We start from the raw sequence: 52,396 nt of genomic DNA on the forward strand, positions 1-52,396 counted from the left end.
TCAAATTGCTTGGGAACTTTTAGCAGGGAGGGCCAGCTTACTTATCAGGGGAGAAATGTTTGTTAAACATACTTTGGTTCTCTTATCATCTCAGCTTCCAAATAACTGAAAAGATTCTGCTACTCCCAGTTTGGGTAGACCTAGCTCTCCAATGGGCTGGGTTTGGACCTGACCAACAAATATGATAAAAATTCAGAGAGAACAAAAGACAGTGAGGTTAGGAGTAGAAATGGGGCCAGTTCACAGCTGGCTACAGAGTTGATAGCACCCTGGAAAGATGAAATAGTGGGGCTCCCTTACAGAAAGCAGGAGAAAAGGTTGTCATTAAAGATACTAAAGTTAAAAGGTTTTCCTTTCTTCTATTCTCTCTTTCAACCTGTCATGCTATTATTTGCAATTTAATGTCAATAAGAAAATTTTTAAATTTAAATTGTTAGCTTGAATTTTACCATTTGTATTTCTATTGCACAATGCCAGTTTTAAGTATGAGTGTAACTCATATGTGCAATCATCAAAATTACATGTTTCATTTTTCATAGCTTATGCATCTGTGCTGAGTCACTTCAGTCGTGTTGACTCTTTGAGACCCCATGGACTGTAGCCTGCCAGGTTCCTCTCTCCCTGGGATTCTCCAGACAAGAATACTGGAGTGGGTTGCCATGCCCTCCTCCACGGGATCTTCCCGACCCAGGGACTGAACCCAGGTCTCTTGCATTGCAGGTGGATTCTTTACTGTTTAAGCCACCAGGGAAGCTCATGGATACATATATTATCCTCACTGCAAGAGTGGAAAGAATGCAGAAAAGTACCTCAGCTGGGTTCTAGTTCAATTCTTGGTATGTATACATCCTGCTAACTCTTTCTACTTTCAGTTTTCTGGCAAGGAAGAACAAGAAGAAAAGGAATTATGGGTGGCCCTATCTTTTTAAAAAATATTTACTTATTTATTTGGCTGCACTGGGTCTTAGCTGAGGCATGCAGGATCTAGTTCTCTGATCAGGGAACAAACCTGGGCCCCTGCATTGGGAATGCACAGGCTTAGCCACTGGACTGCCAAGAAGTCCCTAGATGGCCCTAACTTACCTTTCTTTCCATGCCATCATTTTCACCCTATGTGATTTGCTGTAATTATATAGAGAAAAAAATAAGAAAGGGCATAATAGATTTCCCTGGTCTTTTTATGTTTCTGAGAATGCCAGTGCCATCTTTTGACATTCCAAGCAAATCCTAGTTCTAGGGGGCTGTTATCCCCACCTAATTAGTCATAATAAATGTAATTCGCTTACCTTGTACTTGCTTTAAGTCTCATTGAACCCCCATACATCAGGGGTCTGCAGGAATTCTGTGCTCACACGGCACTGTGAACACTACGTGAATGGAATGGTGTTATGGGGAAAAGAGGGCAAACACATGTTGCACATCACACCTCTGTTCACACGCATGCTCCACTGTCCTAGAAACTTAATTTACAAGTTCAAAGACAAAATGTTTGAGAATTTCAAGACAGCACTTGCAGAATCAAGCATGGTGCCGTGAGAAGCCTTCTGCACCCGCACAAGTCACAAGCCCATGAAGTCAGCCTAAGGATGGTCTTTTTTTTCTTTTTAATGGAGAAAGGGAGAAAGCTCTTAATCCTATATGATAATGGCTCGCTAAGGGTCAGGAGCATTGAAAATACAGCCTAGAAAGAAAAATCATATTTAAAATTACACACATTTTGTTACATAGCAGTGACAATGATGGCTAGGCTGATTATCAAATAGAAATTATAAGCATATAAACCTTTTAAGAATGATGTCAGTGCTAAACACAGCTACTTCCCCTGGACCCATTTCAAAGATCCATCTGTGTACAGACCAGCTTTTAACTGAGTTCCCTGCCACTCTGAGGGGACAGTCACAGTCCCTTAGGCTTGCTTTATGGATATGTGTTACAATCCAAGTACCAAGCCAGGAACAATGAAAGGTGTTAACTATGGATGTGAAAGGTTATGACTTTCTGTTTCTACTCTTCCTTTGCATTTAGCACCTACAGAAAAAATAAAATACAACAGAACTGCGGGACAAGAAGGAAGCTGTCAGAAACTTTTGTCTGCGTTTTCCTACTTTTCGGAATGTGCGTTTGACCTTTTCTGCCGTGGAGTGGGCAGGGCTGCTTCTTCGCTGAGTGTGCGGTGCGCGCTCAGTTGCTCAGTCATGTCCAGCTCTTTTACGACCCAATGGATTGTAGCCCGCCAGGCTCCTTTGTCCATGGGATTTCCCGGGCAAGAATACTGGAGTGAGTTGCTATTTCCTTCTGCAGGGGATCTTCCCAACCCTGATCTCTTACGTCTCCTGCGTTGGCAGGTGGGTTCTTTACCGCTGCACCACTGGCGAAGCCTGAATAATTAGTGTGTGTGTGTGTTTTAATCGCTCAGTTGTGTCCAACTCTTTGTGACCCCTTGCACTGTAGCCCTCTGCAGGTTCCTCTGTCCATGGGGTTCTCCAGGCAAGAATACTGGAGTGGGTTGCCATTTCCTTCGCAGGGGATCTTCCTGACCAGGGATCAAGCCCATGTCTCCTGCATCTCCTAAATTAGCAGGTGAGTTCTTTACCACTTGAGCCACCTGGTAAGCCCCTATTTCTGTGTGCTAGCTGTGTTTAAGGCTGGTTACAGCTACATGTTCTGGGCCATGCAAGCAGGACAAGGAATTATGAGCAGCTGCTATGGACTAGGTTAAGCAGACTCCTTCAGGGGATGACTAAGCAAGGAACTGAAAGCGGAGACTTGACAGTTTGTCTGCCTGCTGAGCACTCAACAGAGGCAAAAGGTGTGAGTCTGAAAAGAGGGGGCAGTAAGCCTCTAGGCAAATTGCCAGGATCAAGAGTCCCAGAGATTTCTCACAAGTCTCAAGACACCAATAACTGTTTTTATGTGTCTTATATTCTCATCTGTGCCTTTTTAATAGGCAGGAAGTTCCCTTTATCATCTTGGTTGTTGCTGTTATTTAGATGCTAAGTTGTGTCCAACTCTTTGCAACCCCATGGACTATAGTCCACCAGGATCCTCTGCCCATGGAATTTCCCAGGCAAGAATACTGGAGTGGGTTGCCATTTCCTTCTCCAGGGGATCTTCCTGACCCAGGGATTGAACCCACGTCTCCTGCATTGGCTGGCACATCCTTTAACGCTGAGCCACCAGGGAAGCCTTACCATCTTGACAAATGTATTTATGCACTCTTCATTCTTTGGGGGATGAAGTGGCTAAGTACGTCAAAAGTAGATGAGTGTAGCTAACGGTTGAAAACATCTGCTTTTAAATGTCACGAGACCTTAGTGAATAGAACAAAGGACGTGTGATTAGAGGTCAAATGAAGACAGAAGCCTGGATGACTCATTTGGCCCGGGTGATGGAGATTGCTAGATGTCCTCTAACGCCAGGCTCCTAACTCCAAGGGTGATAAAAAGCCTGGTTTTCAGTTGAGCACATGGTTACTCCAAATGGAGACTTTCTACGCCCAGTCACGTCGCTAGGTTCTGGTCAGTGACGTGAAAAACTGCCCTTCCCTTCTTTGTCTTCTCCTCTGTCTTGCTGCCTAAAATGCAGAATCTGTTGTCTTAGACCTGAGAAGGGTCATGGCCTGGGGTTGGGAGAGCAGTGAGATGGAAGGAGTGTGACTCCCTGAGGACTTTGGGGTGGAGCCTCCTTTCAGCTCTGGACTGCTCACCAAATACTTTTGATCTTATTTAAGCCATTGTTATTTTGGCATTTTGCCACTCACAGTTAAACCTAATGCTACTGATGCAAAGTATTACTGCAAACTTATCCTGGCTGCACTTCTTCTAGACAGAAGGGCTATCTTATAGGACTTTATACTCAGACTCAAAGATCTGCTTTTTCATACTCCCATCATTATAACACAGCAAAAAGCCCTTTATACAATATGTATCCCTTGGCATGTCAAAATCTCATGCAGGGAGCCTATAACTAGGGGCTTAGAAGCCAGAGCAAAAAATTAGCAATACACAAAGTGCATTAGAAGAGTTGACTCATTGGAGAAGACTCTGATGCTGGGAGGGATTGGGAGCAGGAGGAAAAGGGGACGACCGAGGATGGGACGGCTGGATGGCATCACTGACTCGATGGACTTGAGTCTGAGAGAACTCCGGAAGTTGGTGATGGACAGGGAGGCCTGGCGTGCTGTGATTCATGGGGTCATAAAGAGTCGGACATGACTGAGCAACTAAACTGAACTGAACCTTTAGAACCCTACTCAACATGGCTGCCAGCCCTCAGGAGCAGTTGAATTGAGACTGGCGTGATGGTTAAGTGGAAGCATGTGGCTAGTGTAGAGAGGGACAGGTGTATTTGGAAGGTTGATCCAAGAGGATCTCCTGAGTGACTGGATATGGGCTGTAGGGGCAAGAGAGGAACCAACACTGACCTGGCTTCCCAGGGACTGCTCTTATTGATGTGCAGGGGGCTCTCTTTTTATCATCCTCTATTTAAGCAACCTGGCAGATTCATCTGTCTGCCAGCCTCCTGCAAAACCACTCTGGCTGATGCACAAGACACTCGATCTTGGCGACCAACAGGCTACTCTTTGGAGCACCCCTCCATCACAACCCCCAACCCCCACTCCCGTCAATTGAGTTGTATGTTTGCTTAGACTGATTGACTTCATTCAAAAATCATATTTCAATGGTATCTTTAATAACAGATTAAGTATAATGTAAAATGAATTTGAAAACAAAGATGTAAGGCTTCGAAAGTATTGATAGAAACGAGTCTTAAAAATTTACTGAGTATGAGACAATTGTAAAGATAGAGGGGAAAAAAATGAAAATCCAGAATGATTATGTTGTCAGACTACATGGCAAATATGTTTTTAACTTCTTCCTCTAAAGAAATCAGAGCCTGAGAATTCCCTGGTGGAACAGTGATTAGGAATCGGTACTTCCACTGCCAGGTCAGGTTCGGTCCCTGGTGGGGGAACCAAGATCCGGTAAGTCACATTGCGCAGCCAAAAAGAAAGAAGTCAGAGCTACAGATCACCTTCCCACAGGTGTGGTTAATGCTAGACCAGCACATACATGCTCAAGGAAGGGCCTTAGCTTTCTGGCAAAGATTGACAACGGATATGTGCAACAGATGTTTACAGAATATATTGGATTCTCTGTTCTATCCAGTTTTTCCCCCAATAAGCTGGCACATTGATAGATCACATAAATAAATAGATCACATTGAAGATGACTGTTTTCACTGCATTGTTATTGATAATTTACATATTCTGAAAATGTTTATGTGCACAACATGCTTTTTCTTGAACTATATTCTATTTTTCCATTCTGATGAATACCAGGCAGCACTAGTTTCTGGGGTTTGGTTTCTAATGTGTTTTGTGAAGAATGAAGTCATTTTGTCTTAAAAATCAACCTTTATAATTAGAGTATACAGCTCGAGGACCCACGATCAATCACAAAGCATGTACAGACTTTAAAAACTATGTAACTTTTTCACTAAATAAGTCGTTTAATCTGCTGTGTGCAACGAGATACCTTTAAATAGCCTCCAATTAAAATAAATAAATTTAAAAAAATAAACTAAAAGTTTGACTTACCGTGATTCCTTTGTAATTGCAGAAAACCAGAGGATGCTGCAGAAAATCTTTTGGCCTCAAGAGGGCGTAGGGCAGAAAGGAGATGGCTGAGAGTTTGGTCTCTGCAGATGGTGGAACCATCTCCTCAACCAGGGCTGCTAAAGAGATAGGAAAAAGAGGTCTCACCCACCTCAGAGGACATTCAACATGGGATTCTTTCTAGTAGACCAACGACTGTATATATTTAACTCTGGTTTTTGAAGTGTAATAAATACTATGCAAAAACTGCTATCCTCTCCTGTCTTATCGACAGAAATAAGAGTTATGTTAGGTGAGAGTATTAGAGGGAACTAGAGACATAATTAGTGGCAGAATCAGAGAGTTAGAATGAGAGAATAAGAATATAAACTTGAGAGAGAGTTTCAGAATGTGTGTGTGAGTGTGGATGTGTGTGAGTGTGAGAGTACATGAGTAGGATGGAGCCATCGGGGCTCCGGGCTTTAATTCTTGTAAGAAACATAGCGTCACTGAAAGCGCATGAACATGGCCAAATTATGCTTCAAATTCACAGTTCTAAATGTTCTGCCAAAGGCTAAATCTGAAGATTTTTGTTCCAGACAGGAAACAAAACTAAGCACAACCCCCTTTGCTCTCCCTAATATTTCAGTGACATTAACTTATCACCTCTAAACTCATGTTCTAAAGAGCTTTATTAATTGAGCAGGAATTTTTCCTGTCTTCAATATTTTACTGAAGTGTTTCAAGCAGCAATAATCGCACAAAATCCCCTATAAAGAATCTCACACATTTAACTGCTGCATGAATATCATTCATTTATTAGCATTATGAACACATAATGGAAAAATGCTCCCCCAAAGAGGAAGGTGAATGTTGACTGTCAATAGGACAAAGCTGTCTTCAAAAGACAAGAGATGTGGAAACTAGGTTCACAGTTGGGCTGTGGAGCCCATGAGGACGGAGCTCATCTATGTATGTGTAGCCACAGGGGCCAGGTGCCGGAGGAGGCAGCTCAAGAATGTCTCCAGCTGCTTCTCTGATCTGTACGCGATAAGTCCTCCCTTGTTGGCCCACTGATCCACTCCAGCAGCGCCTTCGTTTCCCACATGATACACCAACTGTGGCAAGCCAAGCCCCGAGTCAGGATTTCTTTCCAGGCATTCTTTTAGGTCCACCATCCCCCCACCCATGGCCCTGAGGATGGCGTGGGCAGCACAAGAGTCCCACTTGAACGTGGTGTCTTCTGAGAAGATGTAAATGTCGACGAGGCCGAGGACCACACAGAGGCTCTTGTAACCAGCCCCAGCTGCTGGGAAGATGCGCTCTCCACACACACGTGACAATGCGCCCTTGATGGTCTCCTTTTCACTGGTACTAATGACAGCTGAGAACGGGTGGGAGCCTTCAGAACTGGGGTTTTGGGTCACGTGGCTCTGCGTTTCACTGTTGTTTCTTGTAGAGACGGGAGGCAGAAGGGAATGGATATTGGTCCCCAAGTAAGAAAGGCCCCAGTAGCACTGTCCTTTCCACCTACGGAAGAGAACGTTCAGTTTGTGGCGGCAAGTTATCACATTTGTTTTTCATTGCTCTTATGGGTTCCCAACTTGATGTGGAAAATACATAACATAGTGAGTCTCAAGGCCCTTAAGCCTAGAGATAGTTATCAAATAGCTAATTCATTTCTAGAAGTCACTCCCTGGGCATGTTGCTGCCTGTGTTGTTGCCAGTTAGGAATGCTTTCAGTTTTTTTTTTTTTTTTTGCATTATCACATTCATCTAGGACAGCGCTAAAATATTTGTGGGATTTCTGGCTTCTGGGAACACAGCAAAGTTTCACTGCCTCTTTTGGCATTTAAAGTGTAATGGGGATAACGATGAACAGATACATAAGATTTTCAATCTGCAAATCTTCCACAATCCTGAATTTTTTTCAACTGGTAACACCTTTTCATCCTCCAATTCACTAGCTCCACTTTGGCTTTAACATCAAGAAAGATGGACTCTTTTTTTTGGTGGGGCGGAGCGGGGGGCAACGACAAAAATACCGTCTATCATTTCTCAATGTTTAACTTACTATATATGCTGGATAATTTCTTTCCAGAGAAGGAGACTGAGGCTTAGAGAATGTAAGTGTTTAAGAATGTAAATCAGTGGTAGAATCTGCTATCAAACCCAGGATTTGTGCCACTAACTACTTTGTCAACCATTTCTAGGTCATGATTATGTCAACGTCCAGTCCCACTTATTTTTAACTTCTTAATGACCCTTTAAAGATAACAAATACTTTCAGTTTGGAAGAAGGCAGGGAAGATGAAAAATATCAACACTGCAGAGGTGTAGTTTATGACTATTAAAGAACAAACAATTCTTAGTTGCTTGAAGCAAGTCAAAATTTAATTAAAAAATATATAGTTTTACATGAGTAGAAAAAACTGTCATCTGTTTCAGTAAAAAGCTGAAACCACAGGAGAAAAGCTGCTTCTACTTGAATCCTGCCATGCTCTGGAGTCAACCCTGTCATACTCTGATCCGTAGGCTGTAGATCAGGGTAACCAAAGGCTTGGCCACCCTCTATGCTCTGCCAACAGTCCACGGGAGTGTGAGGAAGAAGGAGGCAGAAAAGAAAGTGATACTGATAGTTTTTTTGTTTTTATAGGGAGAGGTTCTAATCCTGGCCATACCTGCTTATCGTTTCGTTAGATCATTTTCACATTTTGTTGTGAAACCCATGATTGAAAATTAAAGGACCATTAATTTAAACATGGAGATTTTTAGTAGGAATGCCAAATGTATCGAGTCATGGGAATGTCACATGGAGAGATAATCCTGACAACAAACAAAGCTGAGGTTGTAAATTCTGAAAACCATAATATGCCAAAAACATTTAATTTTTACCTGAGGGTGTGTAGGTCTTGTGACACAAAAGGTTGGTTGATGACTCCCATGAGAGGCACCCCTGTCTGTATGTCATAGACACCAATTAAAATAGTGACGCACTGAAGTCCACTGGGGAAGATTCCTTGGTTGGGGGTAATGTCGGCAGAACCTTTTATATACTGATACGTTGAATCTGAAAAATGAAGCAAATCTGTTAGGATTCACGTAATGATTATTTAGAAGATAATGATGAAGACACCTATAAAACCTGTGCTAGATTGCTTCTCTCTAATTTGGTAACAGCTGTGGTCTAAATGTTTGTGTCCCCCCCAATTCTAACCCTCAAAAGTTGATGGTATTAGTAAGGGGGGCCTTTGGGAGGAACTTCAGTCCTTGGGGTGGAATCTCATGAATGGAATTAATGCCTTACAAAAGACGTCCCACAGATATCCTTAGTCTCTTCCACTTTGTGAGTACACTGTGTGTGTGTGTTAGTCGCTCAGTCGTGTCTGACTCTCTTGCCACCCATGGACTGTAGCCTGCCATTCCCTTCTCCAGGGATCTTCCTGACCCAGGGATCAAACCCTGGTCTCCTGCATTGAAGGCAGATTCTTTACTGTCCGAGTACACAGTGAAAAGACGGCCAATTATGAATCAGGAAGAAGACCCTCACCTAATCATGTTGGCACTTTGATACTGGACTTCTCAGCCTCTGAAACTGTGAGAAATAAATTCACCTTGTTTAAAAGCTACCTAGTCCATGGTATCTTGTTATAGCAGCCCAAATGGGCTAAGATAATAACCAATCACGTTCTACCTTTGGGTGCCACTTATATGGAGTTATTATTTGACCTTTTGTACTTTACTTTTAAGCTGCTTGTGTTTCATTTTCCCAACCATACATAAATTCTTGGACAACGGGAACATGTCTATAATTCCTGTGGCAGTTAGCATGTCTTCCTTCCCTCTTGTGTTGTTAATTGCTCAGTCATGAACAACTCTTTGTGACCCCACCAGGCTCCTCTGTCCATGGAGTTCTCCAGGCAAGAATACTAGAGTGGGGAGCCATTCCCTTCTCCAAGGCATAACACCTAGCAAACGGTAAGAAGCACTCAAATATTCATCACCACATCAAAATGATTTAAAAGGTAATTGCTCAGGATAACTAGGGGGTTCCTTTGAGCTCTTACTAATCAGAGGACAGGTCCAACCAAGGTGGTTGGGAAAGTCTCCTTCCAGGAATCTGAATTCCATTCCATTTGAGCTCCATCAGGGATTCCTTTTTACTTGTTTTGTCCCTCAAATTAGGAGGAAAGAGACAATGGTGTCACAGGAGGAAGAAGCTCAGATAGTAAGGCTTCTGCCTGCAATGCGGGAGACTTGTATTCAATCCCTGGGTCGGGAAGATCCCCTGGAGAAGGAAATGGCAACCCACTCCAGTACTCTTGCCTGGAAAATCCTATGGACTAAGGAGCCTGGTAGGCTACAGCCCATGGGGTCGCAAAGAGACTGGGAAAAAGAAGCTAAGTAAGGTTTCTCCTTAAATGATGTACCTGCCAGCAGCTGACTGCCAACATCTAGTGAATTAATACCCAGTTAAGGATGTGCCAGGCACAAGATCCAGAGAGCTAGCTAACAGAATCAATTCAGGATAAAAACAAAACAAGGTTTCAGTTCCTCAAAAACTGTAACTGAGGCTGATTATCTTCCAGAATGATTCTGGAAAACATTCGTAGTCTGCATAACAATCCATTGACTGAATGCTCTACTGCTATGATTAAAGGCATTCCAATCACGCATCAACGTGCTTGTAGGGGAGAGAGTGAGGGGAGTTTGCCTCCTCAGCTTAATGACTGGTCCCAGTTGTGTTGGGTAGACTATGCCAGGAACCTCGGGGAAAAGTGGGACTTAGACCTAGGGCGTTATATTAATGACATCATTGAGACAGGCCTACAGGTTTAAAACAATGAACTATAGATTATGGTTCTACCACGCTGCTGCTGCTGCTGCTAAGTCGCTTCAGTCGTGTCCGACTCTGTGCGACCCCATAGACGGCAGCCCACCAGGCTCCCCCGTCCCTGGGATTCTCCAGGCAAGAACAATGGAGTGGGTTGCCATTGCCTTCTCCAATGCATGAAAGTGAAAAGTGAAAGTGAAGTTGCTCAGTCATCTCCGACTCTTTGCGACCCCATGGACTGCAGCCCACCAGGCTCCCCCATCCCTAGGATTCTCCAGGCAAGAGTACTGGAGTGGGGTGCCATTGCCTTCTCTGATGACCAAAAAAATAATGGTGAGGTATACACAGGATTCACAAACTGACTGCTAGGAGTCACATTCAGTTGTGTTTTGCTTGACCTGTACAGTGGTTCTGCTTGTTTACTTACTTAACTGAATTAGGAGCCAGGAGTTAAATTGTGAGAGCTCATTTAAAAACCTGGATTTGTGTTTTTATTATTTTTAAATCTGAAGATCTGCACTGTACTTCCAGATGGTAATAATCTGCCGGAGCTGGATGTTCTCAAGATGCATGTGTGTTCAGTTAGTTATAGCTGCTATCATTGCATTCTTCTCTCATATTTAGCAGTCTGGCCCCTGAGGGTTCTCAAAAATGAGTTAATTCAGTTTTGTATATGTGCCTTTATGTTTGTGTGTGTGTGTGTGTGTGTGTGTATACACACATGTGTGTTATAAATATATGAAGTGAAGTGAAGTCACGTCACTCAGTCGTGTCCGACTCTTTGCGACCCCATGGACTGTAGCCTACCAGGCTCCTCTGTCCATGGGATTTTCCAGGCAATAGTCCTGGAGTGGATTGCCATTTCCTTCTCCAGGGGATCTTCCCGACCCAGGGATCGAACCCAGGTCTCCTGCATTGTAGACAGATGCTTAACTTTAATACACAGCTCAACTCTTCATTTATTTATTTACTTAGGCCCCAACGTGTAGCTTGTGGGGTCTCAGTTCCCCAACCAGGGAATGAACCCAGGTTACAGCAGTGAGAGTCGTTTATCATTTTAAAACTTCAAAAATTTAAAAACTTCTAGGAGAGTTAAACCATACCCTCAATTTTCATTTTTCCAACACCTCCCCCACCCCTCACAGAAAAAGGATTACTAAGAAGAGCAAACAGACAAAAGCAAACACTCTCCTCTGCTTACCTATAGGATCCACCCAGATTCCCAAGATGTCCTGTGGAATGTTGATCTCTACTGAATCCAGAGCTGGGTCACTGAAGAAAACGTCCTGGTGCACAACCTTGGCTAAGGCCTCAGATGCCAGTTTGTTACCATTGAGGACTTTGCTGAGAAGAGCTACTGTTTCTTCTTCTGTTGGACCCAGTCTCATGATAATCTTTTCCCCTAGAGTAAAGACAAACTGAAGACCATTACATCTCAAGTTTCAGTGGAGAAAGAACAGGGGATTGGGAGAAGCACCTCAGATTAGGTGAGGACAACACAGCTAGCCCACTCCACTATTCATTTTTTCTTTTTCCTTAACACCAAAACATTTTGTATCGGGGTACAGCCCAATTAACAATGCTGTGATAGTTCCAGGTGAACAGTGAGGGGACTCAGCCATACATACACAGGTATCCATCCTCCCCGAACCTCCCTTCCCATCCAGGCTGGCAGAATATTGAACAGAGTTCCCTGTGCTATACAATAGGTTTCTGTTGGTTATCCATTTTAAATATAGCCCACTCCACTATTCCAAACTGGAGAATCCCATGGACAGAGGACCCTGGTGGGCTACAGTCCATGGGGTTGCAAAGAATTAGACATAACTGAGGACTAACACACACACACACACAAGATATCCAGGCTAGTGTTTCCTAATCTGGCTGACCGCCAGAATCACCCAGTGGGCTTCCTAAAATCAAAGCTGATTCAGTGGTCACTCAACCACCTCACAGTGAGAAATGAATTCCAGGCACCAAAGGGCCTTCTCTCCAAAAACAGTTTCCACATGGGTACATGTACAGTTTTTGTATCCAGTTTAAGGCAGCTCATGTTAAGAATCCTGAACCCTGAGTATTTGATAATCTTCTATGTCTTTTCCCTTGTGGCTTTTAATATCCTGGAGGTCCCCCTAGGGGTTCACGTTTGAATATGTTGATTGAAAAGAAAAGAGTTTTTAATAAGTACACAGAAGGGCTTCTACCTCCCTCTATGACGCTGCTTTTAACTAAAAACTGTCTATGCTCCATAAGTATAAGATGACGTACATTCATCTTTAAATGTGGTAAAGCTGTAGGACTCTGAATCATATATATAGAATAGCTCTCCTCTGTGAAACCACTGGAAATCAGGATGTAAGCAAAGCTGCTTCTGCAATTGAAACCCCACGTTACCAACTCCATGTTGGTATCACTCCATGTTGGTATTGTCATCACTTTAAAGATACTTCTTAGACCCTTGCTTCATCTGGTTTCCAACCCCCCAAGCACAAATGACAAAAGAGGCTCTCCTAGGAGTTTTACCAACAAAAAGTGACAGCAATGCAGAATATAAATTTTTAAAAATTAAGAAAACATGGCACTTTGGGGCTCCTGAGGTATCTCGACAAACACTCCTAGCTAACCTAGCCATTCCAAGAACCAGCAGCGTCACCATCACCGGAGCACCTGTTAGAAATTCAGAACTTCAGTCCCCATCCCAGACCTGCTGAGGTCTGACAAGATCCCCTGGTGACTCCTGTGACTGTTCGAGTTTGGAAAGCACACTGTGAATCTATGACAATGATGATTCTGAAACAGGAACAATCAGTCAATTAAGTTTAATTCAAATTAAATGAGATTGTTAAAGTTGGGGAATAATGTTAATCACCACCACTTGCTGAGCAGCTACTCTAGGCTCAGTAAAAGCCATGGGTTCACTCAAAGGAGCAAATTTGTATCACATTACTCCACTGCTTAAAATTTGCCACTGAATTCTCATCATGCTTAAGGAAAATCCTTCCTTTGAACTTCCATGATCTCATCTCACCTCATCCACCAGCTCCTCCTTCACCATGGGTCTCTGCCCTCCAATACACTAAGCCCATCCTCTCCTTCAGTTCTCAGGAAAATGTATGTAGAATGCATTTTTGCCCCTATCATTCTAGATAAATATTACAATAACTGTTTATGATGTAGCCAAATATAGATTTTTAAGTGTAGGATTTCTTACGGGTAAGTCACAGGTGATTTTTTAACCTTAAGTTTAACTGAGCTTTCTCTTTTTTCTTACTGAGTGTTACAGAAGTATCTTAATACACAGCCCATGAAATGACAACTTTTTTCCAGAGTTAATCCAGAAATTAGTTTTCTTTGTAAATATGCCTCTAGATGTTTAACTATTTGTCACATGATCTGTTTAAAGTTCACTATTTTAATCTTCTACCATTAAACAAACAAAACCCAGGCAAACTAAAAACTGCTTCCCTCTCTAAAAAAGGGTCAGAGATTTTGTATTTTTCTCTCTATCACCAGTTCAGTCCAGTTGCTCAGTCATGTCCGACTCTTTGCGATCCCATGAATTGCAGCACGCCAGGCCTCCCTGTCCATCACCAACTCTCAGAGTTCACCCAAACTCATGTCCATTGAGTCGGTGATGCCATCCAGCCATCTCATCCTCTGTTGTCCCCTTCTCCTGCCCCCAATCAGAGTCTTTCCAATGAATCAACTCTGCATGAGGTGGCCAAAGTATTAGAGTTTCAGCTTTAGCATGGGGGTCCTTCAAAGAAGAATTTGGCTCACAGGAAACCAATTAGAGTTAAAACTTGGTGCTAAAAGGAAATTTTAGGTTGTCCAGCTCCCTTTACAGAGGTTCTGAGACCAGAGAAGCAATGAGGTCATTCAGGGACAGGGCCTTCTCTACATTCTCAGCCTAGGTCTGTGGACTACCCAAAGTGTCAGTCACTCAGGCCTACGTGACTCTGTGTGACCCCATGGACTGTGGCCCACCAGGCTTCTCTGTCCATGGGATTCTCCAGACAAGAATACTGGAGTGGGTTGCCATTCCTTTCTCCAGGGGATCTTCCTGATCCAGGGATCGAACCTGGGTCTCCTGAATTACAGGTGCCTTCTTTACTGCTGACCCACAGGGGACGCCAATGGGCACTCCAGGAGGTCCACAAATGGGTCTACTTGGACCTGAGATTGTCTGCGCATCTGTGTAGGTCTGCATCCTTTGGGGGGCATCTATAACTTCCATCAGATTCTCAAGGGGCCATGCAACTTTCCCAAAGGTTAAATCATTGTTCAGTGCTACAGAGTTATAGCTAGAACACATGTGAACTTGCTAAATATTTCTAAGATGCCACATCTCTGTCTTACATGGCAGGTTATCCTGAAGTGCAGAATGAAGTTTAACATTCAAATACGTTATTTACATGAAAGGCCTCCAAACATTAATTTCATGATGTGAGTTGAAAATAAAAATACCATATGATAATTAAGTTATAAAACTATATTAAGATTCTTGTACTTACCCAAATCATTAGTAAATTCATTGGATTCTTCTCCAAAAATCTTTTTTCCCAAGCCTGGAAACTGAACGAATTCAGAATATGACAAGAATACAAAACAGCAACAAAAAAAATCCCACATTCATGTTCAATTCTGAATAGATTTCCACTTTATATTTCAAACTAAATAGCACAAGTAGGTCAGAAATTTGGAAGTTTACAATTCCGGAAATCAATCCAAGCATAATAAGTGAAGTCAGATTGGTTCAGCACTTTTCTAATATCAGTAGTTTTCTAATATTTTCCTGCTCCTGTGCTCCTTTAGAAAGTCCAAATCATGGTAGAAGCCCGGTTTCCTTATGTTCTGTTGAGTTTGCAGAAGTACCTCTAGAACCTGATCCTTCTAGTCAAGGGCCATAAGCTAGAATGTTTACAAAGGAGATGTTTTAACTGCTGCTCCTACAAAGTAGCCAAGTAACTTGTACACGTTAATGTTACCAAGTACCTAAGATGATTTCTTGAGACCAGATAGAAAGGAGCAGAGGATAACATTTAATTTTGTTTTCTGCACATGTTAAGGTATCATTAGCCATCAGGCTAGGAAGGTAATGTAGCAAAAAAGGGGAAATATTTTATTTGCCAACAACTTATGCATCAATATTTTGATGGAATGAAAAAACAAACAAAAAGAAACAAGCTAAATAGGAAACTTGTCTCATCTCTGTATGACCAGGAAGCTTTCAGACACATTTTGCTTCTGATTTTCTCTGTAGTATAGGTAATTTCCCTGAAAATTTGTACTGAATTATGGTAAGAGTACAATTCTCAGGCAATGAAAGCAAGGAAATACTTCAGATATTTGAGCTCAGTTATTCACAGATGGTCAATAGATGTAACCGTGCCCACAACTACTTGTTATTTTTAACTCTTTTGAAGAACAATGCAGTCACCACATACTGGCAGTGAACCTATTTATTGGTCAAGTCATCAAAGGCTGACGCTCCAGCCTCCCAGTTTGCCTAGAGACCCTTTCTGAGGCTGTAGTACGTAAGTAAGAGTCGTGACACTTCATACATACCAAAAGTGAGTCTCATTTATGTGTTCATAAATCCTGGCAGATACTCCATGAATGAACAACTGCCTGAACTTGTTATAATGCTCTGAGGCAAATATTAGCCCACAAAACTCACACTTCTAATCCAGTTGCTCAACCATCCCTTCCACCCAGCTCTCTTGATCAGTAACAAAAATAAATTTCCTTCCACTGGATCCAGATTGCATAGGGCATGAAAAAGAACAGTTTGTAGAAATTTCAAGGGGTCATTTATTCTCTCTTCCTGCCTGTGGTCAAGGACTCACTTAAATGATCCTAAACAATTCCTAACATTTTGAAAATTTCACAGAAACAATTCCAATATTTTGTAGGGCTTTCTGACATTCTATCCTCCCAAATCTAAAAGAAAGGTAATTCGATTATTATATAAAAGGTAATATAGTATCACAAACAGCCTAGACTCTGGAGTTGGTCAGCTCATGTTCAAAACCCAGTTCTACTATTCATTTGCTGTGCAACCCTAGGCAAGTCATTTAACCTCTGTGTCTCCCTTTTCTCTGCCATTACATTGAAATAGTTCTTACCTCATAAGATTGTTATGAGTTAAACTAATATATTTAAAGCCCTTAGATAAGTACTTGGCTCACAGTAAGCATTTACAAGTCCCTGCTAATGTTATTGTTTGCTATAACTGCTTATGAATATAGTTTATTTACCCTAGTCAGCTTAAAAGACCTAGAATTACAATCATTGTTAGTTACAAACAACGTTTTCCTACTAAAATAAAGAGAGACTTTATAAGTCTCCAGAACCCTATGAAGCTATCACTGAGGCAACCATTAGGTAAATGACTATGTCAAAAAGTGGGACTTAATATTATCAAGTTAAAAAAAAAAGTTATAAAACAGTATGTTCCCATTTCTTTAGAGTTAAAGTAAACCTGCCATGCACACACAGAAGGAAAACATTCTAATATTTAGCAAAACAGTTGTGCTTTTCTCTAGTGATAGAATTAGGATTATTTTTCAACATTTAAGTTTTTCCTGTAACACACATTTTAGTAATACTATAGTCAAAATAAGGGGGGAAAACCTAGCTGTTTGTTAGAATCCATGGTGCTGGGGGGTGGGTTGTGGGGAGGAGGAGGAGGTGAGCTATTTTATAGGGGGAAACCACAGGGGCAAATAATTTGCAATTAACTTGGCTGTGACATTCCTTACCTTGTTCTCCATATTCTCTTTGATAACTTCCTGTACCAGTACATCAGCCAGGGTCTTGAAATCAACTGCAAACTTCTTGTTCTTTTCCCCCTCTTTCTTTTCTTCTATCAGCAGCTGGAAGAGGGCTTCCTGCTGCCTGCACGCCCGGGCAATGTTGGCAGCTTTCTCAGAGACTCGGAGCAGCTCTTGGAGGATATCTGACATTTCTGAACCGGGCTGTTTGGTTGCAGCAGCTGGTGGAACAGGCACCCACCCGCTGAGCTGTCAGCTGGGAAAGTACAAGAATGTGAAACGGAAAGCAGTTCAGAGAGTGTGAGTCAACCTGTCAGCATGTCTGAGTGGCTAGTAGAGATCACAGTCACAACCTCAGGTGGAAGCTTCACCTAAAATTTGAAACTTATCTTTCAAGATCAACACAGTCTCAAATTCATTAGACAAAAAACTGACGTCTGGGTGAAAGAAAGTCTCTAAATGAGAGTCTATACTATATTTACCAAACTCTAGACCAATAGGCGGGTGGATACACGAGCACAATGTTAGAAGGAAAAGTCAAGTTCATGCAATGACCTTCGAATGAGCACATGAGCTTGGCAACATTATTAAAGTAGTGCCCTTTCTTTCACCCTTTGGGGGAAGAAGGAAAAAGTGAAAGGGGGTTTATCCTATCAGTCTGGGAGTAACTTTGTAAAGTACCAAGCACCACACCGGCAGACATCTCAGTGTCCTGCAAGACTCTTGAGACCACACTTGAGCTAGCAGCCCAGGGGAGGTACCAATCTGCTCCCCCCTTTTTTTCCTATTAAAAATGTCCCACTAGCTGTGCTGCTTACAGCAAATTTAAATAATAAAATGAAGTAAAACATGCAACTTGCTGGGATTTGGAAAGTTCTGGCATCTAAGAGGCATGCTACAATGCCTTGACATACCTATTGGGTAAATAGCAGGGAAACATTTCTCTGTTTCAATAGTAGCTGCATTTTATGGAATGCTTTAATAACTCTTATCTCATTATTATGAGAATTACTGTGAGGATTATCAGCCTTATCTATAGTCAAGGAAACTGCAGCTTGGAGAAGTTAAGCAACTCATTTAGGTTACATAAGACTAAACGGCAGGGCTCAGACTCCATCGTACACAGAAGCTCATGCTCTTTATTATCCTAACAAATACTTTACTTCTTAAAAGAAAAAAAAAATCCCTTAATGGACTGTGGGAGGCTGACAACTAGTACAACAGTGAAGATGTCAATTTGTGGAGTGAGCTGTGAACTGTCATAGCTGTGTTGTCTTAAGCAAGTCTGCTTTAAAAATCATATGCTATTTTCTTAAGATAATGGGCCAACCATCATAAGAAGATATGTCCAACCTCAATAGTAATAAATGGCAAGTGAATAAAACAATGAGACATCCTACTTCACTATTAGATGGGCAAAACTGTTTCTAAAGTTAACATTCATTCTTCCGAGTGTAGTGAAACAGATGCTGATATTCTGCTAATGGGCATGTAAAAATGTGGGTTTGTAGAGGAAAATTTGAGGAAAATGGATCAAAATACCTAGAGATGCTATTACCTTTAGCCACTAATTCCAGTTGGCCTTATTTTGAATTAAAAAGTTATGTTTATGTAAGAAAGTTATATTTAATATTTTAAATATTTCTGCACCAGAAGGATTAGTATTATTGACTGTAGCAAAAAGTTAAAAAAACTTAAATATTGGTGGAATGTAGATAAACTATTATTAGTTATGAAATAATATTTTTGAAGAAATTTAACAGGAATATGTTAAAATGCTATAATGTTAAGTATATATAGTATCACAGTATGTTCCTAATTTGTGTTTAATACACAATACACTCTGTTTATACATATGGAGAGAGAGTTTGAAAGACTAGATGATGTTATAATGGTAATTAAATGTTTAATGGTGGTTATCACTGGGTACTAGAATTGTGGAGGATTTTTCCCATTATGCTTTTCTGTAATTATCAAATATTCTACAGTAAATATATACTGTTTTTATAATAATAAATGATGTTAAAATGCTTTAGGACAATTCAGCACAAAGGACAAGAATTCTGCAAGTCCTGAAGATAACTGTCCAAACAAAGTGGTGCTATGGCAACAACACAAATCCAGGTAACAGAGATGACAGAGTTAGAAATTAAACAGAAACACCTGCCTACCTTGGCTTTTTCCCCCAAGGAGTAAACACATAAAAAAAAATCACTTTGGTCAACAAACCTCAACATTAAGAAAAATAATTATATTAATATAGCTGAGGCATCTTGACTTAGAAATAACTTATGGCATCTATGTGCTATTAATTATAAGTTTTATATAATATATACATGCATGGATACATATATATCAGCAAAATACATAAGTTCCAAGTATATAAATTCAATAATTTTGATTTCTTAGTATACATTATATAATTATTATAAGGGAAAAGAATCAATGAACTATCTAAGTAACTTTTTATCTTAAAAACAGCATGAAGATTTTAAGGAGTCCAATTCGAAAACTTTCTAGATTAACAGTCAGTGTGTGTGCACGTGTGTGCATGCGTGTGCTCAGTCATGTCTGACTCTTTGTGACCCCGTGGACTGTACCCTACCACGCTCCTCTGTCCATGGAACTTCCCAGGCAAGAATACTGGGGTGGGTTGCCATTTCCTCCACCATGAGACCTTCCTCACCCAGGATTGAACCCGTATCTCTTATGTCTCCTGCAATGGCAGGCAGATTCTTTACCCCTAGATTAATAATACCAGTAGGGAATTCCCTGGTGGTCCAGTGATTTGGACTCTAGGCTCTCACTGCTGAGGGCCCAAGTTCCACAAGCCACACAATGCAGCCAAAAGAAATAAAAGCCTCCATCCTGTGCATAGTATTAAAAAATACCAGTATTGTCTATTTTATTCCACTTTGTTAAAACCAATTAGCTTTTTTAAAAGAAACGCCATACCACCACAGCGTTGAATAATCAAAAACCTCCCCCTGTGATGTCCTCAGAACTCATTCAGGTGAGTTACACAGGTTACAAGCTCCAGGCACCATCACCACCCTTCTCTTCACACAGAAAACTCACCAACCTAGTTCTGATAGTTTCTATACAGCAGCTGAGAGATCTGGTATTTCTCCTCTTTGAACCTGAGAACCTGATCTTTATTTCCTCAATAGTGAGTATTCTCACATCACCTGAGCAGAGCAGCTTGACCAATGGGAGAAAAGATTCAGCTCTAAACTTCAGTCCTATCATTAACAGGGGCACAGATTTCCAGAATTCATCATAACACAGTGAATCAGGTTTTTCAGTTCCAAGGCTATCCCAGTGCTCCTTAACCACCCTTTCTTCTGAACCTGGAAACACTACGGTATCTTGTCAAGCTCCAGGCTGAACACCCAGTTTCAGCTCAGGACGAAGCTTTGTGTAAGCCATCCCCAGAACTTCTTTAGCTCCAGGGTCCAAGCCCCGTTAAAAAAAAACAATCTCTCCCAGCTATCATCATCTACACGCAAGACTTCCTAATTAATTTGCATAGCTAGCCGGCTGCTTTCTGGCTGACTGGACTGTTTTGTCCGAATGAACGAGGCCCTGTCCTCTGTGCATCTCTCTGTTAACTGCTTCCAGATCTCTCTTCAACTCGGTTCGCTCTGCGGGCCGCAGCACTCAGGGGCGTGCTGGACAATTTGCCCTCACTTTAAAGGACTCAACGTGAGGGAAACTGTCTTAGAAGAAACTGAGTTGTACATCCAATACAGGATTTCTTCGAGCTTCTTAACAGCTCATATTAACACTTGTGGAAATTATCATTTAGATGATTTTAAAAAGGAAGTTTATATACTCATGACTGACTTAAGTTAGCTTTATTTAAGCATTTCAAATACTTTAAGTGAAAATTATTACAGACTCACGATAAGTAAGTCGGAGAAGGCAATGGCACCCCACTCCAGTACTCTTGCCTGGAAAATCCCATGGATGGAGGAGCCTGGTGAGCTGCAGTCCATGGGGTCGCGAAGAGTCGGACACAACTGAGCGACTTCACTTTCACTTTTCACTTTCATGCATTGGAGAAGGAAATGGCAACCCACTCCAGTGTTCTTGCCTGGAGAATCCCAGGGATGGGGAAGCCTGGTGGGGTTCTGTCTATGGGGTCACACAGAGTTGGACACGACTGAAGCGACTTAGCAGTAGCAGCAGCAGCAGCAGATAAGTAAGTTATTGCATTTACCATAATTTAATAGCCTTGAATATGGAAGAAATTCCTTGGGATTAGTGGTTAATGGGTGTTCTGAGAACCACATGTTAGAGTACCTAAGGTGTCTACTACAAGACAGATTTCTGGGTTCCATCCCAAGTTAGCGAGTCAGAACCTCTGGAGACAGGGCCCAGGAATTTGTATGTTTGTCAGCCTCCTAGATGATGCTCAGCATTGAGATGTAATGGCCACTGTTCTTAAGGTTGTTCATCCTTCAATACTGTGCTGGTAATCTCAGCGGGGCTCAGGCATCTTGGTGGGACCATGCGCTCTCAGCTATCCATGCACAGAGAAAGACTCAGGCTAAAATAATAACAGCCAGTATGCAGTAGGTGTTTACTTTATGGCAGGTATCCTTCTAAGCACTCTACATATGTTAACTCTAATTCTCACACAACCCTATGAAGAAAATACTATTATCTCCATTTTAACTGATAAAGAAACTGAGGCACAACAGGGTTAAGTAATTTGCCCAAAACCACACAGGTGGGAAGTGGCTAGGACAAGATTCAAGCCCAAGTAAACTGGTAGAAACCCACACTGTAAGCCAGTGCTCTAGCCAATAAAATCCTTTCATAAATTGTTAGCTGTTAACTAAGGGAAGAAATGAGCAATCATGGGATAAATAATCATTAAACTATTATTATAAGGTACATTATATAGCAAAAAAGGAGAGAAACATACATACCTACCTGATAGCTGTCAGTAGTCTAACTGTTAAAAAAAAAATCATGATTTGATACTCATTTCCCCTCTACTCTCAGGAAAATCTTTTCTCTAGCAGATCCTCAATCTCAATGTAAACCATCTTTGCTGGATAGTAAAAGCCTACCTATGTTCTACTGAGGTCTCTCTTAGCTGGCTATCTTGACATGAGGGGTGGGGTGGGGGTGTCAGCTTATGCCGAAATATCTAATTCCTTAAGCACTTGTTGGCTAGGGCTGCCGTAAGTAAGTGCCACCGACCGGATGGCTTAAAAAACAAATTTATTTTCTCACAGTTCTGGAGACTGGAAGTCCAAGACTCTCAGGGTTGGTTTCTTCCAAAGTCTCTCTCCTTGACTTGCAGATGGCCTTTCCTCTGTAGACGAGCATCCCCAAGTGTCTCTCCCTCTATTTATAAAGACTCCAGTCAGACTGAATTAGGGCTCACCCATGTGACCTCACTTAACCTTTACTGAGCTAAGATAAAGGCCCTATCTCCAAATACAGTCACGTTATGAGGTACGGGGAAGATAGTGCTTCAACATACGAATTTAGCAGAATAAAATTCAGCCCAAAGAGACCTTGATAATTTCAGCAAATACCATCCCAATCTATTCCTTTGTCTTCTGTTTTCTGGCCAGAGAAGTGGGGCAGGGTTCTTTTTCCTGTTTATGTGGTCAATAACTTTAAATCTGTGAGACAGTCTTTCCCACTAGAAGCCACTCACTTTTACAGCCAAATCATTAATGGTCAATGGACACTGAAATACTCATAAGCCTTATTTTGTGACAACCCATTTCAAGTCACATTTGAGCAGAATAGGTTTAAAGAAGTTATATTCTTCACTACCTCAGACCAAATGTATATCTACATGTTTACATAAGAGCGTGTCACAATGTCAGATAGAAAGTCTCTTTAGCTTCTATGGAATTTTCACATCTATTAGAGAAACGTTGAATAAACTGAAGTAGGTCAATTAGAAAGGAAAAAAAAAACTTAAGATTCTTCACGGACTCCCAAATCTCTCTACAAAGACATATCTCAGTTTTAATTTCTGAGCAGATGTTTAAAAATCATATCTGAATAATATACCCATATTTCAGATGGGATAAACAGTATAATGGGAAAGACACAGGCTTTGAATCAGACAAACCTGGGTTGTAAACCAGGGCTCTGCCATCAATTAGCTGTGTGGCATTAGGTAATCTACCTACCCTCTTTCTTCATCTGCCATATGAAGACAATACTTATCTTGCAGGACATGTTCCCAGAGTCATAAGAAACCACACATGCTTAAACAAGACCAAGCACAGGGCCTTACATATAGTAGAGGGGATCTTCCCAGCCTAGGGATCAAAGACGTGTCTCTAAGTCTCCTGCCTTGGCAGGCGGGCTCTCAATCACTAGCGCCTGGGAAGCCCGTAACAAATGACAGCAATGACGATTAAATACAGTTTCACAGAACTCACCACCACAGTCCTTACTTGAAAAATAAGAGACTGGCAGCTTTGTTGTGGGTCACTGAAATCTTTTCTGAAAATTTACTACTCTATTAAATCCAAAAGGCTGGAATCTACTTGTCATTATTCGAATGACCCAGAAAAAATTTCCTTTATGAAGGCCAGATCTGATTGCTTCGGTTTCCGGGTGTCTGGTTTCTCTGGTTCCTGGATGTTGAAGATGACTCTGGCTTCACGGCAGACTATCTACAGATGGCTCCGGAGAGTCATTATTCTGTCAAGGGGTTATTTTGTCAGGAAATCTATAGAGATTCTAAGGCCAACGGTGTCTGTTCTTGTGCGAGGAGCCTGGCTGTACCGGAATCTGGCCATGCCCTTGTGTTGCTCGTGATGATAGAGGTGTGACAAAATAGAGGAGGGCATCAACAAAACAGAAATGCTCGCTAATGAATAGGCAAGTAGGTCAGAGCATTTCTGTCGACGGTCATTTCTTCCTGCAGATAATCCACTCCTTTTACAGAGCCCACATTCTTGCCCATGAGACAATTCCACCCCATGCACACCATTCATAACTTGAATTCACTCTTTCACTCATCCCTGGAGGACTGGCAATTTGAAATGACTGTGTGGTGGCCCTGACTGACTGCTATTACTGTTGGGGAAACAGCTCAACTTCCATGAAACACCTGGATGTTTCACTAGAAGTGTTTTTGGTGACCTCTCACGGGGTGCAGCTGTCCGGGACTCACCCTGGGTGGGTACATGCTGAGGCTGGCCAAAACTCTATTTAGCTCACATTGCCCTTGTAGGGGGAACAGAGACCTTGTTCCTTATCCCCTTCCAGCTTAGGGCTGCTTCCAGGAGTAGTTTAAAGAATGGAAGCTGCCCAAGCAGATGGTGTACAAAAGTGAGCCCACACAGAGGGGCTCAGCTGGATCAACTGATGATGGCGAATGTGCGATTTGCTAACAGCAGCCTCCCCTGACATCCCTAGGAGATGCTCATCTGCCCATTCGGTCACCTAGGCCAGAAGGAAGACCGCATCATAAGCACTAACAGGGATTTATCAACTGTACCTTTCAGCTCATTGGAAATTGAGTGGTCCTTCCAGTGCATAAGCATCATTCAGCTTTCAGATACTTGGTCACTGCATGTTTCTTGCAATCCACTGAGTGGTGCAGCACTGAGTGGGACAGCCTGTCTTCCTTTGTGCCGCTTTACTCTGATCTCTGCGAGCCCACTGTCAGCACTCCACAGGCTCTGACTAAGCCCAGCACTTCAGGGGCTGCTCTCCCACTCTCGGTCCGTTTACTCCCACGCTCTGGGCAGGTCATTCATTTGCACATGCTGTTCCCTCCAGTTGACAAGCCCTTCCTCCTGCCTGTATGCCTGATGTCTACTTGCCTTCTCAGAATCTATTGAAGGACAAGAAACTTGAACAGATGCTTCATCAAATGGGATATTCAGCTGGCCAATAAATATATGAAAAGATAATATTAATAATTAATAGTTAATAATGTTATCAATTAATTAATAATCAGGAAAATGCAACATAAAAATCACTACAGGGTACCACTGCATGTCTGACCAAATAGCTAAAGGTAAAGATTGAAAATGTCAAGGTTTGCTGAGGATGTGCAGCAATGAGCCTCTTCTACTGTGAATGAAATTGGTACAACCATGTTGGAAAACTAGAATTTGTTGACTATAAGCATAACCTATGATCCAGCAATTTCTCTTGTAGTCTTGTCCTCAACAGAAATTCCTGCACATGTATATTAAAAGACATATACAATATTTATGAGCAGCATAATTTCAAAATCACTGTGGATGGTGACTGCAGCCATGAAATGAAGAGACACTTGCTCCTTGGAAGAAAAGTTATGACCAACCTAGACAGCATATTAAAAAGCAGAGATATTACTTTGCCAACAAAGGTCCATCTAGTCAAAGCTATGGTTTTTCCAGGAGTCATGTATGGATGTGAGAGTTGGACTATAAAGAAAGCTGAGTGCCGAAGAATCGATGATTTTGAACTGTGGTGTTGGAGAAGACTCTTGAGAGTCCCTTGGACTGCAAGGAGATCCAACCAGTCCATTCTAAAGGAAATCGGTCCTGAATATTCTTTGGAAGGACTGATGTTGAAGCTGAAACTCCAATACTTTGGCCACCTAATGTGAAGAACTGACTTGTTGGAAAAGACCCTGATGCTGGGAAAGATTGAAGGTGGGAGGAGAAGGGGATAACAGAGGATGAGATGGTTGGATGGCATCACTGACTCAATGGACACGAGTTTGAGTAAACCTCGGAGTTGGTGATGGACTGGGAAGCCTGGTGTGCTGCAGTCCATGGGGCTGCAAAGAGTCAGACATGACTGAGCAACTGAACTGAACTGAACAGTAGAAATAACCCAAGTGACCATGAACAATGAAATGAAATAAACTGAAGCAGACTTACAGAAGAAAATACTATACAGCAGTGAGAATTACTGAATTCCTGCTTTGGGCAATAACATAGACTCATCTCACAAAGGCATACTGCTGAGTGAAAGAAGACACCGAAAAAAAAAAATACATGGAGCAATTTAATTTAGTTGATGTTCAAGAGAAGGCAGAACTAATTTATGGTGTTAGAAGTTGCAATGGGGGTTACCCTTGGAGAAGGAGGAGGGATTACTTAGTGATGGGGGTAAATGATGGGGCCTTTAGGCACTGGGAATGTTCTGGATTTGAGTGATGGTTATGTGGGTGGACTGAGTTTGTGTATGTGCATCAAGCTATACACTCAGGCCTTGCATACTTTTCTGCATGTATTTCTAATTGAATCACAGTTTTTAAAAGGGTGTGTGTGTAGAGAGAGAGAGGAGCGTCCGTGTGACAGTTGGCTCCTCCAGGAGCCATGCCTGACCCTCCATTTTTTGTACCAGGGCCATGGGAGAATGCAGGCATGCCAAATCTCTTTCCCAGCCCTCCAACACTGGTTTGCTTCTCTGTGCTCTGTCTGGCAGGAGATTTAAATGTGTGTGGTTTCTTATGACTCTGAGAGCATACCTCAGAGTGTTCAATAAATGTTGGCTGATGAATTTCCTCTTAGCTTTGTAAACACAAAATTCACCCTTGTCATATTGTTTATTACACTGGGCTTTATACCCAAGTGCCATTCCACAGGTGCCATTAGTCACATGGGCCCATATTTATTTATATCAAAGCCTACGAATAATCAAGGCTTCCCTGGTAGCTTAGTCAGTAAAGAATCTGCCTGCAACACAGGAGACCAGGGTCTGATCCCTGGGTCAGGAACACCCACTGGAGAAGGAAATGGCCACCCACTCCAGTACTCTTGCCTGGAGAATTCCACAGACAGAGATGGTCCATGGGGTTGCAAGAGGCTGACACAACTTGGCGACTAAACCACCACCACCACTACATACATCCTACATTCATTTACAAAAACAAACCAAAGCTGTATCTGGATGATTAGCAACTGAACTACATTTCTGAGCACCAAAGAAGAATCTGATATCATGCTCTGTCATCTGGCAGTGACCTATCTTGATTAATTTCATTGATTAAATGGCCCCAAATGATGTTTAATTTGGCTTCGCTAGAGAAGACATTAACTAAGGGATATGTAAATCCATCTATTTAACATTCACATTTCTCCCTCCCTTCTTCCCATCCTTCAAACAGTGTTGACATACAGGTCTGTTTCTAGGCTGATCAGTCTACCTCACCCTAGGGTAGGCTGCTCTTGGACCAATTAGCCCTATTGCTCAAAGCAATAGATCACAAAGATAGCCTCTATCTTCAAATGTTATTCCGGTAGCTTTTAAGTGGGAGCTTGTGCTAAAGTAGTGTTTTCCAAATGAGTAAGATCAAGAATTAATTGAAACATTCATTAAAAATATAGAGTTTTAGACTTCCCCTGGAGATACTGATCCAGGAGATCTGGGTTGAGGACAGGGAATGTCACTCAGCTATTTTTATTCAACAATTTAAGGAAACACCACGTTTAACCATCAGCGATGTCTCTCACTGGGTATTCAGGAGCAGAACAGGGAAAAGCTATTAGCTACCGCAACTGCCTTGGTTGGCTAAGGGTCAACTATATGGACTTTTTTTGTAACAAAAATTAAGTGCTGGAAAAAAAGTTGATCTACATAATAAGTATTTCATATTAGCATAATATTGCTATTGAAATATAGATTTCAATGTCTTCTCAGAATGCATTTGAAAAGTATGAAAAAATATTCCATTTAGAAATACTTTTAAACTTGATAGTGACTCCTTTTTATCCTCTCCTCCAGAGTTAGAAACATTTTCACTGACTGTAAGCTCTTTTCTATCTGCTACCTTCCAACTATACACTTAAACTTCTATATGCTAAAAGATGTTTTTAGCATACCACCAAGGTGTCAGAAATGAAGCCTGAAATCATATAGAATATTAAAAAGAAAAAAAGAAAGTAGATTCAGTGTAGCTATCTTAATTGAGGGAAAAAATAAAATATTTTCAAATTTAATCCCTAATTCAAGACAAAAAAGTATGGCTTGTAGAAAGAATCTTTTCCAGCAGAATATTAGTTTGGCAGCTGTTAATCCTATTATTAATCTTGTTGTTTTTCAGTAGCTAAGTTGTGTCTGACTCTTTGCAACCTCATGGACTAGCATACCAGGTTCCTCTGTCCTCAGTTATCTCCCAGAGTTTGCTCAAATTCATTTCCATTGAGTTAGTGATGCTATCTAACCGTCTCATCTGCTATCAGTCCCTTCTCCTTTTGCTTTCAATCATTCCCAGTATCAGGGTCTTTTCCAGTGAGTTGGCTCTTCGCATCAGGTGGCCAAAGTATTGGAGCTTCAGCTTCAGCATCAGTCCTTCCAATGAATATTCAGGGTTGACTTCCTTTAGGATGGACTGGTTTGATCTCCTTGCAGTCCAAGAGACTCTCAAGATTCTTCTCTAGCATCATAGTTTGAAAGCATCAATTCTTTGGCACCCAGCCTTGTTTATGGTACAACTCTCACTACTGGAAAGATCGTAGCTTTGACTATATGGACCTTTGTCGGCAAAATGATGTCTTTGCCCTCTAGGTTTGTCACAGCTTTCCTTTCAAGGAGTAAGGTCTTTTAATTTCATAGCTGTAGTCAACATCCACAGTGATTTTGGAGCACAGAAAAATAAAATTTGTCACTATTTCCACTTTTCCCCCTTCTACTTGCCATGAAGTGATGGGACTGGCTGCCATGATCTTAGTTTTTGAATGTTGAGCTTTAAAGTCAGCTTTTTCACTCTGCTCTTTCACCTTCATCAAGAGGCTCTTTAGTTCTTCACTTTCTGCCATTAGAGTGGTATCATCTGCATATCTAAGGCTGCTTTCTCCATGAATATCACTAATCTTATTAATCCTCAAATCCATTTTTAATGTTTCCTTTTGAATGTAACACTTTTAGTCATTTTATCTTTTCTTCTGAACTTTGCAACACTTACTTTTGGCACCAATTCACTTAACACTCGCTTTTCATGGTCTATAGGAGCCATGTTTAGGCCACAGGAGAGCTGGTTCTTAGGCTCTGCTTGGACTTTAACCAACCAGGTGGTGTAAAACCTTAGCCACATGAGTGAGCTCTCAGGGACTTGTTTTCCTCATTTTTGTAAACATAAAAAAGGAAAAGAAAGAAAGGACAGAGAGATTGGAGGAGGTGATTTCTATGATCTGTTCCAGTTCCAAATTTTCTGATTTTTAATTATCCATTTTCCAGATAAAAGAGGTTGGGGAATATTATTCAGCCTTAAAAAGGAATGAAATTTTCTGGCATATACCTCAATATGCATGAACCTTGGAAATATTATCCTAATTATAAGAAGCCAGGCTTAAAAAAACAAGTATTGTATGATTCCACTTATATGAGGGACCCAGAATAGTTAAATTCATAGAGACAGAAAGTAGAATGGTGGTTACCAGGGCTGCGAGAAGCTGGCAATGTGGACTTATTGTTTAATGGATCCAGAGTTTCAATTTGGGATGATGGTAAAGTTCTGGAGATGGATAGTGATGATGGTTGTATAACAGTGGAAATGTACTTAATGTAAGAGAAATGCACCCTTGAAATTGGTTAAAATGGTAATTTTATGTTATATGTATTTAACTATGATTTTTAAAGAGTAAAACACAAAATTACAAGTTCAAAAAAACATATATTTCTAAAGCTTTTGATGTTTATCATCAACCTAATAAGGAAGGGCATAATAAATATTGTTGGTTGAATGAAAAAAAAAAAAGGTTGGGGGGGACAAGTCATGAAAATTAAGTTGAAAAAGAGTACTAGGTTCTTTGCCTTGTATTTGACTTTACACTGCAAACACACTGGTTGTATTATTTTGGCCATGTTGTGTGGCATACAGAATCTTAATTCCCCAACCAGAGATTGAACTCACACCCCCTGCATTCGGAGCAGGGAGTCTTAACCACTGGACGGCCAGTAAAGTGCCCACACTGGTTTTCATACTTAAATTGTGTTTCTGGGTTACAGTGGTTTGGGTTAGTGAACCTTATGAAGAAGGCCTAAGCCCCTGACCCCAGTTGTAACTGTTCTCTCTCTAATAGGTTTTAAGTTCCTTGAGAGCAGGACACACAATTTTTTCATCTCCTCATGATACACAGTGAGAATTCTGTAATTTAACTGACTGATATCATTCCATTTGAGATAAACATGTTTAAAAGGATTTTATTGCACTAAGATTAATCTGTAAGGGTTTAATCATTATGTAAGTTTTAGGATTATAACTGTGAGGAAACATGATTCAAAGGAGTTCTTAACACAATATTTTAGAAGATGGTTATTATTATTTATTTCTGCAGTGATAAATTACATGACCTAAAATAAGAAAGCAAAGATCACAGATCACATTATGTGTCATTTTGGCAGACTGGATTTCTGACAGCCTATATCTTATCATTCTACTTCCATTTTGTAGAGGTGAATGTTTATTTTTAACAGATATTTAAGGAACACAAAGAAATTGCACCTTTTACTTGAAAAGGTCAAAATACTAAAAGGATATAAAAGGTTCATTAAAGCCACTCCAGTACATTAATATACTAAATGCATTTGCATTCTTGTTAATCCTGAAACCACAGGTAATTGTCTAAGCTGGTTAATATTTATCTTCTTGATCTCATTTTTCCATTTCTATTTCCCTCATTTTTTGCTATTCATGGAAGCTTATAGTCAGCCACATTTTAAAAACAGATCTTTCATGATTCCCAGATCAAACTGAGATTATATGGGATTATATGTCATTCTGAGAAACTCCAAGGAGTTAACTAGAGGGGTTTTCTAGAACTTGGGAGATGAGATCCTATTTTTGAAACTACTGATAATTTAAAAAGTTTAAGTACATTAGGATTACCTTAACCATATTAAATAACATTTTCCTTTAGTCATTTGAATTTAATCCTTTGCTATTTATTACAGCTCTCATTATTATCAAGGGAAACCTACCATCATCACTCTGTAAAGAAAAGGACAAATTTAAGTACCTATTGATAAAGTTAGCAAATACTTACATTAATTTAAACTTGGATAATTAAGTTAAAAGATTTTAAATGCTGAGTTGATTAAAATGAAAACAAGAAAGGAAGGAACCCTTACACCTTTCAAAAAGAAAAAAAAAGATCGAGAGAGTGCAAAAGGAATAGAGACAGAAAGAAACGAATACTTTCCATGTGGTAATTCATTTGAATGAATTCTTTTATAGATAATTAATATTTTACTTTGTCAATTCATTTTTATATATAATTAACCACATTTTATGCCCAAGTTTTATTTTTTTTTCTTCTTTTTTTAGATGGTGTTGGGTCATATTAATAAAAGTTATAAATAAGTTACTAAAATTTGCATGCTGGTCTTCCCTGATTAGGAACACAAAAGAAGTAACAAATAAGGCTGTTATATGAAAGAGAATCCCTTTGCGACCCCATGGACTGCAGCTCACCAGGCTCCTCTGTCCATGAGATTTTCCACGCAACGATACTGGAGTGGGTTGCCATTTCCTTCTCCAGGGCATCTTCCCAACCCAGGGATCGAACCCAGGTCTCCTGCACTGCAGGCAGATTCTTTATCAACTGAGCTACAAGGGAAGCCCACATGAAAGAGAAATGATCAGGTACAATGTTTTGCTGTAGATTACTTTCACAGTAACCTGCACTAAATATCCATTAATAAAGTGCTGTTATAACATTAAAGAACTTGAATTAAGATTGCCTACCACAAGGGAACACCAGACCACCTGACCTGCCTCTTGAGAAATCTGTATGCAGGTCAGGAAGCAACAGTTAGAACTGGACATGGAACAACAGACTGGTTCCAAATTGGGAAAGGAGTACATCAAGGCTGTATATTGTCACCCTGCTTATTTAACTTATATGCAGAGTATATCATGAGAAATGCTGGACTGGAAGAAACACAAGCTGGAATCAAGATTGCCAGGAGAAATATCAATAACCTCAGATATGCAGATGACACCACCCTTATGGCAGAAAGTGAAGAGGAACTAAAAAGCCTCCTGATGAAAGTGACAGTGGAGAGTGAAAAAGTTGGCTTAAAGCCCAACATTCAGAAAACTAAGATCATGGCATCCGGTCCCATCACTTCATGGGAAATAGATGGGGAAACAGTGGAAACAGTGTCAGACTTTATATTTTTGGGCTCCCAAATCACTTCAGATGGTGACTGCAGCCATGAAATTAAAAGACGCTTTCTCCTTGGAAGGAAAGTTATGACCAACCTAGATAGCATAATGAAAAGCAGAGACATTACTTTGCCAACAAAGGTCCACCTAGCCAAGGCTATGGTTTTTCCAGTGGTCATGTATGGATGTGAGAGTTGGACTGTGAAGAAAGCTGTGTACCGAAGAATTGATGCTTTTGAAGTGTGGTGTTGGAGAAGACTCTTGAGAGTCCCTTGGACTGCAAGGAGATCCAACCAGTCTATTCTAAAGGAGATCGGTCCTGGTGTTCTTTGGAAGGGATGATGCTAAAGCTGAAACTCCAGTACTTTGGCCACCTCATGCGAAGAGCTGACTCATTGGAAAAGACTCTGATGCTGGGAGAGATTGGGAGCAGGAGGAGAAGGGGACGACAGAGGATGAGATGGTTGGATGGTATCACCAACTTGATGGACGAGAGTCTGAGTGAACTCCGGGAGTTGGTGATGGACAGGGAGGCCTGGTGTGCTGTGATTCATGGGGTCTCAAAGAGTAGGACACAACTGAGACACTGAACTGAACTGAACCACAGGAAAGAGACTGAATATGTAAAAAGCTTTGCTAAATTCAATCACCCTGGAAGACTTGACTAAAAACAATAAAAAAGTTTCAGATTTCCTCAATGTGTGACATTATCACATTAGCAAAACCACAGCTTCCATTTATGAACATGTTATCTTCAGGAATGCTAATAGATTATATCAGCAGCAGTTATTGCCCATCTGTGATTTCCAATCTTGCCTTTTGTGTTTGTTTTGGTTTGCCCTTTTAAATTTTTTATCATTTTGACCTATTTTAAGTATCTTCTTTCCCTTAGAAATTCTGACTCAGGAAATCCCAGGTAGCAAACTGGAAGTCTATTAAAAACCAATGCTATCCTCCCTTCCTCTCACGTGCCCTCTCAGTTCAGTTCAGTTCAGTTGCTCAGTTGTGTCCGACTCTTCGCGACCCCATGAATCGCAGCACGCCAGGCCTCCCTGTCCATCACCAGCTCCCGAAGTTCACTCAAACTCACGTCCATTGAGTCAGTGATGCCATCCAGCCATCTCGGTAATTTTAAAAATTAGACAAGTTTGGGGACTACTACTCACCAATCATGAGAGATGAGAAACAAAGTACCCTCAGCTCTTCCTTCATCTCTAAGCTCCAAATCAAACAAAAACATCAATCTAGAGAGTTTTATTTGCTTCATTAGTTTAAGCAATTAATTAATGCTTAAGCAATTAATGCTTAAGCAATTTAAGATTCAAAATATTTTAACAAGGACATTTATTGAGGACCCATATCTAGAAAAATTTCATGTATATATCATCCTCACAATAAATGAAGACACATGGTTTTATTAATCACTTTATAGAACACCATTATCTCAGGCAATTTGTCTACAAAATGACATGGATTAAGATATACTCTAACTGGTACCAGAGAGAAATAAAGGCAGAAATAAATATATAATGAATACTATATAGCTTTTGTTTGCTGCTGCTGCTAAGTCGCTTCAGTCATGTCCGACTCTGTGCGACCCCAAAGATGCCCTAACAGGCCTTATATTTCAAATTAGACGTGATCTTTTTTCTTTTTAATTTTCAGAACTACCACTAGTATAGCTGTAATTTAAATCTATAATAAGACATTTCACATTAAATAGTATGCGTCCAAGCTGCAATTTCCAATCAAGTGGTGATTTAGTCCAAAAGCTTGAAAAGAAATGGTAGCTTATTCTATGAAGAAATGAATTGTAACTTTATGCATTTTACGTAATCTTTTTCATGACTATGACTAAGAACTAACTTCAAGAGTAGTTTAAAAATCCACAAGAGCTTAAAAGTAGATTCTAAGAATGCAAACAAATATCTGCCTCGAAAAAACGAACTCTTCTACCACCTTTCTCCCCCTAATATTCCCTATTTTAAAAGGTGAAAAATTAGGTCACTTAGCTAAGTTATCCCTCAATAGTGGTTCGGTAGATTATTTTCATCATTAGACTATTATCAAGCTGAGTAGGGCTGATCCTTATCAACTTCTTTGATTTTTAAAGCTAGGAGTCACAGAAAAAAAGTAAAAAAAAAGGTTTTATTCAACATGTGGGATGCACTCAAGAGGTCTATCCACACAGCCTTAACCCACTGTTCTGTGGAAGTGAACGCATTCACACAGCGGGCAAACTTCTGCTTATTCAACGCTCTAAAAGTAGCTTTAAAACGGAAAATCCCCCCAGTACTCTAATCGTTTGTATGTATTCTTCATGAATGTAATAAATAATCTAGGGAATTTTTTTTTTCACGCTCCTTGTGTCTTAATATACTTAATTCGGCCAAACCCATGTAAACTATTTTCTCCTTTGGTCACACCAAATAATTATGCACATCTCATAAAATCATCTTTCAAAACGCAGGGGATTAAAAGCAAGAAGGCAAAGACTTCTAAATACAGTCCCTTCATGTTTATTTTACACTCATCTTAGGTCACTAGCGTCAGCCAACAGCGATGGACACTTGGAAGCATCTCTCAAAGCAAAACGAAGGGGCGCTTGACAGCTACGCCATCTACCTGTTGGACCCGGGGCCCTGCGCTCGGCTATAGTCAGATCAGCTTCTACAACTTAAAAATGCTAATGATCGAATTAAAAAAAAAAACAAACGTTGTCTGCCAGTCTTTCTTCCTTCCGTCTATTTCTTTCGGGTAGTTTCTGCGGAACCGAGGAAGCCAGAGGACTCGCGAGCTCCTCCGCCCGGCTGGTAGCAGCAGCGAGCGGGCCGGGCCGGGCCGGGTGGCGGGCTCGCTGCAGTGGACAGAGGTCATCACAGGCCGGGCGGAGAGGCAAGGCGCCCTCCCAACCCAGACTTACTCACCCACCGTGCGGAGAGGCGATGGGTGCGTGCTGTTCGCCCAGCGGGGAGACCCAGACCCGAGCAGGAAGGGAGGTTGTGGCGCCGGGGCGAGGGGCGCGTAAAGAGGAAAACGTATTGCCTAAGCCGGGATGCGGAGCCAGAAGGAGGCTGCAGCCTTTCCCTCCAGAAACGGAAGAGGCGGGGGAGGAGGAGGCGGAAAATGCGGAGGAGGAGGTGGCCCGGCGCGCGAGGCTAGCGAGGGGCGCCGGGCGTAGGGCCGCCGGCGCGACTCCAGGGCGAGGGGCGGGGAGCGCGGCGGTGGTCATCCGAAAGCGAGGCGCAGCCGGGCGGCGCGCGGCCTCGCTCGGCCCGGGATCGCAGACCGCAGCATCCGTCAAGCCGCCGCCCCCTCGCGTCCCCCGGGACCGCGGCGTGGAAAGCCGCGGTGACGCCTCGAGGCTCCCGGTGCGAAGCGGGCATCCCACGCCTGCCTGGCCGAGTCTGCAACGTCACAAGTGGAGCGTGATGATTCGGAGGGGAGTGCCAGGAAGAGAAGGGCTCCGGGGTCACCTAATCCACTGTTATTGTTTTGTTCTTGCAGTCGCCCACAAATTCGGTTTTAGTATCTTCCTCCTCCATTCTTCCGTCCTCTTTTTTTTTTTTTTTTTGAGGATTATGGGTTTGACGAACGGGTTGGCAGCTGTGAAGATGGACTTCCTGCGGGTGACAATGGGGTCCCATTGTTCTACTAGAAATGTCAAGCGTGCGCGTTGCTCGGCAAACCCTCGAAGCCTCTCCTGGGCGCTTGACTTACACGGTGTGGGCCTAAGGCCACCTTGACCGGAAGCACACCGTGGGTAGGAAACTCTTCTCTCTTAAACACTTTAAACTGTGGGATTCAGCATACCTTAAGGATGGTTTTGAATAGTGGGTGGAGATAGGAATGAGTGGTGACAGGGAGAAGGGTAGACATTTTTAAAGGGCTACAGAGTTTTGAATAGAAGGCGGCTGGCCGGCGGCCCAGCAGGCTGGATGTGGTTAGTGAGTACTCTGGGCCTTCTAAAGCCCTTCACACATCCTGTCACTTCGTGGCATACCTAAGAAATGATCAGGTCTGCAGGACTCCAAATGGCAAACAGGAGGCTGCTCATGTAGGAGGGACTGGGCCCTCCTTCCACCTTGCAGGGCAGAGGAGACCACTATTCCCTGGCATGAAATCACAGTGTTCTGTTTTAGTCTTCTAGCTACCAGATTTTCTGATCCCCATTTCCCCAAACCTCCTGAGTTGTCAAGACCTGGTCCTCAGAGCAGTGGAGTAATGCTCCACTTGTCATAGTCCAGGAAATGATGCTTAAAAGGTTAGTCTCCCAGAGAGAACACATCTTTTTGCTCCCAGCCTGCTTCTGTGATGTCTGACTAAGACAACTTCTCCTCCTTCCCCCACCTTCCCACCCCCACTCCGTTACTGGGCTCTCACTAGCAAGTCCAGCTGATTCATTCTTTCTTCTCTCTCCAGATTCATTTTTTAGATCCATCACCTTAGGGCTCGCTAGGTCCATTTCCTTTGTTATCATTTATTTATCATTATCCCATTTCTATCTATGATGGGAAAAGGTCAAGAAATAGTTTGAACATGATATTTGGAAGTAAAGAAGCAAATACCAGAATAGTGAGAGCAAAGAATTTGCCCTGAGGGAGGAGGAACTGGGGGAGGGAAGGGTGGAGCAGGATGTTTTTGTGACAAAGCTGTGTTCATCTACAACTGAATCGATTCCACTTTCCACTTTGCTACCACAGAGCTAACCCTACATTGCAAGTCTCAGTGGGTTGCTTGCTTAAAAGCCTTCACTGGCTCCCACTTCCCTGATCGCATGGGGAGCAAGCTTCTAGGCAAAGCTTCTCTCCCCCTCCAGTCTGTCAACCCTGCCCCCTCACACTTGACACCCCGTTTTACCACACCACATCTAGTTTCCTAAATGCATAAATTTGTTTCATCCCTTTGTGCCTTTATACTTGTTATTTATTTTGCCTGGAGTATTCTCTGCTGCTATGATAATAGCTAATGGCACAAGCTAAGTGCTTTTGTCTTTTATAGCTATTCATTCCTCTATCAATCCTATGGTAGGATTACTGTTAATCTCAATTTAATAAACAACAAAACTGTGATTTAGAGAGGTTAACCAATTTACTCAACTTTAGTAAGTCGCTTCAGTCATGTCCAACTCTTTGGGACCCTGTGGACTGTCTGGCCATGGGATTCTCCAGGGAAGAATACCGGAGTGGGTTGCCATGCCCTCTTCCAGGGGATCTTCTCAACCCAGGGACTGAACCCAAGTCTCTCATGTCTCCTGCCTTGGCATGCAGGTTCTTTACCAATAGCCCTACTTGGGAAGCCCAGAGTGGTGAGACCGCATTTGAACTCAGCAGTATGACTCCAGGACTCACATTATTTTACCTGTTCATACTTTTAAAAACTTCTCAAATTTGAGCAGGATTTAAAGTTTTTAAAAAATCTTAAAAGTGAAAAGAAAAAATCTTAAAAGTGCAAAGAGAAAATATAAGTGAATCGCTTTTCATCTATCTCAAAGTAAGTGTGGAACAAAGGATAAAATTACAAAGGAAAGTGACAGATCTGACTGTGGAATTTTTAACTTCTTTCATCAAAGAAACCCATACGGTAAAAGTAAAAATTACTCCAAATATACAATATAGGGACTTCCCGCTTTTGAACTGTGGTGTTGGAGAAGACTCTTGAGAGTCCCTTGGACTGCAAAGAGATCCAACCAGTCCATTCTGAAGGAGATCAACCCTGGAATTTCTTTGGAAGGAATGATGCTAAAGCTGAAACTCCAGTACTTTGGCCACCTCATGCAAAGAGTTGACTCATTGGAAAAGACTCTGATGCTGGGAGGGGTTGGGGGCAGGAGGAGAAGGGGACGACTGAAGATGAGATGGCTGGATGGCATCACTGACTCGATGGACGCGAGTCTGAGTGAACTCTGGGAGTTGGTGATGGACAGGGAGGCCTGGTGTGCTGCAATTCATGGGGTGGCAAAGAGTTGGACACGACTGAGCAACTGAACTGAACTGGTTGGTGGTCCAGTGGTAGAGACTTCACCTTCCAGTGCAGGGGCTGTGGGTTCCATCCCTGGTTGAGGAGTAAGATCCCACATACCTTCTGGCCAAAACACCAAGCCATAAAACAGAAGCAGCAAGCAACACTTCCCGTAGTCCAGTGGTTAATACTCCACACTTCCACTGCAGCAGGCTTAGGTTCAATTCCTGGTCAGACACTTCACATGCCACATGGTGTGGGCACCCCCCCTCAAAAAAAAGCCAGGAGCAATATTGCAACAAATTCAATAAAAACTTGAAAAATGGCCTACATTAAAAAAATCTTTTAAAAATGTGCATTATATATGAAAGATGAAAGAGTAACATCCTCATTTAATAAGATCTTGAAAATAAAGTATAAGTATCTTGTTTTTTAAGATGGGCAAAATATAAATTAGTTAAATCATGAAAGTCAAATGCAAATGGGCAAAGTATTTTTAAGAGAAGTGAAAATGTAAAATTATAATGCACCTTCAAGGGAGTAAGGGAATAAAGCTAATGATTCAGGCCACCGATCCTTGAGACAGGATGTGTGGCAAACGAACAAGCTCACTGCTGAGAAAAGCATAACTTTCTTCAGTGTTTCTGGAGGGCAGTTTGGCAGAATGCAGTAAAAGCCTCAAAAATGTTCACACCCTTCGACTCAAAAATTACATTTCTGGGAATTCATAATGCAGGGATTGACAAATATTTTCTATAAAAATCCAGACAGTAAATACTTTGGGCTTTGCAGGCCACATACGTCTCTCCTGCTTTTCTTTTTTTGTCTGTGTACTTTTTTTTTTTTCAACTCTCCAAAAATATGAGAGCCATTAGCTTGAATGTTGTAGAAAAACTGGTTGTGGCCTGAAATTGGCCCGAGGTCAGTAATGCGTGCAAAGAGTTGACTGCAAGAATGTTCATCATGGTGAATTTGGTAATAGTCAAAAAGAAAGCAACTAAATGTCTGAGGATATTCATTCCAACCAAGTGTGAAACAAGTTTTTTAAAAGTTTTTAAATATTTAAAAATTTTTCAGAATGATATTTGTGGCATGATATAGTATTCACGGTTTGTTAAATGGAAAAATACAGTTTACCAAAAAATATCTGTTATCCCAAATACAACATAATTATGTGTATGGTGGTGGTGCTTTAGTTGATAAATCGTGTCCAACTCTTGCAACCGCATAGACTGTAGCCCACTAGGTTCCTCTGTCCATGGGATTTTCCAGGCAAGAATACGGGAGTTGGTTGCCATTTCCTTCTCCAGAGGATCTTCCTGACCCGCAGATGGAACCTGGGTCTCCTGCACTGCAGGCAGATTCTTTTCTGACTGAGCTACCAGGGAAGCCCAATTATGTGTATGTGTGCATAGAAAAAGAACTGGAAAAATACAAGCTGTCTATATTATAAGATGCTGATAGTGGTCTTGGGGTGGGGGTGAGATCGTAGGTATCTGGGGCTTTTTGTTGTATGTATATGCTTCCAATAGTGAATATGTAATTGTTTTTGAAATAAGTAAAAATAGAAACTTTGCTTGAGCAGCAACAAGGCCTTTAGTTGACAGTTTGAGAAAATTTCCCCCAAATTCACTTTCCCTTTCTCTGTGTACTCCCTGAATACACAGTGATCTTTTGAGTACCATTATTTATTTCACTGGAGATTGGTCAGTACCTTTATTTAGCTATGCTGGTTATTTCCTCCTTGCTGTCTGCCAGATCCGGTTTCCTTCCTTCTCTGCCGGACTCTGTCCTCAAAAGGCAGAACTTTCAGAGACTATTTTCTTTGGGCTCTCTTGCCAGCTGGCTTCCTCTGAGGATTGGCCAGTGGGTGTGTTGCAGGAAGGAGGACCCCTTCCAGGGCCCAAAACTGGGCTCTTGTCTAACACTCAGAAATGAATTATCCGAGGAGACACATGTGCTGGCAAAGCAAGAGATTTTATTAGGAAAGGGCACCCGGGTGGAAAGCAGTAGGGTAAGGGAACCCAGGAGAACGGCTCTGCCGCGTGGTTCGCAATGTCGGGTTTTATGGTGATGGGATTAGTTTCCGGGTGGTCTTTGGCCAATCATTCTAATTCAGAGTTTTTCCTGGTGGCACACACATCGCTCAGCCAAGATGGATGCTAGCGAGAGGGATTCCTGGAAGTGGATGGACATGCGGTGTCTCCTTTAGACCTTTCCCGAACTCTTCTGGTTGGTGGTGACTTATTAGTTCCGTATTCCTTATCAGGATCTCCTGTCATAAAACAACTCATGCAAATGGTTACTATGGTAGCTGGCCAGGGTGGGCGGTTTCAACCAGTGTGCTTCCCCTAACAGGTGAACCAACAGTAGATTGAAAGTGAAAGTTGCTCAGTCCTATCCAACTCTTTGAGACCCTATGGACTATATAGTCCATGGAATTCTCCAGGACAGAATGCTGGAGTGGGTATCCTTTCCCTTCTCCAGGGGATCTTCCCAACCCAGGGATCAAACCGGGATCTCCCTCATTGCAGGCGGATTCTTTACCAACTGAGCTATCAGGGAAGTCCAACAGTAGATTGGAGAGTAGCAAAAGGAAAAAGGAGGAAGGTTGGGGGATTTTTTTCCCCCACCTTTTTTTGTTCTTGTTGATGTTTTGGGCCTCGAAGGTTCCTACAAGGCAGCCCCTGCTGCTGCTTCTGCTGCTAAGTCACTTCAGTCATGTCCAACTCTGTGCGACGCCATAGACGACAGCCCACCAGGCTCCCCTGGGATTCTCCAGGCAAGAACACTGGAGCGGGTTGCCATTTCCTTCTCCAATGCGTGAAAGTGAAAAGTGAAAGTGAAGTTGCTAAGTCGTGTCCGACTCTTAGTGACCCCATGGACTGCAGCCTACCAGGCTCCTCCATCCATGGGATTTTCCAGGCAAGAGTAGTGGAGTGGGTTGCCATTGCCTTCTCTGAAACCTAACCCTAAGTTTCTGTAAATAGTCAGCTCAATAAAATCTCTTCTGTTGAAACATCTAAGTGGTAGTTGGCAGACTGATGGACTAAAGAACATTGGTGAACACCGTGAAACACAAATCTTTTATTTTGTATGCATTGTATTTTACATCTGAGCTTTCAGGTATTGGCAAGGTAATTGTAGAATGATTTACAAGTTTCCTGAAGCAGGAATTTGAATTACTATGAGGCCAGTGTTTGGGAATGTAACCCTCTGACTATTGTTCTCCACTTCTCCATACGTTTTTTGACAAGAAACACTCAGTTGCATTTTATTGAAGACATCATTCACTACAGTATGGTGGTATTAAAATTTGATGTTTTCAGTGGAATCTGTAAGGAAATATTCTTAAATATCAGGTATACCATATAAATGAGACAAAGGTCATATATAGATTTTGGAGAAGCTTCTTTCTCATCTTTGAACCAGACCTTAGGACATCCCTGCACAATCCCAGGGCTCCTTGGAGCACAGTTTAAAGATACAGATTTGGAGAGTGCAAGAGTCTGGAAGATATATCCTTCATAAATATCAGGTGTGTAGTATATTTCTCTAGGCTAGATTCCTAGAATCACACGGTCAACCATATGATTTTGCCCATTGCCCTTCAAAACCCTCCTCACTGTGAATGATCTTGCTTTTCTCATTACTGCGTCTATTATGAAATACAACCCCCCCCCCGCCACATTTCCTAGTTTCTCATCATAGTTTTAATTACATTTTTATTGTTAGTGAATTTATTTCCCTTGTCTATTTGCCATTTGTAGTTCCTTTTATCCTCTTCCTTCCCACCTGTTTTTAGCTGCATTTTCATGTTTGACCATTTTTTGTTTATTCAATACATATTTTTCTTTAGTTATTGTTTATAAGGAGGATAATTGCTTTGCAATGTGCTGGTTTCTATTGTACAACAGTGTCAGTGAGTCATAAGTGAAAGTGTTAGTTGCTCTTTTGCGATTCCATGGACTCTAGCTTGCTAGGCATCTACGTCCATGGATTTCTCCAGGCAAGAATGCTGGAGGGGTTGCCATTCCCTTCTCCAGGGGATCTTCCCGACCCAGGGATCGAACCTGGGTCTCCTGCTTTGCAGGCAGATTCTTTACTGTCTGAGCCAGCAGGGAAGCCCACATATATGTATACCCCCTTGTTTTTGAGACCCCCTCTCCCCTCCCATCCACTCCAACACAAGACGACCCTGTGTTATATAGCAGCTTCCACATATAATTCCTTGTATCTAGGTATTATGCTAATGATATAAATGATAAACAATACAATTATGCCTCTGCCCTAATGGAGCTCACAAACTAGTAATATTGTAGTCTTACTATTTATCCTGTTTAATTCAATTAACAATATAGTGTATATGGCAACTTTTTGTCACATTTGTTGTGAGTAATTTGTTATGATGAATTTTTATTATTACAAATTAAAATTTTTTTGTCTAGTCAAATCTATGGGTCTTTGTATTTATGCCTAGAAAATCCTTTTTACAACCAAAGATCAGATCAATATTCACTTTTATTTCTCCTATTTTTCACTATTTGATATTTTAGATTTAAGTCTTTAATAATCTGTAAGTTTTTAAAGACTTTATTGAATTTGTTTCAATATTGGTCTTGTTTTGTCTTGTTTTTTTGACCAGGAGGCATGTGGCTCTTAGCTCCCTGACTAGGGATCAAACCTGCACACCCTGCGTTGGAAGGCAAATGCCTTCCACTGGACTGCCAGGGAAGTCCCTAGAGGTTATTTTGGGAAGCTCTAAATTGACTTCCCCTGGCTCAAAAATCTAGCCAATTTTCCTGACATCATTATTGAACAGACAGTAATCTCTGATGACAAATAGATCATGTATTAAATTCTTTTATGCACTAGGCTATATTTCTGGATCCTCTATTTGTTTTTGTTCATCTTCATCCACCTCTGAATTGCTGTGCCAAAGTCATAGCTTTTTATTTATTGTATTTATTTATTTGGCAGCATCACGTCTTAGTTGCAGCACTCAGACTAAGTAATTGCAGTATGTGGGTTTAGCTGTTCCTCGTCATGTGGGATCTTAGTTCCCAGACCAGAAACTGAACCCATGACCCTTGCATTGCAAGGCAGATTCTTAACCATTGGACCACCAGCGAAGTCCCTGGCATAGCTTTTAAGCAGCAAACTGGGTAACTCTTCATCAAAATTCCTTCCAAATATTCAAAATATTTGTGTTTTCAAATGAAATTTATTAACTATTTTTCTGGTTATAAAAATAATGCATGATGAAGACAAGTTGTGGAAACTTTGAGAAAATGTGGAAAATGTAAAGAATGAAACAAAACTCGCCCCAAATTCTGTGACTGTTAACATTTTGGAACATAACTTTCCATCTTTTGTGTGTGTGTGTATATATATATATATTATTTCCACAAATATTACCAAACATACTGTTTTGTAAACTGCTCTTTAATCACCATTTATGAGCATTTCACCATATCATTAAATATTCCTTTGAAATATGATTTTTAATGACATATTAGCCAAGGCCTCTAGCGTAAGGGTCAATATAGTAGTGTCAGGGAGTGCTCACAGACTCCTGGACTCAGTCATATCCTTCACTCAGTCTTATCAAGCTAGCATTGAGGTCACCAGTTGTTGTCACATGGACCAGTGTTGGATGCCTGCCACCGTCACACTTCACAGCTTGAAATCAGCTGTTGCAAACTTGAAATCGGTGTTGACTGTAATCCGCTGGATTGTAATGGGTTTTGGAGCATTTGCCATCTATATCTTATGTTAGGCATCTGTAAAAATGACTCAACCATAGGATGTTAGGTAGCTAACAAATAGGCAAAAATGTAGGTTATTCAAACAAGAACTAAACTTGAATTGATTTAGTTATGAGATTTCTAGCACCATATTGCACAATCTTATTTTTGTTTTCCTTTAAAAAATCATTAACTGATAGGACTTCCCTGGTGGTGGAGTGGATAAGAATCCACTTGCCAATGCAGAGGACAGGTGTCAGTCCCTGCTCTGTGAAGATTCCGCTTGTGGTAGAGCAAGGAAGCGGGCGTGCCACACCCACTGAGCCTGCGCTCTGGAGCCCTGGAGCACAGCTCAGTAGCCAGCGTGCTGTAATGAAGACTCAGCGCAAATAAAAAAATCATTAATTAATATAAATCGTTTATACTTGCCTTAGAAAAGCCTGAACAACTCATGAAAATAAAGCATATTCATGGTTTACGGAAGAATTTAGGGGAAGAAGAACCCTTAACGTTTTTCATAGAATATTTAAAACTCCTTGAATTTTTCTTAAATTACAGTGAAATTAACTAAACTATATAAACTAGGGGGCTTTGAGTGTGGTATTGAGGGCTACACGTAGCTGAAATCCCACGAAAGCAAAGGGTTAATTTCTAGAACAAGTCATGCAGATATATTTATAGGCACTTCCCAGTGTATGGGAACATAGGCTTATCTCTATGACAGTCTCACCAGGCCTGAGTGTTTATCTTTACTCTCTCACACTCTATACACACAAACACCCACACACACATATACATGCATTAAACTTCATAAAATGGGAATTATCTTTTTTTTCACTTACCTTTCTATAGAAGGGCTGCTTACTGCATTCCAAGATGTGAAACATAACAAATGTCAAAGCCTTAAGTATTATATATGGATACTTAGGATCTGAGCTCTCCTCTGTCTCAAGGGAATTAAAAGCTGGAAGCTGACAGCAAAATGTTCAGGGTAGGGGCACTGGATTGCCTTGCTTCATCTGAACACTTTTTAAATTAACTGACCAGCCCAGTCCCTGCTGATTAGGTGTAGACTTCTGCTGTTCAAGTACAAAGGTTAACCTCTGGAGCAAGCATAGCATATTATCAATGAGTCATTTCCTCCAATTGTTAAACATCCCTCAATATTTTCTTGTTTACCTTAGCTATCCATGGAAAGTCCTAAAATCAACTTCTGTTGGAGACCCCTTGACACTCTTTAGGTTATATTTTGAATATTTATATCCTCATTGCTTTTTCCTTTTTTGAATTTTACTTTGAAATATATTTGCCCAGCATTTTTTTTTAGAACTGTTAATTTTATAATCTATCTTTTGGATATTACATGGCAAGCATGAGTATGATACTAATTTCATAGGGAAAGGTGCATTAAAATTCCTTAAACTTCTTAGGCATTCAAAAATAGAACTTTAAGAAGCTTGTTTAACATGTCTAATATGCAGAATCCAATTCTTTCCCCAAACCACACCCTCCATACTCATGTTACCTACTTATTCTGGTAAAACCTTAAGCCAAGAGACTGGAAAGGCTAGTGGAAACAAGTAGATCTTTCATATGCAAATTATACTTGTGTTTCTTTTTTATTAAATGACCTCCTTCTATGATCCATAAAGTTTATCATTACTTAGGTAATATTAGGAAACAAGTATATTTGGCTACATGAGATTGTACTATTAATCCTAACACTTTACAACTTTAAAATAATTTTAGCTTTCAAATGTCTTTACAGTTACTCAACTTTTTACCCTAAGTGCTTTTCATGAAAAGAAAAGTGTTTTTTTCCTACAGGATATGCTGACACTGAAATGTGTACTGAAATTTTGCTTATTGTGATCAGTTTCAAATTTCTACAAAGGAAGTGTCATAAATGGAAAGAACACATTGGAAGATTAGAAAGAACATATACTTAACTCCTGTTTTGGCTGTTATTGTTCACACAGCTTTATTTTTTCATATATGTTTGTTTCTGTCTTAGGCTGCACTTGGTCTTAGTTGAGATACTCTGGATCTTGGGTCTTTGTTGCAACACGCAAACTTAGTTGTAGCATGTGGGATCTAGTTCCCTGACCAGGGATCAAACATTTTTCCTCTTTTTTTTTTTTTTTTTTCACAAGTTAAATTTATTACCTGAATATACAGTTAAATTTTATCTTGGAAACAGCAACAAATGTGGTTCAGCAGATGCTTCTGTGAGCACCAATGAGTTAAGGAAAGTTGCAGACTATTGCTTGACACCAAGATGAGGAAAAGGAGGCTAATTCCCAGTCACCATCTATGTCTGCACTGCCATTTCTGGTTTCTTGCTCATCTTCCCTTTCTAAAAAAAAAATTATTTAATTTTGGCTGGGCTGGGTCTTCATCGCTGTGCAGGCTTTTCTTGAGTTGTTGGTGCCGAGGCTACTCTCTAATCGCACTGCACAGGCTTCTCATCGCAGCGGCTCCTCTTGCTGTGGAGCACAGGCTCTGGGGCACATGGGGTTCAGTAGCTGTGGCTCCTGCGCTCTAGAGCGCAGGTTCAGTAGTTGTGGCACATGAGCTTAGCTGCTCCGTCGTATCTTCCCCCACATCAGGGATTGAACCAGCGGCTCCTGCATTGGCAGGTGAATTCTTTACCACTGAGCAACCAGGGAAGCCCCTGTCTTTGCTTCAGATAGTCTTATCTTCAGGGTGATTACGGACGTTTTGTCCTCAACATACTCCAAGGTCTAGGAGGAGATGAGAGTATAGCTACAGCTGTTATCTAATTTGTTGTTGTTGAAGTCATAACTTAAAACTTGGGAAAAAAGAGAAATCTTTGATGTTACCATTTATCATAAATTTTTCATCAGCTGCATATTATTTCCTACCTCATCCACTCTGAATTGTTTTTTTTTTTTTTTCATTTCATTTATTTATTTAGACTACGCTGGGTCTTCATTGCATTTCAAGGAAAAGACATTGGTTTAATAGCTGTGGCATACAAGTTTTGTTGCCCTGTGGCATGTGGAATCTTCCCAGACAAAGCATCGAAACTGTGCCCCCTACATTGGCAGGCAGATTCTTAACCATTGGGTCACCAGTGAAGTCCCCACACTGAATCTTAAAAACACACACCAAACAAATATTGTCATCTTGCCTTCCACTATTTTTTGCTTTAATGACTATTTTTCCTCTAAGTACAGGCAGAAATTTTACAAATTTTGATTGATCTTACCACTAATAACATGGGATGCATTATCTTGGTTTTTTAATTTAAGATTTGGAGGCAAGGGTCTCAAAGGAGGGTTTCTCAGCATTGAGGCTGCACAAAATACTGATGTTCACGTTTCTCGTTTGTTACCTCTTTATCTTTGGGAAGGTGAATGTAGCATTAAGAATAGTAGCAGACCTCACCAACCAAACACCAGAACAATAAAAATGTGACTCTGAAGAGGACTCAAAGTCTTCTCACATAAGTGGAAAAGCATATGAGTTTGACAGTCATTTGATTTTATTTCTCCTCCCCCAAAGAAATAGCAAATATTAAGAAATCCAAAGTTCATAAGAGCGAACTATATGCATACTTTAAGAAAAGTTTTAGTCTTCTTACATATTATTATTGCTATGTATGCGTGTGTGTGTAGTTGCTTCAATTGTGTCTGACTCTTTGCAACCCTACAGACTGCAGCCCACCAGGCTTCCTGCCTAAGGAATTCTCTAGGCAAGCGTACTGGAGTGGGTTCCCATGCCCTCCTGCAGGGGATCTTCCCAACCCAGGGATGGAACTCCCATCTCCTGTGGCTCCTGCATTGCAGGCGGATTCTTTACCGCTGAGCCACCAGGGAAGCCCATTGCTATGTTCAGATGCGTACAATTCTAGGGAATTGTAGGGAAACCTCGAAGAGTTTAAAGACTATAATTATCACAAAAGGTTTTCTTGATTATATAGTTTCCAGTTGACCTTGCTAACATAACAGTATTTGTAACTGTGCTTACCAAACTTGGTGAGTGAAAAAAGTGATGTCGCTCAGTCGTGTCTGACTATTTGTGACCCTGTGGACTGTAGCCTACCAGGCTTCTCTGTCCATGGGATTCTCCAGGCAAGAATACTGGAGTGGGTTACCATTTCCTTCTTCAGGGGATCTTCCCAACCCAGAGCTCAAACCCAGGTCTCCCACTTTGGAGGCAGATGCTTTAACCTCTGAGCCACGAGGGAAGCCCTTAAGAAAGGTCAATTTACACATTAACTCATTTGGGGATGTTATAGTGGTAATATAAAATATTTATTGCTAAACTGAAATCCTGAAGACTATATATAGTATGCATATTTCAAAATAATGAAGCTAATTTGACATTACATATTAGAAATATGCCCATTATTAGAAATATGCAAATAGACATTTGTACTATTATCATGTACCAAGGCTTATGTTTTTTGAAAACAAAGTGCTTCATAATGTCAGTGTTATATCTTGGGTTGTATATATAAGAGTTATGCATGTATTTTTATGTTAATTATTAAAGACAAAATTGTGCATGCAATATATCAAAATAAGCAATAAATGAAAGCTCTTACGTAAGGAATCTGATTTGGAGACACTACCTTAAGAAAAAAACATGTCTTCTCTTCCCATCTTTGATGTGATATAATCACCACCTGGTGGCAGCTTACTAGAAACCCAGTACACGCCACAAATTCATCCGAAAAGTATTTGGGGAATTACCTACAAAGAAAACGTGGTAGGTTTTGTGTAATGTTTTTTATGTTCTTAAAAACAACTTTTTGTTGCAAAACAATTATTTACTCTCAAGAGAAACAATAGAAAATATAAATTGTAATAGCGAAGTAGAGAGTCACCCCTGTTTCTACTACCACCCAAGGATAACTGCTGCTAACATTTTGGGTATATATTCTTCTAGAGTGTTTCTGTGCATATATACACAGATTTTTTTTTTCTAACAGAAACCATCTTTGTTTTTGAAATTTCCCATTTTATTCATGCTCCTAACTTTATCAGCTGCTGTTTGAATCAATACACTGAGCATGATACTGGCTGATGATCTGAGAAACAACCCATCATTGCTTACCAAATCCACATAATGCTGGAACTCATGAACATCCCCAGTATCCAAATAGATGGTTAAATCTCATGATCTCTGAATCTAAGGTGACCAATTTATAGCGCAAAAAAGTTAAACCAGGGACTTCCCTGGTGGTCCAGTGGTTAAGAATCTGCCTTTCAATGCAGGGGAGGTGGGTTTGATCCCTGGTTGGGGAACTAAGATCCCACAAGCCACGAAGAAATTAAGCCCATGCCACAACTCCTGAGCCTGTGAACCACAATTAGAGAGTCTGTGGGCCACAATAAAAGACCTCATATGATGTAATGAGGATTCCATGTGCTGAGATCCAAAGCAGCCAAATGAATAAAAACCAAAACAACCTGGATTCTTCTGAGTAGCCTTTTCTGATTCTTAGACTATGACAAGTGGCCCTACCCTGTGCTCCCATCACACCATGTAAACTCCAAGGCTGCAGGGCCCAACACCTAACTCAGCATCTGGATCATTAGAGGCCCTCAGTGACTAGACAAAGCACCAAGAGAGAGGCAGATATACCACAAGTGTGTGTGAAATTCCATGTGACCAGAAAGAGAAAGTTGAAAAGAAAGGGCACTCAGAAATGTGGCTCAAAGGTAAGCAATATTAAAAAATGTTTTAGTCACTGGTTCAATTGTTAAATTTAAATTTAAAATAATTCATTTCCTCAGTTGCACTAGACACATTTCAAGTGTTCAGTATCATTTGTGTCTGGTGTTGAACAACATGTGTGTGTGTTAAGTCGCTTCAGTCATGCCCAGCTCTGCGGGACCCCATGGACTGCAGCCTGCTGGGCTCCTCTGTCCAAGGATTTCTCCGGGCAAGAATACTGGAGTGGGTTGCCATGCCCTGCTCCAGGGGATCTTCCCAACCCAAGGATTGAACCCTCCTCTCTTACATCTCCTGCACTGGCAGGCAGGCTCTTTACCACCAGCACCACCTGGGAAGCTTGAACAACATGGTAATAGATGACGGTGAGACTTTTTAGCAATTAAATAATAAGTCAAAAGGGTATCCTAGGAAGACTTGTTATCAGTAAAATCAGTAAAGGATGTTGAGAGACAAGAGAGAAGTCAAATCTGGAATGAACATACTAGAACGTACACGAATGTGGGTACTAGACTGGTAGCAGTGAGGTGTTGAGAGGAGCGGGCAAATCTGAGATAGGTTGCAGAGAAATCACTGGTATGCCTGGATGACTGATCGGCAACGGGAGAAGAAAAAACTATTCAAGAGCGGTAGCCAGCCTCCAAGCAGCCCTCAATGACCCCTGCTTCCCAATAATCACGTCCTGGTGGAGTCCCCGCCCACATTGTACCAGGCGTGGTCTGTGTGACCCATAGTTATTCAATAGTGATGGTACCTCATTCCCAAGATTAGGTTATAACAGATATGGTGGCTTCTGTCTTGGTGGCTCTCTTTTGGATCACTCAGTCTGGAAGAAGCTAGCTGCTACTTTTCAAGAAACTGTAAAGAGAAAACCCTGAGGCTAGAATTGAAGGCTGCCAGCAGGCATGTGAGTGAGTTTGGAAGTGGGCTCTTCTGCCCCAGGAGAGCACGCAAATGACCACTGTCCCAGCTAATGAACTGACTGCAGTCTCAGCAAAGATTCTGAGCCAGAACCACCCACCTAAGCCTCTCTCTGATTCCTGAGCCTCAGAATCAGAGACATAATAAATATTTGTTGCTTTAAGTTGCTAAACTTTGGGCTAATTTGTATCAGCAAGTGATAATTATTGCATCAAACACTAATAAAAAGATAACCTAATTTAAAAATGAGCAAGAGAGTTAAAACTGCTACTTTACAGAAAGAGATTAAAAAGTATATGAAAAAGTGCTCAATATCAGTAGCTACAAGGGAAATGTAACTGAAAACCACAATGAGATAATACTAAACACACACCAGTAGACTAAAATTAAAAAGACTGACAGCATAAAATATTGATAAGGATGTGGAGCAAACACAATTTTTTTTTAGGTTGAGATATAATTCATAATACAGATTTACCAATTTAAATTATGTAATTCAATGGTTTTTAGTTTAGTGCAACCATAACAATGGGCTTCCATGGTAAGTCAGTGGTAAAAAATCCACCTGCCAATGCAGGAGGGGCAGGAGATTCAGGTTTGATCCCTGGGTTGGGAAGAGCCCCTGGAGAAGGAAATGGCAACCCACTCCAGTATTCTTGCCTGGGAAATCCCATGGACAGAGGAGGCTGGCAGGTTACAGTCCATGGTTTCACAAAAGAGTCAGACATGACTTAGCAACTAAACAACAACAACAACAAAAAATCAGAACATATTTTAGAATATTTTTATTATACCAAAAAGAAACTCATATGACTTAGCTGTCACCCTCCAGTTGTCCCACCACTCCTCCCAAGCCCTAGGCAGCCACTAGTCTACTTTCTATCCCTATATATTTGCTCGTTCTAGACACTCATATCAATGGAATCATAAAAAATGTCACCTATTGTGACTGGCTTCTTCACTTTGCAGTGTTTTCAAGGTTCATTTATGTGGTAGCATGTATCAACAGTTCATTTCTCTTTATTGTCAAATAATATTTTATTGTGTGCGTATATCACTTAAAATCCACCAGTTAGGCCAATTTTTTCATGACTATAAATAATGCTTTCATAAAGATTTGTGTGGACTATGTTTTCATTTCCCTTGGGTGTATATCCAGAAGTGGAATTGATAGGTCTCATGGTAACTCTGTGTTTAACCATTTAAGGGACTGTCAGACTTCTTTTCTGAAATGGCCATGCCATTTTACGTTCCCACCAGTATTCAGGATTCCAATTTCTCCATCAACACCTGTTATTATTTGTCTCTTTGATTATAGCCACCCTAATAGGTATGAAGTCACATCTCATTATGGTTTTGATTTGCATTTCCCTGATGGCCAATCATATTGAGCACCTTGTCATATGATTATTGATCATTTGTACATCCTCTTTGATCTTCTATGGTGGCTTAAACAGTAGAGAATCTACCTGCAGGGCAAGAAACCTGGGTTCAATCCCTCGGTCAGGAAGATCCCCTGGAGAAGGAAATGGCAATCCACTCCAGTATTCTTGCCTGGGAAATCCCGTGAGCAGAGGAGCCTGGTGGGTTACAACCCATTGGGTGGCAAAGAATTGAAAATGACTTAGTGACTAAGCAACAACAACAGCTTCTTTGGAGAACTGTCTTTTCAATCTTCTGTCCATCTAAAAGATTGGGCTATTTGTCATTTTTTACTATTGAGTTGTTACAGTTCTTTACATATTGTAGATA

General features: G+C 41.1%; 1 protein-coding gene across 2 annotated transcripts; it reads right to left on the bottom strand.

The window, feature by feature from the left end:
• Positions 1 to 6,477: 6,477 nt before the first annotated feature.
• On the bottom strand, positions 6,478 to 35,356 carry INPP1 (inositol polyphosphate-1-phosphatase). 2 transcript variants are annotated; one of them, XM_068968905.1, is made up of 6 exons: positions 35,237 to 35,356; positions 17,195 to 17,462; positions 14,945 to 15,005; positions 11,632 to 11,832; positions 8,492 to 8,666; positions 6,478 to 7,126 (listed from the first exon to the last, which is right to left on the bottom strand). In XM_068968905.1, exons 2-6 carry the CDS (start codon positions 17,396 to 17,398, stop codon positions 6,565 to 6,567), a joined length of 1,203 nt encoding a protein of 400 aa, XP_068825006.1. In that variant the 5' UTR covers positions 17,399 to 17,462; positions 35,237 to 35,356; the 3' UTR covers positions 6,478 to 6,564. The 2 variants fall into 2 exon arrangements, with proteins under 2 accessions (XP_068825006.1, XP_068825007.1); XM_068968906.1 differs by lacking the exon at positions 35,237 to 35,356 and adding an exon at positions 21,112 to 21,206.
• Between the last annotated feature and the right edge of the window lie 17,040 nt (positions 35,357 to 52,396).

The sequence above is a fragment of the Capricornis sumatraensis genome, chromosome 3, assembly GCF_032405125.1.
Source record: "Capricornis sumatraensis isolate serow.1 chromosome 3, serow.2, whole genome shotgun sequence".
Taxonomy (NCBI): domain Eukaryota; kingdom Metazoa; phylum Chordata; class Mammalia; order Artiodactyla; family Bovidae; genus Capricornis; species Capricornis sumatraensis.

Coding starts and splice junctions, on each gene's coding strand:
- INPP1 (XM_068968905.1), bottom strand. CDS start 17,398: ATGTCAGATATCCTCCAAGAGCTGCTCCGAGTCTCTGAGAAAGCTGCC. Junction 15,006..17,194: donor AAGAGAATATGGAGAACAAG/GTAAGGAATGTC, acceptor GAATTCGTTCAG/TTTCCAGGCTTGGGAAAAAA. Junction 11,833..14,944: donor TGAATTTACTAATGATTTGG/GTAAGTACAAGA, acceptor TCTTTACTCTAG/GGGAAAAGATTATCATGAGA.